General features: G+C 35.1%; 1 protein-coding gene across 4 annotated transcripts; it reads left to right on the plus strand.

Moving 5' to 3' along the window:
• Positions 1-32402: 32402 nt before the first annotated feature.
• Positions 32403-40914, plus strand: Slitrk5 (SLIT and NTRK like family member 5). Of its 4 annotated transcripts, none has more exons than XM_051160957.1 (2): positions 32403-33389; positions 36546-40914. In XM_051160957.1, exons 1-2 carry the CDS (start codon positions 33323-33325, stop codon positions 39428-39430), a joined length of 2952 nt encoding a protein of 983 aa, XP_051016914.1. In that variant the 5' UTR covers positions 32403-33322; the 3' UTR covers positions 39431-40914. The 4 variants fall into 4 exon arrangements, with proteins under 4 accessions (XP_051016914.1, XP_051016911.1, XP_051016913.1 ...); XM_051160954.1 differs by having other exon boundaries at positions 32404-33579; XM_051160956.1 differs by lacking the exon at positions 32403-33389 and adding an exon at positions 33959-34120.
• Positions 40915-72089: the final 31175 nt, after the last annotated feature.

Genomic DNA, 72089 nt, shown 5'->3' on the forward strand with positions numbered 1-72089 from the left:
GCTTCTGAGTCCTGTGTCTTCAGAAGTAGGAAGGCATTTTCCATTCTGGATGGGAACCAAGAGCAATGATGATAGTCTGTAATGTTGTGTGAGTCCTGCAACAACTTTGATCAACAACTCAAAAGAGGGCTTTTTATGTCAATTCAAGTTTAAAAAGTAGTTTATAATAGTGTAAATGAAGCAAGCATGTTCCAAAGCAAATGTTTACTTCACTATGGATTTCTATTAATTCTGGATGTAACAAAGATTTACATTTTCATTAGCTTTTCCAAGGTCAACATGATTATAACAGTTGCATTTTGATAGAACTTTTATACCTTCACTTTTGCTGTAACATGTTGGTTCACAACAATTTGCTGGAGATGACCCTCAGCCAGCTGTAGCTGTTCTGCCACAATATATCCACTGTTATCAGATATACATAATTGCTAAAATTGCAGAGTGAGGTTTCACACAGTTGGTCATCTCAACTAAAGGATGAGAGATCTATTTTCAGCACTAAAGTTACTGTAAGATCTGATGGTTGTAAAAAGAAGACAGTACAAATTTAAACTTATAATCACTTTATATATAACAACCATCATTTGAGATAGCTATATTTAACAAATTATTATCTCAAATCCAATCAAGATATTAAGTCAAACTTTAAAAAAAAATTCAGCTTCTCCCATGATTGCCTCAAATCTAAACTGAATTAAGCTAAGCAGTTAGTGAAATACACCACTGTTTGGCTATGATGTCACCACTCACTATTTTATTTGAATAACAACCCAATTATCTAGCATTCACCAGTGTGTAAACTGCAATAGTGTGCATTAAAATTATATCTTAATTTCATCGTTCATGACGTACTTTTGGAGCATCATTTGGTGGGTTTGAAAAACCTCGAATATGTGTGATTTTCTTCAGGATTTCCCCCTTCCAAGTACAGAACATAATGTTATCAATTAGTTAGTTGCCCCTTCATACCAACAGTCAAAAGATGCACTAATAAACTTCAGGAATAACCTAATCAACTGCATGGCTATTTTATATAGATATTGTTTTTCAATTTTATTTTTTTAATTTACATATTCACTTTAGATCCTGATTGCCTTCTCCTCCTTCCTCTCCTCTAGGTTTCACTCTCCGGCCTCCGTCATCCTTTCCCTGTCCCTTTCTCCTCAGAAAAGGGAGTCCTACCATCACCACATCCTGGTACTTCGCATACCATCTGAACTAAGCACATCCTTTTTCACTGAAAGCAGAAAAGGCAGCCCAGCTAAGGGAAAGTAATCCAAAAACAAGCAACAGAGCTCATGTCAGAGACAGGTCCTGCTTCACTTGCTAGGAGACCCACGTGAAGACTAGCTACATATGTGTAGGAGGCCTAGGTCCAGGCCTTGTATGCTTTCTGGTTGGTGTTTCTGTCTCTGCGTGCCCTCCTGGGCTCAGGCATGTTGTTACATTACTTTCATTTTTATGTCCTCCATTTTATATTCTCAGTTTTATTCTTTCTTTAGTTCATAGTTTACGTTCATCCTGTTTTGTTATATTGGGGCATCTATTTTCATAACACCCCACAATTCCTTTTGTCCAATGCAGAAACTAAATGAAAATAAATACAAGAAGGAAGCGGAAGAATAAGAAAGTCTCATAGAACAAAATTATATAATTTATGCTGGAAAGTATGGAAGTAGCTCAAAAAAAAGGTGTGTCTTGTTTTTTGCCATACATTAGGGTTTAAGATGTGCATTTTTAGCTACATTAGCCATTATCCAAAAAGTAATTCTTCCTTTGAAGATGCATACTCAGTATTGGAAGTTGTCTCTTTTCAGCCAGAAAGTTCTCAACATACAGAGTATCTGCGAGTCTTCTCACCTTGGATTTCTCTGACTCTTGGAACTGTGAAGAAAACGTTGCTTTTATCCCTAGGTCACTCACAAAAGATAATTCTCCTGTATACTCCTCTATTGATTATTCTACTTTACAAGTGTACCTCTCCTTGAACTTAGATCTTTGAAATCTCTATAAGCACTACCGACTCAATAAATTAAATTAAATTAACTATTTTCTTCCAGATAATAACAATCATTTTATATTACAACTATGAAAGAGTGGACAGCCTTCTGAAGCTCACTGACCAGCCATCTTAGACAAATTGGTGATCTTCAGACTCAGCAAGAGTCCTTGTTTTAAAAAATAAAAGCAGAGAAACATTAATGAAAGATGTCTTCTTCAAAGACCTTGGTCATCCATATGCATAAGCACTCATCTGCACACACACACACATGCGCAAGTGCACACACATACGTGCACACACACTATAACACATAAACATACTGCAAGCTTACAACACAAAAATAATAATGTAATGATAAAGGTAATAATGTTAAGTCTATGCTTTAATGCAAACTTACAGGAAATTTTATACCTCTTTTTTGCAGCTGGAAACCTAGACCATTATAATATAAAAATAAATGTAACAAAAACATGAGCATTTCAAAGAGTAATCATTTTAAGAGCTGAATGAAAATGTGCTAGAGTAATGAAGGAGAAAGTTGTACCAAATTAATAAAGGTATCTTTCGATCCACTGTTTTATTCATATTACGATTGCAGGCAAATAAACCTTTTAAGATTTAGAGTAAGCATAACCTCTGTTTAAGAATATTATGTGACAAAGTATTTTATAAAAAGTGGAATTTTTTTAAAATTCCCTTTGGACATTTGCCAAAATGAAACATCTTTTTCTCAAAATATTTCAAAATGACTCAGTCAATAGAAGAAAAATGTTAGGTGGATGATGAGTACTTCTTTTACTTACTTTTAGGTGATTTTATCAATGTATTTTATATTAACATAATATATTAATAGACTATAAGTTACAACATATGCATAATTAAATATATACTAGCATGCATAAATTTTTCTGATGTTTTATAGTGGGTAATATGAAATCCTAGCTCTCAGAAGAAGAATAGAGTTAAAAACTGAGTTACCAACAATGGAAAATTTGAAAGTTGCATAATCTTTATCTAATTGCGTAGACACAACAGTTGGACAAAAACTAAAAGTTCTAGTCATAGTGTGTCCCAAAAGGTACAGTTCAGTTCAAACTGAATCCTATATACTTTCAGGAAAAAAAAGTTTGTATAAATGACCAATTGATAATCAATACCAAATTTTGATGCAAGGACAAAGAAAAACAGGAAATGCTCTGTAACTGTTTATCTGTTTAATAGGTTATATGACTGTGTAACTGTTTAACTGGTTATATAAAGCTAGGATATTTGAGAGTGAAGGGGGTTGCCATAAAGATTTAGAGAAACAGATATACTGTGGTCAACACTCACAGGCCAGGATGGTTAACTTTAGTAGTGTTAACTTTAGATGTGTTAACTACTATTTGTACTTGGCAACCTTGAAGAAAACATCTTTCCTGTCTTGGTGAGTCTAAAACTTTGGAACAAAGAAGAAATTCCTCTACTGCTCTACAAATCTATCCTGATACACAAACAGGAAGAAAGATAGCTGAGGCAGGATGGGTATCTTAAACCTTGTCTCCAATTTTTCCATCAATAAGCAGTTACAATGGTACAATAAACAAAACAAAACAAAACAAAAGCAATAAAAAACATAACAAAACAAAGATGCAACCAGATCAGGTAGCTACACGTCATATAATGAAATTGTTACTCTGTACTTAGCATTTGGTAGATGAAAGTATCATAAGCTGTGAGATTGAATATGAAAAGGGAAACAATGTATTTTTGTATGCAGGAACTAAAAAAGAAAACAAAGTCCTTGCTCAAGCTTCCGAACATACATTCCCAAGACACATGAGATGTTGAAACCAGGAAAATCTAAGTCAAGTCCTGTCTAATATACTCAGGAAGACCTTGTTAAGAGCAAAAATAAAGCCAGACAGACTGTGAGATGTGAGGATGAAGCTTAGTAGTAACAACTCACTTAGCATCTTATAGGAAAAGGCCAGGACAACACACATTGTAGGTAGCTGACAGGAAACTAAAAATCTGTGTTTCCTGATACCAGGGTCAAGTATGTATAAACTATACTAAGAACACTTTGTTGTAATAGCAATTCAGGTATCCAAAGGGTTGCTGAATTTAACATGTATTTAATGTTAAAATTCTATAATTTCTAAATAAAAAACATTTGATAATTAGATTGTAAATACTTTATATGAATTTATAAAGTACTTGACCTAAGGAAAAGATTTTTATTTTGGAAGAAACCGTCAGTTAATTATATTATTTAAATACTGTTGTGACATTATGTCTACAGACTTTGTGGAAAAAATAAATACCTTAGACATTGACAAGCTGTCTCCCATGTTTGTCCAAGATTTCTAGTGTTCTGAGACTTGACATCATTATTGACTTCATCAATATCTTGGGGCACTCAGGTAAAAGACTGTTGAAATTTACCCTAGTAAGCTGTCCATGAAGTCAGTTCTGATTAGTTGGAGGGATCCTAGAAAGACAAAACTGGGATTCAAACAAAAATATTGTATAAAATATAAAACACTCATTAAGATCTTCTCTTTGCCTTACTTTTATGAACTGCTGAGCAACTGTTGACCACTCTGCAGAATTTATCTTGCGCAAGCCCAAGCCCAGTGCTGTCAGATTACATGGCTATCTATCATGAAGACAGGGAAAACTTGTGCTTTAAAGCAGCTTCTGTAACTTTCAATGTTGTGAGTCCTCAGGAGCCAACTTTATGTTGTAAATTATATCTCACTCATCTTATAAAACTAGTAGAAGAGGTGATGGAAAACGGGATGTAGGGCATTTTTAATTAATGGTCTTCAGGTGGTGAAAAAGCAGAGGTCACACAGTATTTTCAATCTGCGTCCCATCTTTGTGGTAAACCAGATGATGAAGAAGGCTACATGAGGGTGTCATGTAAATGATATGACTTAGAAGAGCCAACTTTTTGGATGATTATTAAAATAAGGAGTGTTTTTCACCATGGGAAATCTAAAAAAGGAAATTCTGTAATATTAAATATGTGAGATAATATATAAAAATATTAATCCATTACATGTACATTTACTAAAAGTAATGACAAAAAGGAATTTAAACCCAGAAATCTAGATCCGGGTTTAAATAGACTTTGACTCCCATGGAACTTCTGAGTAACACTGGTTAAATTCCATCTGGACAGAATAGTTCAAAAAATACTTTAACAGAAATCAAAACAAAACAAAAACAAAATAAAACAACAACAAAAACAAACAAACAAACAAACAAACAAAAAACAAAACAAAACAAAAAAACAGAAAACAAAACAAAAACATTAATGACTATTTTTGTATCCATGCTTGTAATGTGAAGGAAAAAATAAAGTCATTCTGACATATTAGAGAGAATTAAAGAACCAAGAACTTGCCTAGTAGCACAAGGAGAATGCACAGTAACAGTAAGATTTTCTAAATGCCTCTAGCTGCCATTCAGCTTCACTGGCACTTTAGAAATTACACAAGGAAATAAGAAGAAAGTTAAACCAGACCACCTGCTTAACCAGTGCAAAGCAAAAGCAGAGAATAATGGACAGGTTTTCTTAGATTCTTTGCAAGTACAAAAGAAAGACGAAGAAAAGGTGAAAAGAAAAAGAGCTAGAGAGAGATCTATGATAAGAATCACAGTACAGCATATATTTTAAAAGCATTTCATTTCTCCTGCCTGCCTGAAGACACAGACAGCAGAGCTCAATATCCTCACTGCTGGAGGAGGCCTGCTGGCCCCAGGATCATCCAGGTCTGCAGGTCCCCAGGAATACCCAGACAGAAGAAGTGAGTAGCTGCTATTACCTGAGATCAACGATCAGGCCCAAGGCTCTGCCTGACATTTTGAGGAGTCCTGTTAGCATCAGGAGCATCCAGCCAACACCAGGGACAACCAGATGGCTAAAGTCCAGCATGAGAAGGCAACCAAGAAGAGCCAGGGCAATATAGCGTCACCAGAACCCAGATATCCTAGTACAAAAGGCTCTAGACACCTGACACAACCAAAGGAAAAGAAGATGACCTTAAGTCCAATCTTATGAAGATGATAAAGACCTTAAAAGAGAATAGGAATAAATCCCTTAAAGACATACAAAAAATTCAATCAAACAAGTGAAGGAAATGGATAAATCCCATAATAAAATACCGGAATATTCAAATAAACAATTGAAGGAAGTAAATAAAACTATCCAAGATCTGAAAAGAAAAATAGTAGCAATAAAGAAGTAAAAAAATGAGACATATTAGAAATCCAAAAACCTAGGGAAGAGATTAGGAATTACAGACACAAGCATCACCAACAGATTATGAGACAGAGGAAAAAATCTTCAGTGTAGATAATATAATTCAAGAAATCAATGCATCAGTCAAAGAAAATTTTAAATATAAAAAGTTTCTTGATGTAAAACACCCAAAAAATATGGGACTCTGTGAAAAGACCAAACTTTAGAATAATAGAAATAGACAAAAGAAACTACAAGCTTCAAGGCCCATACAATATTTTCAACAAAATCATAGAAAAAACTTCCTTAACCTAAAGAAAGAGATGCCTATAAACATACAATAAGCTTATAGAACACCAAATAGATTGGACTGGAAAAGAAAATCATCCTGCAACATAAATATCAAAACACTATATGTACAGAACAAAGAAAGTATATTAAAAGAAGAAAGGTAAAAAGTCCAAGTCACATATAAAGTCAAACTTATCTGAATGACATCTGACTTCTCAACAGAGACTCTAAAATCCAGAAGGGCCTGGGGAGATATCCTACAGACACTAAGAAACCAAAGATATCAGTTCTGACTGCTAAGCCCAGCAAAACTTTTACTCATGTTAGATGGAGAAAATATGATATTTCACAACAAAAACAAATTTTACAATATATTTCCACAAATCCACCCCTGAAGAAGGTACTAGAGGATAATTCCAACCCAAGGAGGTTAACTATACCAATGGAAACAAAATAAATTAATAACTCCACATCAGCAAAACCAAAAGAAGGAAAGTGTGCACACATGCATGCATGTGCGTGCGTGCACACACACACACACACACACACACACACACACACACACACACACCGCATATACAATCTAACACCATCAACATCAAAATAACAGGAATTAACCGTCATTGATCATTAATATCTCTCAGCATCACTCTAGTCAGTTCCTCAGTAAAAAGACACACGCTAACAAAACAGATGTGAAAATTGGATCCACCATTCTGCTGCATACAAGAAACAAAACTCAGCAACACAATTGATATTACCGCAGAGAAAAGCTCTGGAAAAAAGGTTTTTCAAGCTAACAGACTCATGAAGCAAGCTGAAGTACCTATTCTAATATCCAATAAAATAGACTTTCCATCAAAATTAATCAAAAGAGATGGGGAAGAACACTTAATACTGATGAAAGGAAAGACTCACCAAGATGATGTCTCAATTCTGGACATATATGTACCAAAGTAAAGGGCACCCACATTTTAAAATTACATTACTAAAGCTTAAAGCTTAAATCACCCAACAAAACTGCACATTAATAGTGGGAGAATTCAATTTTGCACTCTCACCAATAGACAGATCATCGAGAAACAGGAAAATAATGAAACTGACAGATATCATGAATCTAATGATCCTACATATATCCACAGAAAATTTCATCCAAACACACAAAAAAATATACCTTCTTCTTAGCACCACATAGAACTTAAAAAAAAAAACAAAAAAACATGACCATATGCTTGTTTGCAAAACAAGGCTTCACACATACAAGAAGAGTGAAATGACCCCTTGTATCTTTCTAGAGAACCATGGCTAAAAGCTAGATTTCAACAAAACAGAAACAAGAAAAAAACCTACCAACTTGTGGAAACTGAACAACTCTCTGCTCAATGACCACTAGTTAAGGGGGAAAAGAAAAAGAAATTAAAGACTTTCTAGAGTTCAATTAAAATAATGGCACAACATATCCAAACTTATGGAAAGCCACGTTAAAGAGAATGTACATAGAACTAAGTATCTTCATAAAGAAATTGGGGACTTCATATACTAGCAATTTAAAAGCATACCTAAAATCTCTAGAAAAAAAGAAGTGAATACACTCAAGAAGAATAGACAATAGGAAATTATCAAACTCTGGGAAGAAATCAATAACTTAAAAACAAAGGAAACAATACAAAGAGCCAATAAAATAATGGGTTGGTTCTTTGAGAAAATTAACAATATATACAAATCCCTAGTCAAACTAACTAAAAGGTAGAAAGACAATATCTAAATGAAATCAGAAATTAAGAAGTGAACATAACAACAGATGCCGAGGAAAGCCAAAGAAGCATTAGGCCTTAATTCAAAAGCCTGTATACCACACAATTGGAAAATCTAAATAAAATTGACATTTTTCTATACCAAAGTTAATTCAAGTTTAAACAGTCCTATAACCACTAAAAAATTGAATCAGTCACTAAAAGTCTCCCAACCAAAAAAAAAAAAGCAAAGACCCAAATTGTTTTAGCAACAACATCTCTATTGAGGAAGCCTCCTACCAAAGCTGTGTGGATCCGTGGCTCCCATTCCTCAAATACCTTTGGAATACTGTACCACCACAGGAATGGGTTACATTTCCAGCCCTCAGAATTGTGGTCACCCTTCTACCAAGGTACCATAAGGCAGGCCACACTCACCCACCTCCCAAACACACAACACACTGGTAACAGAACAGAACAGTAACCTACAGATTAAGAAAAGACGGTCACTAACCCTACATCTGATAAAGGGTTAATATCCAAATATATAAAGCACTCAACAAACAAAACAGTCCAATTTAAAAAATGAAGTACCAAGAAGAGACTTGATACCCTATGCGCATATACAGGAGGAGGAAGTCCCCCTCAGTCACAGTCATAAGGGAGGGGAGTAAGGGGAAAATGGGAGTGAGGGAGGAATGGGAGGATACAAAGGAGGGGATAACCACTGAGATGTAATATGAATAAATTAATAAAATAAAATTTAAAAAATAATAAATGAAGCACTGATTTAAGCACAGAATTCTCAATAGAAGAATCTCAAATGGCCAAGAAATGCTTGAAGAAATGCTCAACATCATTAAGCATCATAGAAATGTAAATCAAAATAACTATCACATTCCACCTTACACTTGTCAGAATGGCTAAGATCAAAAACTCAAATGACAGCACATGCTGGCAAGGATGGGAAGAAAGGGTTATTGCAAACTTGTACAACTTTGGAAATCTATATGACCTTTTCTCATAAAATTGGGAACAGCTCTGCTTCCATACCCAGCCACACTTCTCCTTGGAATACACCCAAAGGGTGTTCCTCCATACAACAATGGAATTTACCCAACTATGTTCATAGTAGGCTTCTTTGTAATAGTCAGAAACTGGAAACAAGTCAGATGTCCCTCAACTGCATAATGGATAAGGAAACTGTGGTAAATTTACACAGCTATTAAAACCAAGGAAATCATGTCGTGTTCAGGCAAATGGATGGAACTAGAAAAGATCATCCCGAGTAACGTAAACCAAACCCATGAAGACATACTTGGTATGAATTCACGTATAAGCAGATGTTAGCCATATAGTACAGGGTAAACACATTACAAGGTACAGACACAATGAACCTAAGTAACAAGGTGTGTCCAAAGAAGGTTTCTGAATCTCACTCAGAAGGAGAAATAGAACAGACAACAGAAGTGGTTGAAGAGAAGGAACAGGATAGGAGAGGGTGTCCTGAGTGAAATGAAGGTAGGCATCAGATGTAGGAAGAGCAGAGGTGAGAAGACAGAGGACTTGTAGAGACATAAGAAACCATGGGTAGGGACAATCTCAGAGACACGCTAGAGACATAGGACAGAGTGAGCTCCTGGGAGGATATGGCAGTGACTCTAGCTTAGGCTTTTAGTACCTGGATCAGGAAGGATGAAGAGACCACTCTCTAAACAGACAGGAATCATAATACAAGGAAGGGAACACCAAACCACCCAGAAAAATCTTTGACCCAAAATTCTTCCTGCCTACTAAATATGAAGGGATAAAAATATAGCAGAGATTGAGGGAATATCCAACCAATAGAATGGAAATTTGGCATATTATGTGCGAGAAACTATTGGGTGTCAATATAGTTTTATTTGTAAATGTACAAAAAAATATGTTTTAGAATGTAGTTAGCAATTATTCTAATGAAATAGTAGATTAGTCAAGAGAATGAACATTAAAATTAGTAATTTAGAATATCAAATACTTTGGGGCAGATACTGATAAAAACAGTTTCTTTAGTTTCATATATATATGATCATATATATATATAAAATCACATTTCTTTCATTTTTTCTCTTCTCCTTTAGGGAAATATAGATAAGGGCCTAACAATAAAACCATGAGTTAATAAGCAAAATTTCCAAAATACAGACTCTTCTAAATTAGAGAATCCATATACTTAAAGAATATGTACAAATACATAAAAAAAGAAAAAAACACAAAAAATGAGCATCTGAGATTCACACATATGTGTGAAAAACCCATAAAAACAAAATCAGAAACCATAATATATACATAAATTATCTGTAATTAAAGATTTTAATGCAAAAATAATTATTTTTCATAATTATGGATAGATATTCCAAAAACCACAATTTCCCAACATCATAATTTCTATAGCAACTTTAATGCAGTGAGACATTGCTATTTGAATATGGTAGCTACAATCACAGCAGCTACAGGCCAGTGAAATCACATGCAGAACTTATTTTCATTCATGCTTGAAAGCTGATAGCTAAACTTTGTTGTATTCAGAATGGAATATACAGTGTATTGTCCTCTGGACACAAGGATTGGCACACTTGATAAAGAGATTTTTTTATACTCCTTAACTCATTTTCTGTTTGTGTTTATAAAATCTAAGCCAAAAATATCTACAGCCTTGAACAAAAGTTTTCATGTAGTTCTCTTTACATACAAAGTATCCAACAGCAAATCCTTACAAGTAAAACTGTGTAATTAATCAATATAGTAAGGCTTGAAATATTTTCTTTAAAAAGAAACATTATTTTTTATATTTTATCACGGAGGTTATATGCTTCCTTTAAAATTTTCACTTTAAGAAAGGTATTTATTTAGTGGGGTTATAAATAATTGTATATATTTTATACATCTATTTGAAAAATAAGTTTGGAGTTATTGTGGTATGGCCAAAATATGTGACAGAATTCAAAATGGAATCCTCATGATGAAATAATGGGAAGGTGAAATTCAGAAAGCAAGAAGGAGGAATGTTATGAGAGAAAATCAGAGTGGAAGACTATAACAATCAGATTTACTCTTCTACAGGTGTGAAATTGTCAATAATAAATTCAATAGTTTTTAAAAAATATTTTTAAAGTCTATATAAATTCTAACACCACACAAATTACACAAAATGAATAAACAGGAGTAAATGATCATGAATATATTTATTTCTTCTTAAATATCATAATATCAATTCACATAATGTTAATGTATGCATATATATAATAAAAGTAATAAAAATACATCTCTGCAACATTCAGAATCCAGATATCCATTTACACTGATTTACATCTGTGATATGTTACTAATTTTAACTTTGAATTCTTAAAAGCTTAAGCTGACTGTTCATTTTCTATAAAAATTATCTATCATTTTCTTATCTAAATATTGACTTTGATGTTTCAGACACATTAATATAGTCACACCACATACTTACCGAACAGACAATTTAATAACTTCTTTACAATTTCTCTTTAGCCTATCAAAAAGTGTTTTATACTCAAATGTCACTTAAAAGTTAAAACAATTTCACTATTGCTCATGAGTTTTGACATTATCAACAGAAAATAGAAACAGGAGAGTTCCCCATGTATCCTATACTACAGATAGTTTGAATAAATTTCTTCATGCATGGATATGTCATAGATAGTCACTCGAAGTGTTGTCTCTCAAACACTGCTGATTTTTAACACCCGTAAACAAAAAGGAGTTCATGAAATATTAAAGTCAACACTCAGTTAAGACATTGGTGGATATTGTGTGTTACTGATGGGCAACTAATTGAGTCTAACCAAAAGCCTTTCTTTTTAACAATGTCTATTCTGGTAAAACAACTTTCAGATCTTATGTTGCTTTCTCCAATATTTTCTTTATCACACAAGCTCAAACTACACTGATGTTTGTAACAATTGCCAATATCACAATAAACCTATCTATATTAATCACTAACATTTATTTAGTTATTTTTTTTGTAACATTCTGAGATAGTTTTGTCCACATTATGTGGATTATCTCAAAATTAACTCTGTACATATAATGTAAATTTTACTAAAAAACAGGAGCATTTATTCAGCACAATTAAATAACATTTTAAACATTTAGTAAAAGATGAAAATAGCATTGGAAACTAATGAAATGTTCATGAAAATTTCTCCAGTTAATCACTACATTATAAAAACAATACAATGAGCTCATATTTTTAAAGCGTTAAATATTTTGATAAACAATTATTAAAGTAAAATTTAAGTACTTTTTGCTCAGTGCAAAATGAATATCCATAAACAATGATTTGAAAAAAATAAAGCATTATATATAAAACTGGATTTTTGTATGGTCTGCTTACATATTTTCCCCAATGATTATTTGGTCAAATGTCACCTCTCAGTTGTCTCCTATTTATTGTGGAAGATCAGAGAGAAATAATGTAGAAGCAGGAACCTAATAAGCTGTGCTTTTAAAACATTTCTCCAGGACTGTGCAAGCATTGCAATCAAGAACTCACAGCAACTGGGGATAGTGCAATGTACATGCATCTGCCAACAGTCGGTCATGAATGTGAAAAGTGGTAGGGGTTATATTTCTACCTCTCACTGCTGATCTATAGAGGGTATTACAGCCTTCAGTCACATACAAATGCATTACCAGGCTCCAGTGGCTATTTCCAATTATATGGTCAAACAGATGGTCCTAGGTAAACTAAATGGCTAACACATTATGAATCAGAAAAGTAAGTGACTAAATGAGATGTAGTGGTGGTTGATAGAGATAGCAAATAAAGAAGATACAGGAACAGATAGAAATTATAATATAGAATATACAATTATGAAATTACCAAGTAATAACATTCATCAAAACAATAAGCATAAAATATGAAGTTTACTAACATAATCTAAAATGGAGACCTATTATAACACATTAACTGGCATTAGAAAAGTACAGATTAGTCCAGTAGAAAAAAGAATACCTAACATGCAAAAATTTTTGCATACATTATAAACAATATAGGACACATTTATCATAGAGAAACTTTGCCTAAAATAAACTAATCTTGTCAATACTTGTTTCATGTACTAATGAGAACATATGATTATGACTACAATTTTATAGGTTGCCATATGAACTTATTGCTCACCTTATGAAAAGGAATTTTTCAGTCATCCATGCTTAATTTATAAATACAATATGTTCAGTATCTGCTCATTATGCAAATTATGTAGAATGTTAGCTCCCAAAAGCCTAGAACCTGTGGAGATTTAATGTGCTATTTCTATATGGGAGGTTTCAGAGTAAGTTACTGTTTCACTTAAGCATTTGGTTCAGATCAACATACACTGATCTGAAGTCAGAAAATTGATAGGCTTGTCCAATTTTCTAAAACTAGACACGAAACGTTGTATCACAATCATACTTTCTGCTTCTTTACCTTAATGTGTAAGGGATAGAAAGATGGCTCAGCCATTAAGAGCCTAGTCTACTCTTTCAGAAGACCAGGAATTATCCTCCAGCCAAGAGAAGCAGCTAACTAAATATCTTCTCTGGTCTCCTAGGGCACTGCACATACATGTTGAATAGATATACACAGATAAAACGTTCATACAAATAACATTAAATAAACAAATATTTAACATAAATAAGTGTGTAATGCTATATCTTCTTCATTAGACCTAACACTTCTGAAAATCCTTTATATTGACTCTATTTTTCTTGTTATTACTTCTCATGATAATCCAAAACAAACTCCAAAATTAACATAATGTTCTAAATGTTTTTGCATTAGGATATAACTAGAAATACATTCTCTAAGATAAAACAGTATTTCGCTACATATTACAAACCAGATTTCTAAATTCACAGCAGATAGGTCGACTCAGTGAATCAATAACTAACAATCCACACATTTTAAGTGCATTCCTCTACTTAAACCAAAAAAAAAAAAAAAAAAGAATCTATTGAATCATAGTTTAATCATTGTATTTTTGAATAAACAGAGCTAAACTTTTTCAGAAAGAGGGATTTTAAAATCTTATTTAAGATATTCAGATATTAAAACTGCATGCAAAGCAATTTTACAAAACATAATTAAAATCTGGTATGACTCTAATCTTTTGATTTGTATGGGAACATAGAATATATGAGTAAACATTTTCAGGAAATTAATCATTTTGCCTGAAAAATCTGAAAATAAATTGTGGTACATTATTGCAAACTGAAAATCATACTTGCAAATGTAACTTCCTTTTATATGACTTTCCTAAGCTATATAATACCTTTCAGAAGATAATTTATTCTGTTCTTTATGTCAAGGGTAATAGAAACACAAAATACTTGCACACTGGTGCTATTTTTCAAATTTTGACTCTCTCATCTCAGATCTAGTATTTCCTTGCAGATTCTGGTTTATGTTGTGGTTTCTATGATCCTGAAACTCATTCAACCACTGTGATCAGGTATCTACAGATTTTTGGCCAGAGAAAGTTATTGACAGTTTATTGCAATACAAAGTACTTTCTTTGGCAGTGGAAATTAGTTGCAGAACAACTGCAGGAGAAGCAGCATTCTAAGGCAATGATGCTTCACAAGCTGTGGTTGATTATTTATTACTGGAGAGGTCAAGACTTAGTATTTTCTGAGATGTATTTCACATAGAAGACATAGTTATCAGTTTTTAGTTTTCCCAGATCTTATGGATGTGCTGGGAGCACTAAAACAGAACCATGTGTCTTGTGGACATCTAACTTCTGACAGTTGTGAATGCCTGTTCGTAAATGAACTCATTGTGCTTTGGGAGTTTCTGGCAGATCCCCACAATGCAGCCATCACCCCTTGCATTAGAAGGTGGTTGGAAGTATCATGGATTCCCAAGGTGGAGGTGTATATGTGCTTTTTGGCGTACATAATGTACTTGTCCACACACAAGAACAGATAAAAGTGATGGAAAATATATCTAATAATAATTAATACCTAAGGTTTTCATTACTTATAATTGAACAGAATACCAATTTCTCAATGGTCAGTATACTTTCAGAGAGGAAATACTGACATAATTGCAGAGAAATAAGTTCTGTGCATTTTAGAGGTATAAGAATATTTTCTGGATTCATACCTTTTATGTTCTAAAATATTTATATAATTGTAACCCTTCACATTTTCATGTTATATATGGAAAGTAAATAGGACTGTTTTCAAATATTATTATTGATAATATAGAATATATTAAATTCAACTAATTTTTTGGTTTTTTCGAGATAGGCTTTCTCTGTGTAGCCTTGGCTGTACTGGACTCACTTTGTAGACCAGGGTGGCCTCAAACTCACAGCGATCTCCCTGCCTCTGCCTCCCAAGTGCTTGAATTAAAGGCATGCACCACCACCACCCAGCGCAAATAAATGTTAGTAACTATTCAAATTAAAATACAGCAAAATATCTTAATATAGAAACCTTAATAATATTTTACCTTGTGCATGTTTGTGTTTGTGTGTGTGTCTGTGTGTGTGTGTGTGTTTGTCTGTCTGTGAGTCTGTGTTTCTGTGTGTGTGTGTCATCTGTGTGTGTGTGTGTGTGTGTTTCAGCACTTGCTGTGGTTAGAGGAAAAGAAGCTAAGGTTGGTTTTTGTTTTATTTTGTTTCATGTTTTCAGTATTATGTTCCAGACATTTAATAACAGAAAACTTAACAAAAAAGATAGAATATCACATTTCATGTCTAGTTTGTACTCAATATTTTAAAGACATTGTGCTTTTTAAAAATTGTATGTATTCACTGTGAGTCTAAGACAGCCAAGGCTAACACAGAGAAACCCTCTCTCAAAAATAAATAAATAAATAAATAAATAAAACAAAAATCAACAAAAACCCAAAAAATATTATAATTTATTCAGATTACATCCAGATGGTTATCTCCTAGCTTGTATCTTCACTTTCTCACCAACATTCCCTCTTCCCTATGTCTCTATTTACACTATGTAACTATATGAATTCCAGGGAACAGAATAAGTAACACACTTGGAAAAAAATCATCTTTGGAGTACTCTCTTTCTGGTGACCAGCTGGCAATGCTGACCTGGAATTACCTAGGTAATCTTACTCTCCATCCCATCTTCCAATCTCAATTCCAAAGACCTATCCTCTGCCTGCAGCTGAATACCTGCAGGAATCTGTAGTCTCTCTTTTCCTCTATTCCCGGGGGATGTTGAGGATCTTCATGGCAAGCCAAGCTTTCCTCCCCAACATTGTGGACACTCTCATTCACATGTCTTTATAGCCCATCTGATTTCTTTTTGTTTGTTTGTTTGTTAGTTTGTTGTTTTAAGTAGGTATTTTTATTGGTTTAGAATTACCCATAAAGTGAGATGAATCAGATATTTCTTATTTTTATTTAAACACATTTTTAATGAAAAATAAAATAATTCATATTACATCTCATGTGCTATCCCATCCCTTGCACCCTCCCATTTCTCCCTCCCTCCTCCTTTCACTCCATTCCCCTTCCCTATCACTGTGACTAAGGGGGATCTCCTTCCCCTGAACATGATGCTAGGGTATCAAGTCTCTTCTTGGTAGTCTGCTATCCTTCCTCCGAGTCCCATTGGGCATCCCCATCAAGGAGATATGGCCAAATATGGGGCACCAAAGTTCATGTGAAAGTCAGTCCCCAGTCTCCACTTCAATGTGGAAAATGTTCTGTCCCTTGGCTAGATCTGGGTAGGGGCTTGATGATGACTGCACATATTGTCCTTGGCCAATTTCTGTCAGCTCGGAATACCTAGAAATAAGTTCTCCCCAAGATTCAAATGGCCACAGCTACAGTGATGCCAAAGCACTCACTGACTGGTAACTCACCGCCACTATGAGCTTCAAGGAAAACACACATAACCATTTAGAAGTACAATCACCTGAAATGCAAGATGCCGAGACACCAGACTGAAAATACTGTCAATTACATCTAGAACAATCTATCTCCATTACAGACCAGCAACCCTAGAGTAGACTTAGAAATTCAACATAGTTAAAACATATGACAAGAACTTCAAAATATCCATAATGAATATATTCAAAAACCTTAAAGAGGATGTGAATAAATACATTAATGAAATATATGAAAGCAAAAACAGTGGAATGAAATGAAGAAAAGCATTCAAAATATTAATTTGGAAATGGAGTAAATAAAGAAAACCCAAGCTGGGTAAACTTGAAATTAAAAAAAAAAAAAACTAGGAATATGAAAAGGATCCACAGAGTATAGGATTTGATTTTTATTAAACTATTTTATTTTTAGTTCTTTAATGCCTTTACTTCACTTCCAACCCATTTACCCTAGATAGAAGAAAAAGAAGGTTGATAGAGACAGAAGCAGTAGACCTTTTTAGGCTCAGGTCTTTGGACCAATTCCACTTTTTTGTCTTCAGGATTCCAGAAGACCCATTAAACAGCAAACCAGAAATTCAACAAAAGTAACTGCAACCACAGAAGCCAGAACTTGGAACTTTGAAGTGTTCCCTGGAACATGTCTCTCTAGGAGGCTCTTGAAGAGGAGCAATGAACAGCCAAAGAGCCAAGCCTCTAGTTTTGGGCTTATGTTTACCTCCTCTCAGAGTTCATACCAGATGTTCATCAGCTGGAAAAGACCATGACCCTACGAGATGCAGTTCTTTTTCTAGTGGACAAACACTACACACCCTCACACAAGTCTGTTTCTCATACTATACTTGGGATCAAAAAAGCATGTTGACATCCACTACAACAGAAGCAAGCCTCTCCATCAGAATACTAGAGACAGAAGAGAGAACATTACACATTGAAGATGTGATAGAATAAATTAATACGTTAGTGCAAGAAAATCTTAATTTAAAACACTAAAGATTCCTCTCATAAAACAGCCAGGACATCTTGGAAAATATGAAAAGCATGAACCTACAAATAATAGTAATAGAGGGAGGAGAATAAACACAGGTCAAAGGCACAAAGATTATCTTCAATAATATCATAAAAGAAAAATTTCCAAACTTACAGGCGAAGATGCCTATTAAGGTACAAGAAGCACACAACCAAATAGACAGAACCAGAAAAGAAATTGCCCATGACACATAATAATAAAATACTAAATGTTCAGAACAGAGAAAGAATACTAAAAGCTACAAAAAAAGACCAGCTGACATATAAAGAATACATACCTATTAGAATAATATGCCATTTTTTTTCCTTTTTTTTTATTAATTTATTCTTGTTACATCTCAATGTTTATCCCATCCCTTGTATCCTCCCATTCCCCCCCCCCCCATTTTCCCATTATTCCCCTCCCCTATGACTGTTCCTGAGGGGGATTACCTCCCCCTATATATTCTCATAGGGTATCAAGTCTCTTCTTGGCTACCTGCTGTCCTTCCTCTGAGTGCCACCAGGTCTCCCCCTCCAGGGGACATGGTCAAATGTGAGGCACCAGAGTACGTGAGAAAGTCATATCACACTCTCCACTCAACTGTGGAGAATATTCTGACCATTGGTTAGATCTGGGAAGGGGTTTAAAGTTTACCTCCTGTATTGTCCTTGGCTGGTTCCTTAGTTTGAGCGGGACCCCTGGGCCCAAATCTGCCTATCATATTGTTCTACTTGTAGATTTCTAGGACCCTCTGGATCCTTTTATTTTGCTGTTCTCCCATGCGTCTCTCATTTAGAGTCCCAATAGGATGCCTTCCCCTCTGTCCCAGTTTCCTGGTAACAGAGTTCTGAAGACTCTTAAGAACTATAGATGCTGGCTGAGACCTGCTAAATCTTTAAATCACAATAGATGGAGAAAGAAAGACATTCCAGCTCTTCAGAAGACAAGGAAGGAAAACTTCAGCCAGAAAAGTCTTAACACACACACACACACACACACACACACACACACACACACACACACACACACACTGAATAAAAAGGAATATTAAAATAGGAAGGGAAATACATACTACAACCACAAAATAATGGGAATCAGTAAATAGTGTTAATTGATAACTTTCAATGGTCAATGGTTTCAGTTCCCTAGTAAAAAGAAAAAATCCTCAGACCCCCATATGAAAACAGAATCCATCCTTTTGCTGCAGCCAAGAAATACACCTTACCATCCAGGATAGATATCACCTTGGGGTAAAAGGATAAGAAACAGATATTCAAATCACATGTACCCAGGAAACAAGCCAGTGAAGTCATTTTAATATCTGAAAAGTAGACTTCAATACAAAATTAATGAGATGAAATAGGGAAGAACACTATATATTCCTCAAAGGAAAAATCCACTAATAAAATATTGCAATTCAAAACATCTGTACGCCAAACACAAGGGTGCCTAACTCCATGAAAGAAACATTATCACTGCTTAGATCATATGTTGAGCCTCACACAGTGATAGTTGGTCACTTTAGTACCCTACTTCAGCCAATGTACAGGTCATTTAGGAAAAAAACACCTAAACAGCAAGGCTGTAGGTTAATGATGTCATAAAACAAATGATTCTAACAGACATATACTAAACATTTCACTCAGGCATAACAGAATATACTTCTTATCAGTACCCCATGGATTTATCTCTAAAATTGACCATATATGTGGACACAAAGTAAGACTCAATAGATACAAAAAGATGAAAATAACACCCTGCATCTTATCTGACCACCAATATTAGAGCTGGAGTTCAACACCAAAGGCAACCGAAAGCTATCAAACTCACTGAAACTGACCAGCTCACTACTTGAACATGAAAAGTGGCTCAAGACAGATATTAAGAATGACATTTCAGGCTTTCAAGTATTGAATGGAAATGAAAACACATCTAAAGGTATGGAACACAGTGAAGGTGGTTGTCAGAGGCAAGTTCATAGCGCTAAATACCAACATTAAAAGAGAGAGAGAAGGAGACAGTACGTTAGCAACTTTTTGCATGACTGAAAACTATACATCCAAAAGAGGAACTCAACCCAAAAGGAATGGATGGCTAGAAATAATCAAAAATAGAGCTGAAGTCAATAAAATAGAAACAGCAACAATAGAGAGAGTTAATGAAACAAACAGTTGATTCATTGTGAAAATCAGTAAGATTGACAAACCCTTGGCAATTTTAGCTTAAAAGTAGAGTGACAAAATCCAAAATAAGAAGATTTGAGATTAAAAAGGGGGACATAACAAGAGACCCTGAGAAAATCCAGAAAACCATAAAGACATATGTTAAAAATCTATGTTACACCAAATAGAAGAAATTAAATCAATATCAGATAATCTATTTAAACAGACCTGTAATCCATAGATACAAGCAGTAATAATTAAAGGGTCCAACTAAAAGAAACCCAGGCCAATTGGTTTAGCTCAGAATTCTATAAGACTTTAAAAGAAAATTTTACAAATTTTACAAAGAAATTACTCAACAAAATGGAAACAAAAGGAATATTCCACAATTCTTTCTACGATACAGTTGTCCTGATACCAAACCACACAAAAATGTTTCAATGAGAGAGAATTGTAGAATAATTTCCTTTATAAATATAGATGGGAAATTCTCAATAAATACTTGCATACACAATCAAAGAACATATCTCCAGTTCAGCCACCACTACCAAGTAGGCATCTAAAGATGCAGGGATGATTCAACAACCATAAATCAGTAAAGGTAGCCTACCATATAAACATTCAAATTATCATCTCACTATATACAGAAAAGGCTTCTTATTACCCAATACTACTTCATGATAAAAGTCCTGTATAGATTGGGCATACAAGGGTCATAATTCAGTATACCTCAAACTCAAAGCCTAAATCAGCTTCTATGAAAAGAGACTTAAACATGACAAGGTCGTCAACTCTTTTCACACTCATTCAGTACAGTGCTTGAAGTCTTAGCTAGAGGAATAATAGAACTGAAGGAGGATTAGAATACACAACCAGGAAGGAAAAACATCAAAGCAATGGACAGAGGATACAATTGTATACATAAGTGACCAGAAACATTCCTCCAGGAAAGTTTCATATCGTGTAAACACTTTCTGTCAAGTTTCAGTATACAATTAATAGAGAAAAATCAGTAGTACTCCTATATGCAAATGACAAACCGACCAAGAAAGAAATAAGGGAAACAACAGCTTTAACAATGCCTCAAAACCAAAACAAAACAAAAGCCAAACAAATAAAAAAAACCCAAACAAACATAAAATATCTTCAGGAAATTTAAACAGGCATGGGAAAGTGAAGAAAGAAATTGAAGAAAATATCAGAAGATGGAAAAATCTCCTATTCTCATATATGGGTAGGATTAATAAAGTAAAATTTTCTGTCCTCCAAAAAGCGGTCTACAAAGTCAGTGTGACCCTCATGAAAATTCCAATACAATTCTTTACATTTTTCAGCTTTGTATTGAAACAAAAACAGGATAAATAAAGCATAATAAAAAGTTTTATTAAGTTTACTTATATTACATATATATTACATAAATTAATTATGTACAAAATAATAAGAGAGCTCTTAGTGGTATCACCATTTCTAATTCTAAATTGTAAAACAGAGCTGTAGTGTTAAACTCAAAATGGATTGAAGACATCCAAAAAAAAAAAAAAAAAAAAAAAAAAAAACCAAAACCAAAAACAACAACAACAACAACAAAAACCAGATCCACTGAATCTGATAAAATCTGGGATTCATTTTGAACTCTTTGGCACAGGAAAAGATGTTCTGAACAGAACAACAACAGGAGAGGTGTTAAAAACATCAATTAACAAATTGGCTCTCATGAAGCTGAAAAGCTCACATATGGCATAGCACACCATCATTGGGACAAACTGGTAGGCTACATAATGAAAAAATTTACCAACTATGGGTATGATAAAATTTTAATGTTTACAATATAAAAGGACCTCAAAACTGGATATCACAAAAAACAATTTAAAATTTGAAAAGAGATATAAACAGATTATTCGCTCCCAAAAAGAAATGCAAGTGGCTGAGAAACACTTAAAGAAATATTCGACATTTTTTTGTCATCATAGAAATGAAAATAAAAACTTCTTTGAGATTGCATTTTACACATGTCATAATGGTCAAGATCATTAAAACAATTTCCAGCACATGATGAGAAAGATGTGGAGTAAGAGGGACAATCATCTTTGGCTGGTGTAATTACAAACTGTACAGCCACTATTGAAATTAGAATGGTGAGTCACCAATGAACAAAATACAAATCTACCTCAATATCTAGCTTTATGGCACTTGAGCATTAACCCAACAACTTTACATCTTACAACAAATACATTCTTTCAACCATGTTTATTGTTCTGTTCATGATAGCCAAAATTTGGATAAAATATGGTACATTTTTACAATGGATTAGTAATCACCTGGGTTTTTTTTTAAAAATCATGATATTTTTAGGTAAATAAAAGTAGAAAAAAATCACCTTGATGAAAAAAGACCAATAGGGTATGTATTTGGTTATATGTGAATATTAGCTGTTCAATATTTGATAAGCAGGCCATAGTTCATATAAGCACAGAGGTTATGTATTGAGTTATGGATTAGAGAGAGTGTTGGTTCTCCTTAGGAACAGGAAATAGAATGATTAGTTATGGATGGATTGGTCAGAAGAGAGCTATAAAAGAAGGATGAAATAGGAAGATGGAGAAGGGGAGACACATGAAGTTATGGACCATTAGAGGGGTCATATAGGAACCTAATGCATTAGAGTTTTATATTATATACATAAAGATGTGATCTAAATTGAATTGCTAAATAACAGGGGAAGACATATCCCCAAGTAGGCATCTCTCATCAGCACTTAAACACTGTGTATAAGAATGGGTTACACCTATTTGAGTTCCATGGGAACCCTCAAACAACCCAGGGTATTGCCAAAAGCTTCTGATTCTTCTTCAAAAACAAATGGCGAAGCCTTATTGCTGAATCCAACACCTATACAACTCACTAAACATGGAGAAGTCAAGATGGTGACTACAAAGAGTCTTTATCCCTACTGACTAGTGTTCATAGTTCTGAAAGATTCTTTGCACACTGCTAAAGGAAAAATGTAAACAATAATTCACCTGCAAACCCTTCAGTCTACAACAATGACATGGCTGCAAGATGCACTAGTCAGTGGGCAAATCCAATTGCTGTCCCATTGGATATAATCCATGAGATGGAACTCGTTGGTAATACTGCTTGTGTAACCCAGAACCCGAAAACAATTCTTTTTGTTGGGAGAATGCCATTTTTTTTTTTTAGGATGCCAACTCTTGACACTACTAATATTCTGCTATGCCTGCAGATGAGGGCCTACCATAACTGCCCTCTGAGAGGCTCCACCCACCAGGGGATAGAAACAAATGCTGAGACCCACAGCATCTGCATCTGTAGCTGGAGCTCTGGGAGTCTTGTAGAAGAGTTGAGGAAAAGATAGAAGGACAAGAACTCCACAAGAAGATCAACAGAGACCACTAATGTAGGCTCATCAAGACTTCCAATGGCTGTATACATTCCTAACTGATCATTAGGATTCCCTAGCAAGTGGAGCAGAGGCTGTTTCTGACATGGGCTCTCTTGCCTGCTTTTAGATCACTTTGCCATAGCTGGACACCTTGCCTGGCCTCAGTGGAAAAGGATGCTCTTCATCCTGATGAGACTTGATGTGCTGGGGTGGATAAGTACAGGGTAGCATGTGTGCGGCTCCTCTTTCATGAGGAGAAGGGGAAGGGGAAAGGGGAAAGAAGGTAGGAGAATAGGAGGATGAGACTGGCAGGGAGAAGGGAGAGAGCCTTATACTTGGTAGTAGATGGCCAACATCAACTGAACATAATGGCATCTTGGAGGGTCTTTGTCTCATATTGCTTAGTCAAGGAATGATGATGATGATGATGATTATAGGTTAATATATATAATCATTTTCAGTTTTGTGGTGTTTTTTATTTTTACATGCCCAAATTTGTGTGTCTGTGCATCTATATTTTCCTGAACTCTTTCTTTGTCTTTTTCTTTTTATTTGTTTTGTGCTTTTTTGTTCTTGCATTTTATTTTACTTTATTATCATATTTACATTCATGTTTGTATTCTAATGAGAGGAAAAAAGAAAAGATGCCAATTTGCATTTGTAGCAAAGTCAGGAGAATCTGGAGGGAGTTGGCTGAACAGAAACCATAATCAGAATGAATTGTATGAAAAAAAATCTATTTCCAGTAAAAACAAAACAAAACAAAACAAAGCAAACAAACAAACAAACAAACAACTTTGCTCCCTGAGGCATCTTCTTACTCAGCTTTCTCAAGACATCTTTTATTTCATGATAATTCATTCTCTGTGGATTCAAATAAATTTTGTTTTATTCAGTCTAGTTTCTTGAGTTATAATAATAATAATTTCATGGCAATAAAAATATTTCTTATATAATTGAATTATACCAGCATGTTGGCTATTTTATATATTTATTATCAATTAAATAGATAGTTTATTATTTTAACACTCTCAAGAGCAGTTTATACATTACCAATTTGGAATATACTCTTACTAGTTTATTTTCAAAACAATTTATCAAAGACATACTGAGGAAATTAGAAATATTTCATATCATAGATTGTTACTGAGAATATATACATATTTACACATTGATTTTATTTACATAAGCTTCCGTGAAAATATCAAATACCATTTGAAAATATTCATAGTTAAATCACACAGATAGGTCAGAAGAGTCATTGTAACTCAAAGCTTTGTCTAGAATCTAGACCCTAGAATATGCTCTCTGGGTGAAATATAGAACACTATTAATATTATAGTATGTTACATGACATTGACTGTGAATTCTGTGTTATCATAGAACATTCATGAGGTTGAAGGGCAATTTTTAACCACAGAATAAAAGTTTCATTATGTAATTTTACAAATAGAAATAGAGCTGGGAAATTTATTTTTTCATAAGTTACATTTTAATCAAGGTAGCAAAGAATAAAAACAAATGTTCTAGTTTCATCCATTTGCCTACAAATTTAATGAAGTGACTTCATTTTTTTTTAAGCTCAGTAATACTCCATTGTGTTTATGTAGTACATTTTCTTTTTCCATTCTTCAGTTGAGGGACATCTCAGATATAGGGGAGTGTGACGGTGGAGGGGGAGAGACTGAGAAGAGGAAGGGAAAACTGTGGTCAAGATGTGATATATGAGAGAATTGATAATTTTAAAAAGAGGATGTATGGTATAAAATTTAATAGTTTTAATTATACACATAATTTTTACATCTCCCAAGACCATAACATTGTAATAATTATCATTTGATAAAATAATACAGCCATCATGTAGTATTTTTAGAGGAAGCACTATCAACCTTATCAACTGCCTAGCGAAGTATTTTAACAAGTACAAATATACAAACCGTGCACCAAGAATCGCATTTGGTTTTGAGTGAAAGTTTTCTTTCTCTCATTTTTTGTTTGTTCTTTATTTTCAATTTCTTGATATTATTTACTCATTTATTTTTAATTGCATCTCTTGTTTCAGAGATTGCAATGTATATTATTCCCCCTTTCCTGTCCTGCCTACAAACACTTCTATATATCCACCCCTGCTCTCTTTCAAATTTCTAGCCTCTTTATTTTCCCTTAATAGTTGTTACATGAGGTTTTTGAGAATAGGTATATTGTTTGAGGTCAGGAAATTTCCTATTTATTTTTAACTAAGCCCTCAAACAGTTAATCATCTTTCTGATTTTATTATTTTTAATTAAAGTGTAGGTAAATTGTGTAAAAGTATCATATTAAACCTATGATAAACAAAACTAATTTGATCTTAATAAAATTTAATAATGTCCTGTGGCACAGACTGATTCCATGACCTATTACAACTTCCAAATATTTGAAAATAGTTTTATGTAAACCAGACTTGGCCTGCTTTCTGTGGAAACAAGCAAACAAATAAAAATCATTCTCATGCACCCCATTAATGAATTAATCATAGTTTGCTGTTCAAACTCTGCCCACTCTAGTAGTTGAAAACATCACAAGCTAAAGTCAAATTCTCTCTATTAAAACTGGTGAAATGCAGGGCTGAGGAGATGGTTCCGGTGGTAAAGAGACTGCAGCATAGGCAGACATGCTGGGAACAGTGAGGTGGTGCAGGGAAGTGAGTGAGATGAGTACAAATTGATAACTTCCAGGTTCAATGAACTATCTTATCTCAAAAAAGAAGGTGGATAGCAGTTAGAGAAAACTTCCAAAACAGATACGTACATAATATTTGTGCACATACATAAATAAATGCAGACACACAGACAGACAGACAGACATGTACCTACACACATAAAAACGAACATGAAACAAGGAACTAAAGAGATGGCTCCTCAATTAAGCATTGTCCTGCTTTCACAGAGTACCTGGATTTGGTTTCCAACCCATACCAAGGCCTCATTACCATCTGTAACTTCAGCCCTGTCCTCCACAGGCACTGCACTTATACATACAAATCCCACACAAATACACATGATTAAAGCTAAGAAATAAAACCTTTTTAAAATGAATAGAATAAGAATGATTAAATGAAAGTGTGCAAGTTCTGTAGTTACTGGTTGATGCCCATCTTTGTGCACTGAAGTCATTCTAGACAGTGTTGAAATCATCCACCCATGACAACCTTCATTTTTTGGAACTTTTAATACCCCAACCTGAAAAAAGATGACAAGGACTTTGGGAGGACTGTAGTATGCCTCAAAACACACTCATTTGAGTGGAGAGTAAGATCTGACTTTCACATGAACTCTGGTGTCCATTTCTGACCATGTCCCCTGGATGGGGAGGCCTGGTGGCACTCAGAGGTAGGATAGCAGGTTACCACTCGATACCCTAAGAGCATATATAGGGGGAGGAAGTCCCCCTCAGTCACAGTCATAGGGGAGGGGAGTAGGGGGGAAGCAGGAGGGAGGGAGGAATGGGAGGATACAGGAATGGGCTAACAATTGAGATGTAATATGAATAAATTAATAAAATAAAATTTTTAAAAATGAATAAAACACACTCATTTTAAATAAGATTTTATTGATCTAAACCAGTCTTAATTTTCTTGTTTATAGAACCAAAATGGGGGTATAAAGTATTTGAGATGCAAGAAAAATTCCATGAGCTCTTTAGTGAACAGTAAGAGCCTTAAGTGATTTCAGTTTGAAAGAATTAAAGAGACCTTCTACAAAATACAGATTAGATTCCTGGCCAAATGTGAATCATAATTGTCCTTATTTATTGCAGGTATTATAATTATCACCACTGCTTATGTGTACACCTGTTCACATTTGATTGAATTTTCAAGGTATTCTAGGGATTGCATAATAAAAAGTTTGAATATTTTAGGAATTATTATTCTAACCTTGCACTATCCAATATGGAGCTATTGGCTGCATATGGCTGTCTAAGTTTAAAAAGGCTAAATCTAAGTAACACTGTGTCTCTATATTCCAATTGCTCAATAACCACAATATGCTCATGGTGATTTTGTGAAATATCATTAATATATCATTTCATGCAATGTTGCTGGTATATACCATATACCATTTATTTTGATGATAAAATGTAAGTTCTCAGAAAGGGAAGTATCCATAGGACCATTGGAATTTCATAATATGAATCAAATAGTTTTTGTCGTAACTATAAGAGGGAGACATCATCACATTCTTTAGATAAACTCAGCACTTGTTGAATGAAGAAATTAATAGACAAGTAAAATTTCAGCACAGGGAGAATATTCTGAAGTTCTGTTTCTTGCTTTGGAAGGTAAACAAACAACACTATTTCTATAAAAATAAGGAATGATATACAGTTTTAAAGAAAGTAAAAACGACAAATAAGGAAATAGATAAGTGTGCTAAGCCAATGGACAGATAATACAAATAAATAGTGAATGTGGAAATCTTCAGTGTTAGTTGAAATATTGGGTATATTCCTCTCCTAGAGCAAAACCTTGAAGTGAATTTTCTGTAATTAAAGGTCAAGTCCTAGTTGATAGGTTGTTAGATGGAAAGGCAATTTAAAACAATGTACCAATTCTTGAGAAAACATGATCAGTAATTTTGAAGAATAAATATATGTTAGGAGTATATTATTTAGTGAAGCGTTCTAATTAATAGAGTTAATTATAGAATATCAAATTAGACATTCTCATATAGAAAATAATTCTAAACTTTTCATAACAAATTGAGTTTTAGAAAAACTGTTTTTTGTTTTGTTTTGTTTTGTTTTGTTGAGACAGAGTTTCTCTGTGTAGCCTTGGTTGTCCTGGACTCGCTTTGTCAAGCACGCTGGCCTCTAACCTGCCTCTGCCACCCGAGTGTGGGGATTAAAGGCATGCACCACCATGCCCGGCTATTAATTTTTATTGAAAGAAAAAAGAAGAAAAGCATAGAAAAATTAGAAAAATTATGGTACTAGTTTGGACTTGTTTTGTAAACATGACTAGAGGTAAATTAGGACTAAGAAGCAAAGTTTCTCACAGGAATAGTCACTGTTCTAGCAAAGATAGACATAAGAACCGAAATGAGCTGTGTATTAAAGCAGGTTTTCTTCCAGTGGTATGCACATGGTTCAGTGCTAGAACAAGCCAGATGGCAGGAGCCTGTGTTCTAGCTGTGTCTGATGAGAGTTTATGTATTTAAATATGTCACAAATGCTTGTTTTCTCATCTCTATGTAGATAACTGGAAAAAGCAAAAGTGCCCAGTTATATTTCTATTTATTTTTCAGCTCTACAGACTCAGTTTGGTCTTTTTTTCTTCACACCCAGGACAATACAATGAAACCAATGTCCTGATGAGTAAGACGGTTCTGTACCTGTAACACGGTGGAAACTAGCTTGTGTTAGTTTCTTACTCTGTCAGTTGACAGTTCTAGCCAGAAATGAACTCCACAAAGAAGTGCTGCTAGGAGAAATATTTTAGCTAATTAATTATACTCATCTTGAAAACTATAGAGAATCTGTAGTAACACTATTATTTATGAACAACACAAAATATATTTCAGAATGCTTGGCTAGAGAATAATTTCGAGAACTGATGTTCAAGTCTTTGTCAGAATTCTCATCTTTATTCCAAATATTGTTATTTTTCAAGTACATATTGATCTTTTAAATTTCTCCTAAGCATGTGTATATAAATTGATTTTTTCAATGTAGTAAAACTTTGTAAGTTGAATACAAAGCCAGCAATGTCTATTCTTTTCAAGAGTTCTAGTTTTCTTCTAGGGATAATAATCAATATTGGATTTGTGCAAGTATATCTTTCAAGAAAAAAACATTCTTTCCTCCCTTCACATTTTCCCTCTCTCTCCTGCCCTTCCCTACTCCCTCGTTTCCTCTTTGGGAACATATTTGATGCTATGCTAGCATACAGTACTAATGGTTGCAGAGCAGTATTCCGGTACACAGTAGCATTTGGGGTAGAACAAGCTTTAAAGCATAGATGAATGCTTATTACTTTTGTACTTATTGTTCTTATCAATGTTCAAATGCAATAATCTGCTGCCTAGATTATCCTCTAATATCACATTTGTACATTTTTACTTTGACAGACTACTTTCTGAAAAAGTAGCTGTTAAAAAAAATGCATCTTAAACTTTGACAGATATTGATTCTCCTTTCCAAAGATGATACATGTGAAATGCATAGTAAAAATATCTAATATACATAAAATTGCAAGGTATATTTGCAGCGATGTGTATGAAGGAATGAAAAACCTCATGTTATACATATGTTTCTTTTATGCTTCAGAAAGCATATTTCTATATTGCAAATTATTAAGTTCATAGGTAGAATATATAGTCTCAGTGGTATTAATCAACTGTGCTCACTATTGTGGGTTTCACAAATATGACTATATCCTATATTTGGTGTAACTCCAACAGTAGTGTACTAGATTGAAAACAAAAAATTTGGGTCAGTCAGTCTACCAATTGTACAAAGAAACCAACCATAAGTGATAAATAAGTGTTCTCAGTACAAGAAATTGTTTAATTTCTCCTTTTAGAGGTTTGTAATTTATTTAAGTTTGATATCAAAGCCTTATGAAATGAATGAATTTTTAGTTAAGTCTAAAGTAAAATGGGTTGTAGGAAATTGTCATTCATTACTGTCACAAAAGTAACATTTGGTCTAATTTTAGGGAAGGCTGAAGCCCAGTATTTGACCTCCTATTTACAAGTCACCATCTACTCTAGCAAAAACAAATGGAAGCCCTAATAAGTTTAGATTCATGGGACATTGATCATGGCTCAAAACAATTCACTGTTGTTACTGAGGAATTCCCTTTTTTATAATTCTTGTTGAGTCGCCTCCCAAGGATCTAGAATTTTTGTCTAAGCATTTTGATATGTTGAAGAAACAACAGTAGTAACACAAATAGAAAATTTTAAAAAGTATATTTATTGTAAGACCAAGACGTTCCTAGATCACTAAAAATAATAAATATAATAATATATAATAATACATTCTAAGTCATGGGAATTATGTACTCCACTTTAAGACAGAAGATGGTATTTTACTATGAATTTAAAGTTTAATGTGCTGTTACCAAATCATATACATATATGTGATATGTACTTCTGAAAGGTGCTATTTTGTGGATAATCGTGGTATTAATATGTTCACAAACATTTAGACAAGTGCCTTTAGCTTTTTACACCCAACTTGGTTAAATAATATTGAACTTATTAAAAACCTTAACTCTTGGAACAACTATTTAATCATTAACTTCATTTTACACTATTCAGATGCTTCTACAGTCACTGTGTTTACTTACATATTGTATAAAAACATGCCTGCCTGTCATGTGGCTGTTGATTAGTACACCTCAAGCAAATGTTTTAATCATGTGAATGAAAGTCTTGGTTCTAATTTCATCTATATATTATCCATTTGTATATTTCCTACAAAATAGTCAGAAGTCAAAGCAAATAGAAGCTTATGCATTAAAAATTAAAGCTATTCTTTATTTCTGTGGTGTTTTTTTCTACTGCAGTCTATTCAAGGCTTTATGGCACAGGATTTCTGAAAACTCCCCTTCCCAGCAGAGCAGTTCATAGGGACACCTAGTGGTGAGAGTGATTACGGCACCTGTGGCAGTGCTGAACAATGAATCAAGGCTAAGAAGCTACCACTTATCTGTTTGAACCACACCAGGAAATCTGAAATGAGGATATAAGTGTTTCATATAAAATCGTTAGTTTACACTTTAAAATAAAATTTATACATTGTTATGTTAGATTATAAGATAAACAACTTTGTAAAGGTATAGCAACTATTGCTTTTCAAGTAAATGTTGATATATACCTGAGGCCAGAAGCTACCATTCGTCTTATAAATATGCAAATTAAATTAAGTTCTAAGAGTTTCATCAGCTGACATCACAGATTACATCAGCCCTTTCTTCCTTGCAGAACACTCAAACTTACATGAAATAAACAAAACTGTTTGAAATAAAGTGTTTATAGCTTAACTAAAAACACATACTCAGCATATTTATTAAGAGAAAAATTTTAAAGCATTACAAATTTCAAGTGGTTGAAATGATTCACTACCTCTATATAAACCTTTGAAATTTAACACACATAGATGTTCTGAAGAGCTCTTTATAGACACACACACACACACACACACACACACACACACACTGGAAACTAGTACTGTCAATCACATGCTTAATCAGAGCATAACCACAATAATTCTCCCTGAATTAAAACTCAGAGAATTCCATTTATGTTTAAAGCATACTTCAGATTATAAAGAGAAAATTCATTTGAATGACAAAACTGGCTGGCTATCTAGGACAGGGAGGAAGAAGCATATGAGCAGCCTGCTCTGGGGCACTAACTCCAAACAACTTTCCTTGGCTCCTTGTAAAGAATGCGGGCCTAACATTACTAAAACGTAAACCACATCTTATGAATGCACAGACTTTCTTTAGGGGAGGGAGTGGTCCGATTTCCTGGAAGAAGTCGGTAATACTTACCATAGCGTTGGAGTTCATCAGGTGACTCTTCAAGAAACTCGCTTTCACCAGACAAGGATTCTATTTTTTCTTTTCCAGCTTTCTAGTTCGTTTAGTGTATTCTCTTTCTCTCTGGAGAACCACTCCGACATACTTATAAAATGTGACTCTTAAAATGAAAGAAAGAAAAATATAAAAAATAAGCCACTCTTTATGACTACGATGAGCCACTCCCTCCAGGGTCCTTTACTGGAGACACTGGAGGCAGCAACACAGACTCTCTTTTAAAGGGCAGAGGCTTCTGGGCAAACGTATACTCATAAGAGTCATCTGTCTCTGATCACCACCAAGCCTAGCACTTGGGTTATTTCCAGTCCTCCCTTTCCGAGAAGGCGACTGCACACTCCTACGCTCCAATTGCGCACATGGTCCAAGACTCCTCTGTCTCCACGAATGTGACATCTAAGAGGTTCTGGTTGAGCCTCCAGAGCCCAGGGACGCCTTCGCCCTTGGCTGCCATCTACCGGCCACTGGGAGCTTGCTTCGCCCCAGGCCCATCATGTCTGCTGCAGCTTGGCTCGCACCAGCGGCGCGACAATAAACAAGTGCAGCGGACCGGGCCCTGCACCCTCTACCCAGCAGATGTGGCCGCCTTCTCAGCTCCCATGAGAGAAAAACGCGACTTTTTCTGAGTTTTTTCAGAGCGTTCAGGCTGCCAGGACATGCCACAGGCATAGAACAACGCTGCTTCTACCCCCTCGAACCCCTCAAAGGATGTCGGAGATAAAGAGTTGCAAATAATGAAGATCATGTGCCGCATCTGGGGAGAGATAGCAAAAACCCGCTGCAAACACCAGGACCGGTGAAGCCGCCAAGAGGATGCGGGAGCCTTTCAAATACTAATTAGGGGCCGAGATTGCAGGTTCGCCTTGGGCACAGAGGCATCCCAGCTTCGGTGGTCGTGGCGCGTTGGGGAGAGGAGAACAGCCAAGGAACCGCCAGAGCAGCCCAGGGGCCAGTACCACCTTCTCTCGCCCCCTCACTACCATGTACAGTGTGCGCTGCAAGAAGAAGGCGGGCGATGCACGCACACCCTCGAGCCTTGCTCCCTCTGGCTCGTCCCGGGGCGTGCGACACTGACTAGGGGGGAATGTGGTGAAGACGCCGACCAAGAGAGCCTAGGGGGGAGGGGAGGGCCGGCCCGCGCGATCCCAGGCCGGAGGCTGCCAGGAGCCCGAGGCGGCTGGAGGGGGCGGCTGCGATCGCTGGGTCGGAGAAAGTTGCCCCCTGTGCAGATGGGAACAGTAAGTACCCACCGGGTCAGGGCGTACAGCGAAGGAGCCCTGAGACCTGGGGATTTCGCGTGGGAGCGATGGTGCGAAGGAGCGTGAGTGAGAGCTGGTGCGAGCGCTCACTGGGGTTGACCAGCACGTTGGTCAGGTGGCGGGGCCAGGCAGCCTGCTCCGCGTCCCCCTCCTCGTTTTCCCCACTTCCCCTCCCCACTGCGCCCTCCCCGCCCTGCCGGCTCTGGCTCGCAGATCCAGCCGCGAGCTGCCTTTCCAGTGAGTCCCTGGCCATCCCCTCCCCCACGCCCCACACCCCACTGCTAGCTCTGGCTACGGCGGAGCCAGGGAGAGCCCTTTGGGGAGACCCGGAACCCGCGGTCGCCACCGCGGCGGCGGCCCGGGGCTAGCGGCGTCCGGGTGCAGCTTTCCTCTAGCAGCTGAGCCCGCACTGCTGGCAGCCTTCTGTGTGTGCCTGTGCTTCAAATATCAGTGCACACCCCAAAGAGGTGTTTTTCTAAAGGGTAGCTATGATGAGTGGGGCCCTGAGAGGTGAGACGGGGTAAGTCCGTGGTTTACTTTGCAAAAGGTTTTTCTGTGTGTGTATGGAATGGTGAAGTGGCTTTCTTCCCTCTCTTCCCTCCCCTTCTTCCTCCCTTTACCCTTCCTTTGCTTTGGGGCGGGGTGGGGGAGGGGGAACCTCGGGTCCTGGAACTCCGGTTGCCTCTGCCTGAGCGGCGGTTCTAGCATCTGTGCCTGGAGCCACCGGTCCGGCCTGGCTTTGGGCTCCTGCCGGAACGGCTCCATGCTGCTTAATGCAGGGATACGACAGGCGGTGATCCAGGCTCTAAATTCTTTGGGAGCGAACAAATACATGCCACCCCCTTCCCCGCCCTCTATTTTTTTGTCTTTCTTTCTGTCTCTCTTCTTTTTTAATAAACCTTGAACGTGTGGTGCACCCCGCGAATTTACATCGGTGGTGCTTTTCCCAGTCAGAATGCTATCATTTCAGCTCATTCAACTTTATTTTCTCAAATCGGTCTGCTTTGATGGCTGGGGACAGCGGGGGAGGGAGCGGATGGAGAGGGGCTTTGGAAAAAACTGTTCGACCCTGGCTAACTAGAACTGAATTAAAGTTGTAAACCTTCAAATCCTGGCTGGACACAATTTGCAATGGACTCTGAGATGAGGAAGGAGGTGAATGGGGGCGGGGAAGCACCGCGAGGGAGGGGGAGGGGATCCAACCCAGCTGAATGGATGTGCACATTTGATCAGCGGAGAACCCAAATTTCAAGGTAAACATTTTGCTTTCATCCCAAGGTGTTTAACGCCAGAGACGCCTGCTGTGATGAGGGGAGATCTGATGTAATAGTGAGGTTTCTGTACTGTGGTTCCGATCGGTCTCCATACGTCTGGGTAGCCAAATGTGAATGATTCCTAGGCACACACACTTGCACATGTGCGTGCGAATGCAGACGCTCTGAACTAGGCGGCTTGGTGCGACTTGGTGATAATGTGCAAGATTTCCAAGCTTGAACCTGTGCTTCAGAAACGTCCTGCCTTTACTTCTGGTTTGAGACTTTCATCAGGCTTTGGTAGGGAGGCAGAAACAAGGTGGATCAGAGAAAAGGCATAGGTTCCCAGAACCCCGCATTTCTAGCAACACTCACACATTCATTTGTGTCCAACCTCTAAACCCAAATTAGTAAGTCAAAAGAAGCCTCCCAGTGACAAAAAGAGGAGGGGGGATCGAAGTGCTCTTCTGAGGAGATAACATTGAAATAGTAAAACACTGACCTGTGTGACACTAGCCTCTATTCTGTCTCTTAATCACCCCAGGCTCCTTTTCTACTAGGAAGGAAAATAAGCGAGGGGGCCATTGACATTTAAACGTAATAAGCCACTTCAAAGATGGAAATGTTGGCAAGGCGGTAGTTGCTTCCAAATCTTGCTCATTCAGAAGGGCTACTTTTGCATGCCATGGCAAACTGTCTTGGACCCCCGCCCCCCCCCCCGGGTAAATAGATCCTTTGCCTGTGTTCAGTGGTTTTCTTTTAGCTGCTTCTGAGCAAGCAGTAGAAATGTCCTCTTTAAACTCACAATTTTCAGAGATGCTCCGAGATTGCGGATGCCTTTGCTGAGTTCTTTGTAATCCATCGTGCGGAACTGTTACAGTGGGTAAAGATGCGGTTTGGTAGTGTCGCTGGCATGATCAGTGAGGAAAAGTGGTCGCAGGGCGCTCTAGAAGAAGCGCTACTAAGTGTCACGGTGCATACAATTAGGGCTCTGATGTGCTTAATAGCTGTGGTGAAGTCCACCATCAAAGCGAACACGCTCCTTCCCCCCCCCCCCCCCCCCCCCCCGCCATTCTCTTTGCTCCCTAGGACAATTGATGATTTAAAAAGCTCCCCTTGATGCCTGATCTTGCATCCTTTCTGCCTCTGAAAAGTATTCCTTATGTTCATACCCCCACCATTTCTCGTGGTGGTTTAAAATAGCCCAAAGTATTGTGGACCCACGCTTGTCTGTAAAAAATGGGAGACCTTAACAGTAAATTGTTATCAGAAGAGATTCTGATAGGAAGCAAGGAGGACTTAGTATAGGTGAGATGGAAAACCCTGTTGTTTTTTTTTTTTTTTTATGATACTTCTTTTTTTTTCTTCCTTAAATTGGAGCCGTGAAACTGTACTGCCAGCCATTTTATGTATATTTATGGATTCGTTTTGATGGGGAGAAGGCAGAGAACAGTAACACAGGAATTTAACTGCCTTCATCTTTTAAAGAGTAGAACATTGGTGGCATGATCATTAGGAAATAACATGAGAATTCAAATAGAAACGAATACTGTATATGACCTACTGGATTTCAGAGAAAAACTATAGGGATAAGAGATTAAAAAACAAAATTAACCCCATATTGAGTGTGTGTCTGTGTGTGTCTCTGTGTGTGTGATATTGTTATTTCCTTGTTTCCTTTCTCCCTTGCAGGAGGTAAAATGCACGTTTGCTGCCCCCCAGTAACTTTGGAACAGGACCTTCACAGAAAAATGCATAGCTGGATGCTGCAGACTCTAGCATTTGCTGTAACATCTCTCCTCCTTTCCTGTGCAGAAACCATCGATTATTATGGGGAAATCTGTGACAATGCATGTCCTTGTGAGGAAAAGGACGGCATTTTAACTGTGAGCTGTGAAAACCGGGGCATCATCAGTCTTTCTGAAATTAGCCCTCCCCGTTTCCCAATCTATCACCTCTTGTTGTCTGGAAACCTTCTGAATCGCCTCTATCCCAATGAGTTTGTCAATTACACTGGGGCTTCAATTTTACACCTAGGTAGCAATGTTATCCAAGACATTGAGACTGGGGCTTTCCATGGGCTGCGAGGTTTGAGGCGTCTACATCTAAACAACAATAAGCTGGAACTTCTGCGTGATGATACCTTCCTTGGCTTGGAGAACTTAGAATACCTGCAGGTCGATTACAATTACATCAGTGTCATTGAACCCAATGCTTTTGGGAAACTGCACATGTTGCAGGTGCTTATCCTCAATGACAACCTCTTGTCAGGTTTACCCAACAATCTTTTCCGTTTTGTGCCCTTAACGCACTTGGACCTGCGGGGAAACAGGCTGAAACTTCTGCCCTATGTGGGGCTGTTACAACACATGGATAAAGTTGTGGAATTACAGCTGGAGGAAAACCCCTGGAATTGCTCCTGTGAACTAATTTCTCTCAAGGATTGGTTGGACAGCATCTCCTATTCAGCCCTTGTTGGTGATGTGGTCTGTGAGACCCCCTTCCGTTTACACGGCAGGGACTTGGACGAGGTATCGAAGCAAGAACTTTGTCCAAGGAAACTTATTTCTGACTACGAGATGAGGCCACAGACTCCTTTAAGCACCACAGGGTACTTACATACCACCCCTGCCTCTGTAAACTCTGTGGCCACTTCTTCCTCTGCTGTTTACAAACCCCCTTTGAAGCCTCCTAAGGGGACCCGCCAGCCCAACAAGCCAAGAGTGCGCCCCACCTCTAGGCAGTCCTCTAAAGACTTGGGCTACAGTAACTATGGCCCCAGCATAGCCTATCAGACCAAATCCCCGGTGCCTTTGGAGTGTCCAACTGCATGTACTTGCAACCTGCAGATCTCTGACCTGGGCCTCAATGTCAACTGCCAAGAGCGCAAGATAGAGAGTATTGCGGAGCTGCAGCCCAAGCCCTACAATCCTAAGAAAATGTACCTAACAGAGAACTACATCACTGTTGTGCGCAGGACAGACTTTCTGGAAGCCACAGGGCTGGACCTCCTGCACCTGGGTAATAACCGCATCTCCATGATCCAGGACCGGGCCTTTGGGGATCTCAGCAACCTCAGACGCCTCTATCTGAATGGCAACAGGATTGAAAGGCTGAGCCCAGAGTTATTCTATGGCCTGCAGAGCCTGCAGTATCTCTTCCTTCAGTACAATCTCATCCATGAGATCCAGTCTGGGACTTTTGACCCAGTCCCTAATCTCCAGCTGCTATTCTTAAATAACAACCAACTGCAGGCCATGCCTTCAGGTGTCTTCTCTGGCCTGACGCTTCTCAGGCTAAACTTGAGGAGTAACAGCTTCACCTCCTTGCCAGTGAGCGGAGTTTTGGATCAGCTGACATCGCTTATCCAAATTGATCTTCATGACAACCCTTGGGATTGTACCTGTGATGTGGTGGGCATGAAGCTGTGGATTGAGCAGCTCAAAGCGGGAGTGTTAGTGGATGAAGTGATCTGTAAGGAGCCCAAGAAATTCGCAGAGACCTACATGCGCTCCATCAAGTCTGAGCTGCTGTGTCCAGACTATTCTGATGTGGTGGTTTCCACTCCCACGCCCTCTTCCATCCACGTACCATCTTGGACCAAGGCAGCTACGCCAGCTGTGAGGCTAAACAGCACTGGGGCCCCAGCAGGCTTAGGTGCTGGCACCGGGGCTTCCTCAGTGCCCTTATCGGTGTTGATCCTCAGCCTGCTACTGGTTTTCATCATGTCTGTCTTCGTAGCGGCAGGCCTCTTCGTGCTGGTCATGAAACGTAGGAAAAAGAACCAGAGCGACCACACCAGCACCAACAACTCTGATGTGAGCTCCTTCAACATGCAGTACAGCGTGTATGGGGGTGGAGGCGGCAGTGGGGGTGGCCATCCACATGCACATGTGCACCATCGAGGATCTGCCCTGCCCAAGGTGAAGACTCCTGCAGGCCACGTGTATGAATACATCCCTCACCCACTGGGTCACATGTGCAAAAACCCCATCTACAGGTCTCGAGAAGGCAACTCCGTGGAGGATTACAAAGACCTTCATGAGCTCAAGGTCACCTACAGCAGCAACCACCACCTGCAACAGCAGCCGCCGCCTCCTCCACAACAACAGCCCCAGCAGCAGCCCCCTCCGCAGCTGCAGCTGCAGCCTGGGGAGGAGGAGAGGCGGGAAAGCCACCACTTGAGGAGCCCCGCCTACAGCGTCAGCACCATTGAGCCCCGAGAGGACCTACTGTCGCCGGTGCAGGACGCTGATCGCTTTTACAGGGGCATTTTAGAGCCAGACAAACACTGCTCCACTACCCCTGCCGGCAGCAGCCTCCCGGAATACCCTAAGTTCCCATGCAGCCCGGCTGCTTACACCTTCTCCCCAAACTATGACCTGAGACGCCCCCATCAGTATTTGCACCCGGGGGCAGGGGACAGCAGGCTGCGGGAACCGGTGCTCTACAGCCCTCCGGGTGCTGTCTTTGTAGAACCGAACCGGAATGAATACCTGGAGTTAAAAGCAAAACTCAATGTTGAACCGGACTACCTCGAAGTGCTGGAAAAACAGACCACATTTAGTCAGTTTTAAAAATAAGGAAACTCCTTTGGAGCTTTTGCGTTTAAAAAAGAAAAAACAAAAACAAAAAACAAAACAGGCAAGCAGACACACTCGGTGAACACATTTGATTCATTGTGTCGTTTCAACATTTAGGGCGAAGTGCCTTGGCACGGGATTTTCAGCTTCAGAGGAAGCTAACTGAAAGGGTGTGCAATTTCTTTTTAATTTTACACGTGGGAAACATTTGTGTAAACTAGGCACATCACTTTCTCTTCTTGTCTGTGGGGAAGAGAAAAGGGCTTTTTGGAGGGCGAGTTACAACCTTAAACAGGTTGTGGTCCCTATGCAGTGCTCTGACGTTCTAAGAAGGATGGGGATGGAAGCGGCTTATGTCCCATTCATCCTTTTCTCCTCTTCTCACACCCCTCTTTTCTTTAGAGCCTTGGCATTGATTGAGAAATTAGCACACCCCAACTTTCTTAGGAAATTTATTCTCTCTCACTTCTCCCCCCTTCCCTCCCACCTTCCTTCTTAATCCTTTCCTTTGTTTTTAAAGGATGTGTTTGTATGGTCCTGGACATTTGAATTAAACAAACAAACAAACAATCTTGTGATCCAGAAAGGCTCGCTATAGATGTGGACAAATCATTAAAATTACAGAGCTATATGATCCATAATTGATTAGTCAAAATAACTTATTGATGAAATATACAAATATTTTATTGTAGCACCTATTTTTATATGCACATTTAGCATTCTTCTTTCCTTCACTATTTAGCCTATGATTTTCACAGAGGCGTTGTTGCACTGTATTAAGGAGCTGCATTTCCAAATCGAGAGTGATTTCAGAAAGGCCTATTAAATATTTAAACACATGGAGCACTTAATGGCAAAAGTCTTTAAAAGTACATAAAACCCATCCAATGGGACCTGCAATTAAAAATATTAAACAAAAAGTGAAGCTGATTGTATCCCACTGTACAAAAGGGAAAAGATGGGGCAATTAATTAGGTTGTTCCATTGAGAAATGTTTTGGTTATATCGGAGAAGGTTGAAAAGTATTTTTATTAGTGAACCAAAATGATGTATTGATTTGACTACTATTGTAGCCGATTTTCGATTGTGTAACCAAACCCAGTTGTATTTGTACAGATCCACGTGCACTTGCACCTCCGAAGACCAAATGATGGGCTGTACAAGTCTCTGTACGATGTCTTTATCTCTCTGGGCAGATGCTAATGACAAACAGGATCTCTGTAAGACAGAACTACTATTGTTACAGTCTCATATGTATCCCAGCACATGTAATTTTTTAAATAGTTTCTGAATAAACACTTGATAACTATGTCAACTTTGAGGAATTTAAGTAATGATTCCTTGAGATGGGGAAGCTCCCTTATTAACAACTGAGGAACTAGTAGCTCTTTTCGTCTAGAAAGAATAATTTCCTCTAATTATAAAAATTTCAATGCGTATACACTCATGCATTCACATACATAAAATTTATTCCTTTATTGGTGCAAAAGTATGTTTTTTTAAATGTGTCACTTAAAATGCTTATTAATGAAATATTAATTGTATGTTTCTTCACTGGAGTGTGATTCTAATACATGGATCATGGTAAGTAGTATGTTACATTTTCATTCTTCTTGCAGAGTTTTATATTTTGAAATTCCATGCTATTTATGTGATCAGGTCTTTCATATTTTAACTTGTGTGTGAAATTGTTCATAAAGTTTGAAGACTACCTTATCTGAAGTTGGCGGATATCATAAATGTCTGGGATGTTTGTGTGTATAAGCTGCCCACCTCTGAAACAGGCTCGTCAGTGAATTTAAATGAGCATTTAATGAAAGGAAATATTTGACTCAATTTGAAACTCAAAAAGCCAAGGACTTTATTACTACTTCTGTTTCTCTGCGCTGTCTCACCTAGAATGTAGTCAATATTAAGGGCTGTTTATGAACTTCCTGTTTAAGGAACAATTGCCATGGCGTTCTGCCACAAAGAGGCAGCATTCACCCATAAGTAAATTGACAGTAACTGCTTGAATTCAGATTAAAATGGCAGACACAGTTTCCCTGAAGAATTATAAAAAGTGAAGTAACTACCACACCACTTTGACCAAGAGCAGGCAGATATGTCTACTCTCTATACTTGCTCTCCCAATTATTTTTCAAAAGGAGAAAAAGAGTAAACTTAGTAGTGTCATGAAATAGTCATGAAAATAAACCCTTATCTCAGATTTTTCATCTACCTCTTCTATTTTAGATACAACGATTAGACCAAAACAAACACAAAACAGCATTATTTTACATTGGTATTATTGATAGTATTTCTTTATAGACTGGGTTATTTTTTTTGAAAGTACTACTTTCACTTTCACACTATTATTACATTCAAATATGACAGTATACTTTAAATTAGGAAGCTCTGATGCTATTTAGAAACCTCCATGTAGAAAAGTGTTATATCTTAAATTAATAATTACTCAACAACAAGGCATATTGCTGAACAACACCATAAATTTCCAAAGAAAATTCAATGACTTACTTTCAATTAACTTTTCAAATCAGCGTTAATAATCCCCCTTTTGTCTCTTTCTATAATACAACCTGGGTTTTTTTATAGTACTATTTTTAAATGAGGAAATTGAGCATCATATAATTATTAACAAAGATTACTTTTAAAATGTTTTAAAGTTTCTCAATTAAGAGGTTAAAGTAAATTCATCTAGATTTTGATAAGGTTGAAAAAATATTGTTGAGAATCACATTGCAAAGTATACATAAAAATTATCTTTCTCCTTATATGTTTTTCCAACAACACATTTCATGTACAATAGATGCTTAGATGTGTGCATTTGCATACTTGTTTTTGCTGTTTTATCTTTTTCTTCGGGAGTTATCAAACCAGGTATGCAGTGATATGTGGCTGAGTTGTGGAGCACCTCATATTTCTTCATAAAGTGTTTGGAGACCAGCATGTAATGTTGCAGCCACCACGTAAAATCTGGATACAAGCTAGGCTTACTCTTTGTGAATATTTTTAAGAATATGTTGCATAATATAATGTAAATATACTTTCAGGTAGATATAAATATAATTTTTATTTTTCTCTGGTTTTGGTGTAAAAACTGCAATTATTTCAGATAAATCTGTTCCATAATTTGCATACTGCTGGAAAAGTCATACACTGAATTATTTATAAATATTTTCATTTAAATATTAGCATCAATATCATATGTGAGACAAAAATTTCATACATGTACAATGAGCTGATGCTTGCTCTACATATGTCACTTCTGTTCCCATCTACTCTTTCCTTGACCACAAACAGGCAAAATCAAACTAGGAGATAGAGGAAATATATACATATGTGGAAACAGTGATCTAATGATATTCTTCCTATTTGATTGTGGTTTTGCAAGTAACTCAAATTAGTACATATCATTTTTCCTTAGCCTGTTATTATTTTCCTTTTCCTTATGTCTCTCCTCTCTTGTATCTTTATTTTATTTTATTTTTTAGTAGAGAAAAGGGATGAATGAAAATAGTTTAGTCTTGATCAGAAATGCCAAAAACTGGCTATTCGATTTAAATAGCTCAAATAGCTTCCAAAATCACAGAATTCAAATTACTGACAATACAATGGATCACAAATAGAATTTGAATTGTTTTGAAGTTAAGATATTTGCTGATGTGAAAAAATTGTTTCCTGCAACTATTTTTTTAAAGAATAAACTTTAATGTAGTGAAAACAAGCTGGAAATAGTAAAGGAACTCTATTAAATATTGTAATTCAGGCACATTTAATCACTTAACTTTGACAGTGGAAAATGTTATGAATATGTTAACTAAATTGTTAATCCAATGAACTGCTTAACTATAGTTTGAGAAAGGCTTGAGGATCTCCAACGTTTTTGCAAATACAAATACATGACAATAATACTAAAGTAGCTGGATAGATAATTATGTGCCTAAAGTAATTTAATATGGAATCTAATATCTTAATTTTGTTTATATTCTCTTTAAATAATCCATCTGCCATATTTAAAGTCATTTCGAATGTCTTCTTCCAACTATATTACCCATATATATGTCCATGACTATAGGTCACCATGTATGACATGACACTGCAGATGGGATATGAGTCACTAGATATTCAGTTTTCATGCACAGTTCCTCTGAAATTTCAAATTAAATGTTTATGTTTTGTTTTAAGAATGTTACATTGTAAAGAAAGGAAGTTAATGTAATATATATGCTTGAAACAACATACTAATGTTTCTTTTTTCTTTTGTTTTTATCAGACCATTTGGCTCAAAACTCACTGATCAAATATATCTAATGGTAACTATACTGATATATAACATTAATACTTTTATATACATTTCTAAGAAGACCAACATTTAATTTAAGAATATGGAAGGGTATGGGTTATTTCTTATAAAAAGCTATTGAAGGTCAAGCTACAGATAGTTAACATGGATATAATACAAATGTTAAGTCATTTAACTTTCTCCATTTATGCTGATGAAGGAAAAACAAAGCAATGTATGCATATGGTAAAATAAGTCAGATATAATTCTATTAAATATCAAAATGCTATTTAGTCTATGAAATAATATCATGGAACTATATAATAAATAAATTTCTCTAATAATTTGTAGGTGAGTAATAATCAGTAAACATAAAAATGTATTGTATATTTCTAGTACAAAATATACGTGTGTTTGTTTAAAATTGAGATGTGCTTATAAAAGTGGAAGTTCTGAACCAATATTTGATGCATATTTTTAATTTAAAATGTCCATATATAAAACTATGGCTTGCTTACCACTCAACTTAGTGTGCTTTGAACAAGGTATTTGCATTCTGTTTATTGTTTGAAATATTTTTAACATGTCAACTTATTTCAGTTCAACTTAGATTTCATTGTAAAAACTTGTTATTAAATACTATTTATAATCATTCATCTATATACAAAAATTAGTGGTTTATAAAATGAATATTTTTAACTTTTGCTTATAAATCATTTTCACTATTAATGACAATTTCTAGTGTTGCCAACGTATACAGTTTTGAAGACTATTTTGTATAGTTCATTGACACCAAACTTGCTGTATGTTTGCAGTGTGGTAACTGATTATTTAAATAAAACGCAAAAGAGAGTATTAATTATTAAATTAATTTTAGCAAGATTATTTGTCAGAAATCATATTGTTTAATTAGCAAATTTCATCCATTGAAGCATTCATCTTGTTTCATTGTATCTTTGGTGTGTATATTTTACTCTCTATAACTATGGTTAGATAGACATACAGAAACAGTAGCAAGGTTGTTTTTAATTCCAGCAAGGAGAATCATCCTCTGTCCCTACCAATTTATTAACAAAAGAAGTTAGTATAGTTTTCTAAGTGACTAATTAATATCAGTAATAAAAATGCAACAGTCTTGCATTAATTTGTTAAAAGTTACACTACCTCATGCTGAATAAATCCTAAGTAAGTCAGATAATATGAGAGGATGTGGATTTTAAATTGTTATTTGAGACTTGTCACTCACTGATTATCACCCTGTGTGTATGGAATCTTTAGCAAGTAAAAAAAAAATTGTTAATCTATTTAAGTGACACACTTGATTTAATGTATAACCCCCTCTGTGTTTTAACAAACATGTCATTGTACTTTAGTAAATATTAATTAAGTCTGGGAGACCTACAAGGGAACTAAAACTAAAGAAAGATTTGTCTTTTTTTTTTTCCAATCAGAAAATAACTAATTTGTTTTTCTAGACGAATTGGAACTGGATTCACTCTTTTTTTTTTTTTTATTCTTTTTTTCTTTTTTTTTTTTTTTTTTTGGACTCACTCATGTTTGTAGAGTATCTTCCATATAGTCTTAGCCTCTCAAGTTAACATAATATTACATTGCCTGTTAAGCTCTAAACATATTTGCATTTTAAACATGGTTAAATGAAATCTATCCCTGTGATATAACAGAAATGTACCAAAGTCATGAGATTGGAAGTCTTGTTCTTTGACTTTGCCCGCGTGATTTCACTATATATATAAGATAACAGATTTATTGGGATTATAACATAAAGACATCTAAAGTAAATATAAGAAAATCAGTTAAGTTATTGATGCTATGCTAGAAATACATGCTTAAGTGTCTAGGTTTCCTATTAGAATGATTTGGAGTCTCCCAAAGATGAAGCATAAGCTACTTAGATTATTTTGTTACATAGTGGCCTACTGGATTCTCACATTGTCCTAAAAGGAAAACTGCAGCAGTTACTTTGAATTTATTTTAATTTCCATAGGAAATGATCATTCCTTGTACTATTTAATTCTTGCAAAATGTTCAAGTTTTGATTACTTGAAAAGAGTACTAAAAGTCAGCTCAATGAGAAACAACAAAACAAACGAAAACAACTATCAGGTTTTTTTTATGACTGTCTTTGAGCATTAAAGAGTTTACTAGGCAAATTTGGTTCATTATAATTAACTTGCAATTTTAAAAATAGGATTCAGATTGACAAGAATGATGTTAATGCATTTGAATAAAATAACAGTACAGGAAATACTTAATTTTACTAAGCAATAGCTAATAAATGACTTTGAATTGATTGTATACCTACCAAAATAACAAATAATGTATCCATGATTTATTTAAGTTTTTTTTTTGATAATTTAAAATTAGCATATTATTTTAAAATACATAAAATTTACCTTTAGCATTTTTAGCCAAAATATTTCATTTTATAAATTTCTGTGGATGTGATTTCTTTTTACTATCAACAGATGGGATTTCTCCATTCTTGAATGTGAAATACATTATGACAGAAATAAAGACATTATATTTATACTTATTGACACTTATGTTACACTACACTATGATCAGTGGCTAAGGTGAAGTTATGATGTTAGGAATTAATGTCATTAAAGATAGTAGAGTAGTTATGAAAAGCTAAAATAAATGGAGATTTTAATTTTTTTCTCCTGGTATATGTTAGCTGTTATCCTAATTTAGTGACATAATAATTATCAATTTTCTTGGAATGGTGCCTCTATCTGTGGCATGCTCACATTTCTGGATGAAATCATCTTTCATTTACTATCATATGTACATATTATACTTGTAAGAAAAAAGTTACTTCAAAATATGTTTTCAATTAATTAGCCATTTCCAGATAATTTAAAATTATGACTCACTTGAAAAAATATTTTTTCAGTGTAATTTTTTGAGTTTTTAGTATAAATTTGCCTATTAAAATGCCAGTGTATACTTTTAGCATAATTTAAATATACATTTTTCAATATTTCTTTTAAAAATTAGTGAGTTTAAAGAGGATTGTGATTTTTCATATGTATTTTTATTTGCTTACATTTAAAACACTTAGAAAAGCTATTTCAGTTGACTTCTGTCTTTGTGATTTCAATCCAAATAATAATCTATAAGCAAAATTTTAAAACTTCTTACATTTTGAGAATTAAGTGGAAGAAATGCAAAAATTTTTTCATAAATATTTTTTATTTTAATATATAAAATTTAATAATTACTTTCACATAGTCAGTAGCTCCATATTCCAGGTTTCTACTTTGAAAAATATTGAATTATTAGCCCAATATTGAAAACATATTTTTATTTTCAAATATTACAACTGCTGTTATTTACATCTTAGATCTTTCTCAAATGCCTTCAGGAAGCCTACAGAATTATACAGAGGGCTTTAATAATTAGAATTTTGAGTAGAAACTATGAAAAATCTACTATAGTTACAATAATTAAACCATGACCTAACTTATTAAAGAACATATTCTTGTACCATAAAATAATTTCCTGGAAGATTCTGAGATGCTGCAAGCTAACCTACTATTAAAGGAATCTTTGTAAATATTAACTTTCACTATCTTATACAATTGTAGTTTTTATTTACCTAAGAGCTTGTTGGTTGTTATGTAGAACATAATTCTTTTTTTTTTTTTTTTTTTTTTTTTGGTTTTTTGAGACAGGGTTTCTCTGTGTAGTCTTGGCTGTCCTGGACTCGCTTTGTAGACCAGGCTGGCCTCGAACTCACAGCGATCCGCCTGCCTCTGTCTCCCGAGTGCTGGGATTAAAGGCGTGCGCCACCACGCCCGGCTGTAGAACATAATTCTTATTTCTGGTTAAATGATCTAGAATCATCTAACTATATAGGGTTACTACACTTAGGGTCACAATTTAGTATATCATATGAATAACATTGCAGGAAAAGGTTTTAATTGTGTTGGCTGTAAATATCACTGGATCATAGTCCTATGCCTGCCACATACCTGTCATTTGACAAATAAACAAATGCTTATTGACAGAGCAGAGCAGTTGGATTCAGTGAATATCATATATTTCCTGAGTTACCACCATAAGAACAATTTCAGAGGTGAATAAATTGTTAATAATATTAAGTGGGAACTCAAGTTGTTTGTAATAGATTAATTGAAGTCTTGTTCTTTTGTTGCATGATTGAGGCCATGTGATTGATCCTCAGTACTACACAGGTGCACATTTGAACACACACACACACACACACACACACACACACTCACACACATACACAGAGAGAGAGAGAGAGAGAGAGAGAGAGAGAGAGAGAGAGAGAGAGAGAGAGAGAGAGAGAGAGAGAGAGAGAGAGAGAGAGAGAGAGAGAATAAACAGACATAGAAAGTTATATAAAACACCGGGGATAATATTAAAGGATTTTAAATAGATTAATATGATGAATATTTTATATTTGCCTCTATATCTATTCACTTTGAAAAAGCAGGTGAAGAAAATGGAAATAATATCAAAGTACACAGATATAATATTATTATTTGATTATTATTACTGTAATTATTTACTCTTGTTTGTTAGGATATTTTCTCTTCTGCCATTATAGTTTTATCTTAATGTTAGGAACAGTCTGTAGCAGAGAAACTAGTAAAGCAATGGAAAATTTTGGCATTATCAGCACATCGTGCTCCTTGTGTTGTGAGCCAGGTAAGGTGTATATCTATTTAGAAATCCTTTCTGGACAGTATGTAATGCTCCTGGCTATGAGAAAATCAGTTCATCTTTTTAATGAGAATGTTACCTCTAGGGAAAAAGTAATCCAGAAGGAATTATACATTCTTCAGGGCAGTTGCTCTCACAGGGACACATTTATCTCTAGGGCGGACTGCATGTATATTTCAGTGATGAGTGTTAATATTTTAAAATATTGTGTTTTGTTACAATGCATCATGACTTCAGGGAAGAGTATTTCTGAGAATTATATACTATATATTTTTCTAAGTATTTTACATGTGTCAGTCATAATGCAGGTAACTTTGGTGAGCAATTCAGCTATATTCAAATTTGAAAAAAATGTAATAATCATTTACTTGCAACTCACAGTCTTGAATAAACTTAACAGAAAACAAAACACTTTATTGATTTTCATTATGGGTACTAAACACTACTATTTCAGATGTCACTAAGCTACTTTAAGAAAAATTTGTGCTTTGTTTTGTTATTTTTCTCCATGCAAACTGTCTTAATTTTAACAGACTAGATCAACTGAGGTAATTGTTTATTGCAATCATGTCAGGCGCTCTGGGGACTGTGAGTTGTTTGGAGTTATGGGGTTTACTGCACGTCTACTCATGCTTTGCATGGCACTAACCTTACTATGTTTGAAAATTCAGTCACTTCTGTTAACCATTATAAAGGATATTGGAAAACTAGTGAAATTTTTTGTTGTTTTAAATACCTATTGTGTTCAGGTCTATAAACTTCTGCCACCTCCTAAAAGCAATAATTATATACACAATATTAACACTTTGGAACAGATTGCTATTGGTTTTCTGTGGAAAACTTAAACTGCAACAGCAATACAGAATAACTTCATTTCATAAAAATATCGTTACCACTAATATTCCCAAAATATTTCAATAAGACTCTCAGGAGAAACATAAAACATACAGAACATGCAATGAATAAAAGTGAAGCATTTTTTAAAATGTTTATATTTAGTAATATTCCCCTCCCCTGCTTCGTTTTTTTTCAAGAGAGGGTTTCTCTCTGTAGCCTTGGCTGTCACAAATCTTCCTTTGTAGACCAGGCTGGCCTAGAACTCACAGAGATCTGCCTGCCTCTGCCTCCCAAGCCCTAGGATTAAAGGAATCAGCTACCATCACCCAGCCTCTTGTTTTCTTAATATCAAATTAATTTCCTATTCTTAGTATTAATTATATGTTTCTTTATTTTCATTGTTATTACAAAAATTATTCATTTGTCATTTGAAATAAAAATACATCTTGATAAATAAGTAAGTGATGTACCTATTTGTATAACCAAATTACATTATTCTAAAATAAATCAACTTATCTTAGAAATGAATTTTATACATTAAAATATAAAATCTACTCTTTGTGTTTAATATACAGTAAACATCTTAAAAAAGAAAATTATTTATGATTCTATTAAATAAATGTCTTTTATTTAACAAGTGACTCACTGAACAATATTGAGCTGTGGACCTATTTTGGCCTTTTTCAAAGAGTTTCCTGCATAATTTTTAGTAGATGAATTTGTAATTTATGTTTTGACAATAAAAGTAAAAATGTTATTAGGCAAAAAGTAGAATGTCATTTTATACAATACCGACTCATAAAGCATTGTGAATATTTTTGTGAAGAAACTTTATCTTGGAAAATCATTATATATAAACTTTAAAATTTAAAAGATATGTTTAATAAATACATATTTTATTCACATATTTTATTACTGAATTTTTACTTAAATGTTGTTAAATGTATTAAAATTCATTCTACTAGTGTGGTATAAATAGTACTAAAGATAAAAATTTTTCCAAATTGTCAAATGAAAAAATCATAGGAAAGTGATTTTTTTTTTTTTTAGATTTTTTTTCTTTTTTTTTTTATTAATTTATTTTTGTTACATCTCAATGTTTATCCCATCCCTTGTATCCTCCCATTCCTCCCCCCCCCCCATTTTCCCATTATTCCCCTCCCCTATGACTGTTCCTGAGGGGGATTACCTCCCCCTATATATTCTCATAGGGTATCAAGTCTCTTCTTGGCTACCTGCTGTCCTTCCTCTGAGTGCCACCAGGTCTCCCCCTCCAGGGGACATGGTCAAATGTGAGGCACCATAGTACATGAGAAAGTCGTATCACACTCTCCACTCAACTGTGGAGAATATTCTGACCATTGGCTAGGCATCCTATTGGGACTCTAAATGAGACACGCATGGGAGAACAGCAAAATAAAAGGATCCAGAGGGTCCTAGAAATCTACAAGTAGAACAATATGATAGGCAGATTTGGGCCCAGGGGTCCAGCTCAAACTAAGGCACCAGCCAAGGACAATACAGGAGGTAAACTTTAAACCCCTTCCCAGATCTAGCCAATGGTGATATTTATTTAACTAATGAGAAGAGTGATTTCTGAGGTGTGGTATAACCTATGTCTGTATCTGAATGAAACGTGTATTAGTAGTTTGAGTGTTCATACTCTCAGATATCTACTTATTTTACCTAAGTCAGAAACTGAAATTAATATTAAGATAGCTTATTTTAGAATTACAGAGCAAACATTGAAAACAAGCATTAAACAATATTTTTGCCCACGCTTGGATTCTTTCTACGGAAGACATGTAAGTATACAAATGGAAGCAATGCTGTTTCATTTAGTTTTATTCTTATATTTACTACTGAGTAAAAGCAATTCAACTTTGAAACTATTTCTTTGAAACAGAAAACATCTGATGCAGATGAAATGGGTGAATAGTGCATAGAAAATTCAATGTGTAGATAGGACAAAACAAGTTTTAAAATAATGTATCTTCAGTTAACTTTAAGGTGCATTTAACATCTATCAGGTAGTTAATGACAGGATATAAATTTTACATAAAATTCTTAAATTACTTAGCCCTGTTGGATTGCAAATTTGTAACACTGGCATTAGTTTTTATATTATTAGTTTTATATTTCAGAATATAGTATTGTTGGATTAAATTCCATTTGGAGGAATTTTTTTCTCAAATTAATCCAGTGACTGCTATCCATTTCCCGCTAGAAGTCCTTTTGTGTTTAAAGCCTCAAAATGACCTTTCATGTAGACATCTTACACTGGGTGCCCTAAGATAAAGAGCAATTACATAAATAAAGTCATTTTTCATCAAGTAAATATTAAATAATTGCTTATATACATATATGAGTATACGTCTTTTTGTATTGATTATGCTAATTAGTATTTACAACTTAAATGATGGAATCTCAGAACTCATTTGCTATTTCAGGTTTGAGGTCTGGTATTTTTCTCTCAGGTTTTGAGTCCCAAGTACATATAAGGTTTTGTTCCAAAAATTTCTATCCATCACTTCTCAGCCTTTTGGCTAAGAACAAGTGTAAAAATTTGTACCATTAATTATTCAGGAGTTATTTAAATTTTTGACCTTACAGTGATAATATGTTGTATAGACTATTACCATAATGCCTGTGCCCATAATTATTTGTAATTTTTTAAATTTTTACTTGTTTGCTTCTGTTTTTTCCCATTTCTTTTATACTCTAAATAGTATACATCTATTTCCTCACAATATTTTTTCTAATGAATGATCCAGATGAGCTTCATAATTAAGCCACATAGACTATTATAATTCTGTGTATGCATATATATGGAAATCAAGACCTTTTAAATAAGGATATATCTTTGTATAGGGTGACACTATTTAATTTCATGAAATGCTATATTATGTACATTGAATCATTCTTTAATTTGCTGACATAACTGAGTGGGTTTTCTTTTAAGTATTTGAATTATTCTGTGGATCATGTTGTGAAAGTCACTGACACTGCGGACACCTCAGTGAAGCTGAAGTAGGGCAGGCGATACCTTCATTGAAGGCTGAAACTTCATGATAACTTGAAGTTGAGCCCCACAGGGACCTGCACCCCTGGCTAACAGCTGGCTCTTTTCTCTTCGTTTATGACATTGTGCCTAAGGAAAGTGCTACTCTGATGATGCAGCTTCTTAGATCAAGGGATCTCAAAGTGGAAGTGTAGTTGTAACCATACAAATAACTGTAGACTACGTGAAGAAAATAGTAAGACAGATGTAAGAAGGACTTATTTAGCCCAGAGAGAATATTTACAGAGTAACAACTTGTATATGGAATAGAAAGGAACAATCCAGATGATTACTAGAAAATGAGACATGAAAGACAAAAACTCGTCTATTTTTTCATTACATTTGCAATTTTGGTTAGAAAACATAAAAACAAATGTGGGTAATGGGAATTGTGTAAGATTCATAAAAACAATAGTTAAAAGGATGATTTAACTAAATTTAAATTAGTAGTATAAATTACGGTCCATTAAAAGGAATATTTTAACTTCATTTGCCTCCATTTAATGTCAGACATTAATTGAAAATGGACATTTATGATTTATCATTGTTCCCGTACATGAAACTAAATTTATTTTAAATTTATTTTAAATTTAGTTTGTTTTAGAAACCATTAAATTTTAAGTAGTTCTAATTTGCTTTTTATTGTTATGATAAAGATGGCCAAAAGCAACTTGGGTAGGAAATGCTTTATTTCTGCTTACAGCTTACAACCTATCCATCTGGAAGAAACATCAGGCAAGAACAGAGGCAGAGGTTATGGAGGAAGGCTGCTCAGTGAGGTGCTCCGTGGCTCACTCCATCTGCTTTCTTGTTAAAATCCAGGAAGTTTTGACCAAGAATGGCACTGCCCGTAGTGGACTAGACCCTTGTGCATCAATCATTACTCAAGAAAATTCTGTCCTGTTGGTTTGGGTATACTGCAAAAGAGTGCGGCATTTTCTCAGTTGAAGTTTCCTTAAATATATGGCCCTATCTTGTGTCAAGTTGATAAAAACCTACCAGCAAAACATATATGTATACACACACACACGCACACACACACATACACACACACTCATACACACACACTTGGGATATATACTTGGGAAGCCTATGCCTAGATGCTATGTACTATTTAGCTTAAGTTATGTACTACTATATTTTTTTTTTGTTTTTACTTTATGGATACAATTTTGTTTGGTGAAATGTGTCCAAATGAGCAAATAATCATCTCCCTTAAAATATACTATTTAATACTGACCTAAATAAGATACAATAAAATGTGTAACTCTTGTAAAATATCTTACAAGATTCTTTTCTGAAAAAAAAATAGATTCTGTGTTTATTCATTTTATTTAAAAGATAATTCAAATCAGAAGTGCTTTCAGTCTTATAAATAGAAGTTTGAAAAAGGCACTATACACAGGTATAAAATACTTTTCTTATGAGATAGTATAAAATGTTTTTATGAGGTATCACGTATTCTTTGTAGTCTCAAGACTTGGTTTTATGAGTATTTTCATATAAGTTTAAATAAGTGAACTAATCCCAAGAGGGAGAACTATGCTTTAGCACTTATAAGCTGATGTGACAAGCTTATTTTTTTGTGTTCTCACATATGGGAAGAATGAAGAATTAACCATTGCCCCCTTTGAGCTATATGACTTTAGATTGTGACAGGTACATTCTTAAAGTGCTGTACTATAAATGAATTGTTTAATTTTTCAGTATTTGTATCTTTTAAAATATATAGTTAATAATCTACTGGGAATACTTAGTATGAGTTGCACAGGCGGTCGCATATAGATGAATTAAAAAGAGGAGAATAATCTTCAGCAATTCTTTCACTGACAAGTAGAAAATTATGTTAAGAAGATTTATAAGCTATAATATGCTTTGGTCATATTCTTATGAAACTGTGCTTTGTGAATATTATAGCTTAAGGTACTACTGAGCCCAGTCTGTGTGTGTGTGTGTGTGTGTGTGTGTGTGTGTGTGTGTGTGTGTGTGTTTTCCATATGACCCAAAAGATACAAAAAGGACAAAAGTGTCTTCCTTTGTTTTTTCTCAATTGAAATTATTTTTCATGCCATGTATTCTGCTTACAGCTTCCTTTCCCTCTACTCCTCCCAGAACTGCTACAGCTCACTTCCCATCTGGATACCTTTTGTCTCTTTAAAAACCAGCGTGTATCAAAGAGAATATGTTACTACAATATGAGTTAAAATAAGAACGCATTAGAATAGGATGAAACAAACAAATACAAGGAAAGAGCCCAATAAAAGGCACAAAAAAATAAATACAGATCCCAGACCCACTCATCCACACACTCAGGAATCCAATAAAAACACTAAACTAGAAACTAGAGCTGTAACACAGATGCAAAGGACTTGTAGGGTTGAAAAAATGAGAAAACATGAAAAGCAAAATTTAAAAAACAAAAATCCTAAAATTTAGAGGGAAAAAAAGGCCCCAAAATGACATCATAAGACAAGGAACCCCCAGGCATGCCTTTGCATTTACTTTCACTTGGCCATCTCCTGCTGGGCATGTAGCCTATTCCTTAGAAGTAGTATGTTTTCCCAGTGAGACACACTAAATATTCATTTGCAAATGGTTATGAATTGGAGTTAGCTTCTCAGATGGGAAAGGGGACATACATATTCCCACCTCTTTCAGGCCTAGGACCCCATTCATGCCTGTCCTGTGGATGCTGCCTCAGTCTCTGCGATTTCATATATGATCTGATTCCCTTGATTTGGAGGGCCTTGGGTGTTTGTTTTTAGAATAGTAGTATTTTGTTTTACTGTAGGTCCCAGGCCTATTTAGTCTCATGTTCTTGGGCAAACAAGCAGTGTCAAATATGAATTCCATCTCGTGCCATGGGCCTTAATTCAAAACATATTGGTTCTACTCACACAAGCTTTGTGCCACCATATTACTAGCATATGGTGCAGGCAGTACACTTTTGAAGATCACAAGGTATGTAGCTGGCTTAGTGTTTATGTTTTTCAATATAATGGATGACTGTGTAAAACCGAATGGCGTGTGAAAGGACATAGTCCCTAATGGATATTCTGCTTTCAGAGAAGTCTCTCTTGATTATCATGCTGGTAGATGCACTTCTGGTGGAACAGTTTCGATTCACTCAAGACCCCTTTACATGATAAAAATCACCCATTAAACAATCTGTATGCTTTTTATTGTTGTTAATACTGAGTCATAGAAGTCTGAAGAATGCCATACTTCTTACTATGAGTTTTAAAATATTTTTTCATCTAATATGAAAGAAGGGGACTTGGCCTTCATTTACCAGGTCCTGGTTTCAGTAGTTTTGAAGAAATTCCCATGAACTTGTGCTTCTCTACCTAGGGAATTATTCACTTTCCTGGAGACATTTTTCTCATCTTTGTTTTATTCAACTTGTAAGTGTCCAACTTATAATGTAAGCTCGACTGTGAATTTGAACTAAATATCTAAAAAGCATGTGACATTTATGATTTCTGTAAAAACTTAAGAATTTCATGTTAAAAAATTTTAGTGTATATTGAAACAAGTTACACATTTGAAACACCGTCATCAGATAGCTTTTGGTCGTAAAATATGATAGGTGCATATATGAAAACTCACCCTTAAGGTCAACAAGAACTCAAAGTAAAATAACAGGGAAAAAGATGCCCTTAACGTAAGATGGTGAAACTGAAACGATTTTCTTTTATGTTCAACAAGCTACTGTCTCAGTAGAGAGATATAATTTATATTTTTAATATATGTAATATACATGTACTATGATATAAGAGTTCTTATCACTGTATTTGATAATTTTGACAAATATTTCATTTGAAATGCTAATGTATTTTAAATGACTAGTTACTTTTTGGGATTCTTTTCATTGATACAAGAATCTTTTGAACTCATTTTGACTATGAAAAATGCAAAGAGTTTTGAAGAATTGTTTGTTTTTTTCCCATACTCTCTTTTTAAAATTTATCCATGCTATAAGGTTGTTAGTTCTGAGCAGTTCTGTTAAAACCTCTAAAGAAAACGTTTTCAAGTTTTTTTGCCTGAAGCTTTTATTTTTCAAAGAAATTATGATTCCTCTGTACATTTTAATTTTTTTTTTCTCCTAACCAAAAGCAATTCAATTTATCTGTAAAGTAATGTACTGGTTTGGATCCTGTTAGGGTTTGAAGGTCCCATTCAAAATTCGTGATGAATTTAAAATGCTGTTGCACTGTCATCAAGTGGTAAAATAATATGGGGCAGTCAGGTCATGCAGGATCTGTGCTCACAAATAAAATAAGGCTGTTATTTAAGGAGTCAGTTATGGAGGATACATCCAGACAAATTGTTTCTCTTGTCTCACAAGTGTTCTCTTGTTCTTCTGTTAAATTATTGCACAGCATGGAGTCCTTTGGAGGATACCAGAGCAGTGCTTGTGGACACTCCCTCCTCTAAAACATAACCAATACATTTAAAAAAAAATCAAAGACAAACCAACTTTATGATATTCTGATGCATCAGCTATAGATACTCAAAAAGTGAACTTGAAAACACAAATGATGCTAGAGAGAACATTGTAACCACATACAGTTCTTCCATCTGCCAGAAAATCACCTAATCATTGTGAGCTTCCCTGACTTGTCGTCTGATCTACTGCCTTCGTTCCATGCATCTACAAAGCACTTAGAAAATTAGCTGAGTTCACCTCCAACTAATCTTTCTCCCAAAAGAAATGCCATTTTAATTATTTCTGAATCAGCTTTAGTTAAAGTGATGGCTACCAGTTTACAGTGGTAAGATTATTCATTGTAAGAAGAATTTACATTTATGTAGACTGTTGAGGCTGCAATTTTGAAATCTGTTTCTCACATAAGCTATATGATTGTTGTATGTTCAGGACTTTCAGTAACACTTATCACGTAAACTGAATGACTGAATAATTCAATTGTTTTATCAAATGTGTGAACCTTAAAATTGTAGAAACTCATTTGTTCCTTGCAAATCTGAAAAAATAGTTAAAATTTAATAAGTTCCATAATCTCATGTAAAATCAAAATTCAAATTCATAGCAAATCACACAATATTTGATACCTCATAAAGAGCTGAACCATTCAAAACATATTAAAATAGTTGACAAAAATTTGCTGCCCAGTTGTGTTTGGTATATTAATGACAAAAGCTTTATATAAAAAATATTAAATATCAAAAATTTCAGTAAATTATTTCAGGCTTCTTAGTAACTAAAAATTATTCTAAACTGTGGTTTATGTTTATTCTTTATACTTAAAATATAATGTATCTTATAGCAAGTACACACACTTTAACATCTTTATAGGCATAAATGGAATAATAATATTTGTGAAAAAATGTTCCTTCTCATAACTCCTGCAGAGCATAGTCTTATTGAAAATAATACTTTCAATTGTTGTCTGTGAATGTCAACAGGATATCATAAAGTGATATTTCAATGAACTGAATTTTTAGTTTCTTTGGTTTTGTGCATTTTTTACATGAAGGGAAATGTTCCAGAAGGTTTTTTTTTAAATCAAATCCAATCAAAACCTGATTAAAAATAATATTCTTTTTGTAAGAACTCACATAGAGTACTAAAGCCTGAAAATGTTCACTGAACCAAATCTTGAATTTCAGCTATGAGGAAAAAAAGGGGTGATGAAATAGGTATGGTTCATGTGTAACACAGTAAGATGTGTCTAATATACTTTGATGTTTTAACATAGCATACACATATATGCATAATGAAAACATAGAAAGAAAATGTAACCAAACCAAAACTTTCTGTTTATAGGCACAGAAACTCTAATTGTGAGATTTTTTTCCTCTGAAATTCTTAGGATTTAACTTAATGCCTAATATTTAGGAATTGTGATATACATAAAAATATATATTGCTATAAATCAGTATATTTCAAAAACATATATTAGATATTTAATATGACCCAAGAATTGTGCTTGCAGGCATGAAACATTCTAGGCTTATCTATCTTCTTAAAATATGAAGTTATCTTCTCCAAATAGCATCATACATATTGATATAGATACCTTATTGATTTCATATAGATTATTTATCCTAATTCTATAAGTAGTATTAAGAATTATACACTTAGGTTTATTTTAAAAATTATAAAAATCTATTGATATAGATACCTTATTGATTTCATATAGATTATTTATCCTAATTCTATAAGTAGTATTAAGAATTATACACTTAGGTTTATTTTAAAAATTATAAAAATCTATTCCTACTTGGTTGTGGAAAAATTAATCAGAGAGAAATTAACTATTTGGATTCATCCAATACATGATTATGTCTGAACTCATAGATGGCCTTCTTTGCCTATCCATAAACTGAAGAATGTATTTAAAAGCAACATCCAGCCTACCCCAAAGAAGGTAATGAACATCGAAGAAGCTCTTTGTGGAGATGGCTTCAAATGTGGCAACCAAGCTACTGGGCAAAGGTCCTCATTTCTGCTACTGACAGAATTCTGCATAAAAATGGGCAATCCTGGATGCAGGCAGAATTGATGGCCAAACTCTAAGGCAGAGTAAGCAAGTCCTCAATAGTTCCTGCCTTGTGAGTATGTCTGTCAGATATACTGTGCCAGAAGGCTGAAGATGATGCTCCAATGTTATAGAGAGTTTTGGCTAACTATTCAAGAGCAAACTGTCTCTGTTCTTTTTATTTGTTTTGTTCTTTGTTTGTTTGTGGTTTTTTTGTTTGTTTGTTTTCTTTTCCATTTGTAAGCTGCTAACCTGCACTTCCTGTTCACTCAGGTAATTAATTTTATTCCTCCTCAAATTTCTGATGGAGTTGAAGACCAGATAGTTTAGTTTTACAATTAAGCTTAGTTGTTTAAGTGTTAAGATGTTTTTAGGTCTACATAGATGTTTTAAGCAGATAGAGATGAGATAAGATAGATAATGATTTACATTCAGAATTTTAGACTCACCAAGATAGGCAAGATGTTTTCTTAAAGATTGCCAAATACAAATAGCCAAAACAGTATGACTGTAACATTAATATAATTCTTGATTGTTTTGAGGTTCTTCTTGCTGTATGTAGTTTATTTTGCATATGTGTAATAATATAAATGCATATATAAAAAAGAAAAAATATTAAAATATATAAATTTTATTTTGGGTATTAGAGATATGAACTTGAAAAATGTATTTAAAAGACATAATAAAAAGCCATGGTAACATATACTATTACAATGAGAAGAGAATTTTTGAAAATGTACATAATATAATAATATATACTCCATGTTAAAAATATGTCAGAGAAAATGTGAGGACCATCTAATGTCTAGCTGCCAACTCATCAAAGTCAGAAATTCTGAGTTCAAACCTAAAATTTAGAATAATTAAGTTTAGCATTTATATTAGAATTCATGTGGATGTTTAACAGAAGTACATTCTGAAAACATACTATTTCTCAAAAGCCCAGAGCCTTAAAAGATATATTAATGGTTTCTCTACACAATAGTAAATAAGAATTTTAGATTACTAAATATTTTCATCAAAGTTTTATGGGAGAGACTTAACTATCTAAATATTAGAATAAACCAAGAAGAGTGGCACAAGCCTTTAATCCCAGAACTCAGGAGGCAGAGGCTGACAACCTCTGAGTTAGACATCTAAATGGTGAGTCCCACCACAGCCAGAGAGACCTTGTCTCAAAAAACAAAACAAAAACAAACAAACACAAAGCTTAGATACCTTCAATAGATGAAAAATTATTAAGTAAGCATTTCTGTATTTCCAGTTTGAAACAATGAGAGAAAAGCAGTGGTCACAGAACTTAGGAAGTATTTGGCAGTAATAGAATTAATGGTGAATGCTTGCTTGGTCTTAACAGCAAGGTACATTAATTTGAATTAAGTAGCTGTAAACATAAAATTTTGAGGCATGGGGTTGCTATTTCTCTTTCTCTTGAATACTAAATGTCCCTAAAATATCTGAACTAGGAAAGTATTCAGAAATAAATTAATTACAAATTAATACAGGGAATGAAGGAGAGAAACTGAAATAAAAATAAGATGAAAAATCTTTACATTATCTAATGTAATATATTTGAGTTATGTTCTTTTATGATTGTAAGTTTTATCTCAGCAATTTTCACTCAAGTAGCTACTTATAAAATACTATGAAATATGGTGAATGAATAATACATACTTATATATACACATATATATTAGTTTTACTATATTAACTATAGACTGAAGCATTTCACAGAAGTTACTTGATCACAGAGGAATACTCAATCTATCCAGTTAGTTAGGTAGTTGGTTAGTTAGAGGGTTGGTTAGTTTTTAGTTGGTTAGTTTTGTGTGACCCTATGAATACACGCTTGTTCCTGAGTACATATGAAGAGGTCATATAACAACTTTAGTAAGTTTTTTGTTTCTTTCACTGTGTGGGTTTCAGAGACCAAAATCAGACTGTGAATTTTGGCAACTTATAGCATTATCCACTGAGCCAGCCTGCAGGAGCAATATTGGGTTTTAAAATAGTCTCTTGGATGTGTTTGCAGTGTTACAAGCTAATAGACACATAACTGCAGTCTGTATTGCATTTCTTAAAGATGAAAATTAACATAGTAAAGTGTAATCTCCATTGAACCACAATCAAACACGTTCATTATAGTGTCATTTGAATTATTTTTGCTTTTCTGTGTGTATGCATTTATTTCCATACAGAGATGATATTTTATTTTTCTTGCACAGAGTCATCTACTTGGTTACTTGAATTTCCGCTGCTTTGAGCTCTATTATTCTGAAGAGATTTCTCAGTTTTCACATGGGAGAACCTACTTATGAGCTTCTCTACTACTGTGAAAGGTACTAACATGCAACTATGAATTATCATGAACCCTTTGATATTTTTTGTCACAGAATTTAATGACATTGCCTTATTGAACTTTCATAGACACACTCCATAGTTTCCTAACAGCACAGGAGACTTTCTGCATCAGAACTATAAGGACACATTTCACTCTACATGCTTTGTAAAGTAAGCTGGATGCAGCCCACTCCAACTGCTTTTCTTAAATAAAAAAAAAAAAAAGGCGGCTGCACAGCTGTTGCCTTGCTTCGTGATTGCTGGTTACTCTTTCCAGTGTGGGCTATGGCTGAAGTGCTTCTTATTTGCTTTTGCAATTTGTGTGTTACAAATAAAACACTTGGTTTGCAAGACAGTTAATGAAAATGAAGGATTATCTACAAGAAGTTCTTAGTTCTTGCAGAAGAAACTGCTTGCTCTGTGCTCTGGCCAGACAGGACTTTTTCTCTCTTTACCTGGTGCAGAGCCACATATCGGAAAGGCCTCCTTTCTAAAATCATGCATAGAGGTGCCTCAGCATATCCCAGGAAAGCAAACAAACTTAAAAATGGGACATAAAATTTCCAGCATTCTATAGAGCCCCAAATGCAGAAGAAAAGTCATCACACTATGCTAGTATCAGAACTGTTTAAATTCCAAACTCCTTACCTAGAACTAAAATTCAAGCCAAAATGTTATAGTTGAAACCATTGTGTTCTTAAATAACCATTTCTTTTTCTATTCAGAAACATCAAGTAATGGGAAATACACTAAACCAGCTTGAAATTTAGAGAGGAGGAAAGGAAAAAATGTGTATTAAAATCTGATTTATGCAAAACTATCATATTTACCAAAAGGTTAACTATTTTTTCTAAGATGCTTATAGAGTTTTATCTTTACTAGAAAACACAGAACAAATTGGCATTCTTCAGTGAATGTCCCAAGGTCTCTACCAAATAAGTCAGAAACTGACTTATTTGGTAAGCACATTCTACAATGAGAACAAAGAAAATAATATTCCCTCTCTCTACACCACTATTGTGGAGAAAGCAGGATCAAGTAAAACATGTCTATTTTAGATATGAATTGTGCTTCTATTTATGTATTGATTAATTGACTGATTGATTAATTGATTTACTTACTTATTTATTTATTTTTCAAGTCAGAGAATCACTGTGTAGCCTTAGCATCCTGGACTTGTTTTGTAGATCAGGCTGATCTCAACCTTACAGAGATCCACCCGCATCTGCCTCCTCAAGTGCTGGCATTACAGGTATGTACCATCACACGTGGCTGCATTGTGTAGCCTCTTTTCCCTCATATATTTTTATCATTGGTAATTTTTTTAATTCACTCTATTTTATCTGTTTAATTTAATCAAAAATTCATTGTTTGGGCTAGTTTTCAGTGGCCAGATAGCTCTTGAGATATACCTATGTTTGTCCCTCCAGGTCTGTGGTTTAGGGCACATGCACGCCTGGCTTTTTACCTGGATGCATGGGATTTGAACTCAGGTCTAGTGGCATAAGGTTATTGTGTAATTCAAATGCTGATTTCTGTATCTCCCATATCTTGTTGCAAGCCTTGCCTGAGAATCTCCTGTCTTAATGTTGTATAAGCTCTGTTCCCTAATTGTTTCCTTGTATGTCAGTAAAGCATCTTACAGCCAGTAACTGAGCAGGGGAGATAACAGAGCTGGACTTCCTGCCAGGTAGGATGAGAGGGGAGAGGAGGAAATATAGGATTCAGCCATGGGCAAAGGTCCAGGACATATCAAGGGAGAGGAGCTGGAGCAGAAAAGCTACAATGTTCAAGTATCTCTGGGATGTATGATGGGAGGAAGCCAAATTAGTTTAGGGGCTTAAGAATAGAGTAATACATGCTCAGTTATTGTGTTGTGAAGCTTGTTATTTAACAAATATAAGAATCTCAGTTATTTGTGTAATAGTCAGGTTAAGAAAGAAACTGAAAAACAAACACTGTTTTATAAAACTAACCTTCAACACAGATCCTCACTTTTGCATGTTAAATGCTCTTCCCCCACTGAGACATCTCCTTAACTTGCCCTCTGTCTTTATCTTAGCAACCAGTCAAATTTACAAATTAATATATTTTAAGTATAAAGTATACATTTTATGGTGCTATACAGATAAATCCCTGCATCTGTAATTTCCATTCTTGCTCCATTCCTACCAACTGGCAACTACTATTCTGTTTCCTCATGTGAATGTGTTTCCTCTAGGTCCTCACAGAGGTGGATTTGTAAGACTTTTATTTCAGTTTATTGCTAGCTCATCAAACAACATAATGCTTTCCGAGCTCCTATATGTTATACATGAGTTAGAATTTTCTTTTATTTTTAGGATGGATGATTTTGTTTCTTCCTCAAATCATCTACAGATTTAGGTATTTCATATCCCTGGGTGGATTTTATTTTATACTGCTTTGAACATGAATGTACAATCTATTTTTGAGGTTTTATTTTCTGTGCATCATAATAAATAACCAGAGTTGCTGTATTTTGTGGTCATTTAAGTCTTTTGAGCAACTGGCATGTGCATTGTTGTAGTAGCTACACCATTGACAAATATATTTCCACAAAGCTCAAGTACAAACTCATTTCACCGCAAGCTCACCAACATTTGTTACTCTGTTTTTCAGCACAAGAGACATTTAAATGAATGTGAAATGATAGTTAATTGTAATTTTTTTTTATCAGATTACTGGTGTTTGACATATTGTCTTGCATTAATTGAGCAGATGTATTTCTTCCTCAGAAAAATATCTCTTCCCCTCTTTTTTATCCAGAGTGCAAGTTTTCAAGGCTTAGTGCCAGGATTACCTTAAATATTTTAGGTATCAATCACTTATATTATATGTACACATAATTATATAATCATACATGGTAAATGTTTTCTCGAATGCAGAAGGTGGCTTCTTAATGGCTATTTATATTGGCTTTTAATGGCTATTTAGTCAACTTGGGACCCTTAACCTTTCTTTTCTGTGCTTTGGTGAAATATCAAAGTAACCATTGCCTGATCCAATGTCATACTGGTTTATTACTGTGTTTTTATGCTGTGTTGCTGTTACATTCAGTTATTTGACTTTGCTTGACATATATAAAACATAAACTCTATTTTTTAGAGTTGCATATTCACATGCTAACACCACTTATGATCCATCTGTGTTTGCAGGCTTTTTTTTTTTTTTTAGAATGCCATCTCTCATCTCTGGACCACACCTTGGGCAGGAAGGTCTTCTTACAACTGATCATTTTCTAAACACTATAGTCAAACAGGGGTCATTCCATGTGCATCTCTGATTTCTAGGTCTAAAGACAGATTGATGGACTGCTTTCTAATTAGACACATCTGTCACTTTCCCACCCTAAATTATTCACTCCCTGCAGAAGGGATTGTTTTATTCATGGTGATATAGCCCATAATAGTAAGTTGGTATTGAATTAGTGGCTTAAGTAAGAGGAAACTCGATGACCATGTAGATTTACCGAGGAGTGTGAAAAGTGTGGTTTAAAAGGGAGAAAGTGGAAGTTCTGTCAGTGAGAAAAAAAAGTGGGGATCTCTTTAAAAGGTCACAGATTAATACTAAACGTGGCTTTTTAGCATCACTGAATTCTTGTGAATGAACAATCTTGATGAAGTAAGCAAATGAATAAATGGAACTGAATCAGAGTTTTAAAGAAGGTCACCTGGCTCTGTAGGTCGAAACCATCTAGCAAAACAGTGTATCTTTCTGGGCCAAATGCCAAGTAGAAAATTTGCTCAAGTAGTATAGCTACCTCCTTATTAAGAGGCAAACCCCACTGTCAGCAGTAGTTGAGCAGCAGCTGCAGCACAGCGGCTACACATGTGGAAATTTTTCCTATGAGAGAAGAGAAAGATGTGTGTCCTTATGTCCTGCCTCAGCCTGTGATAGCATGTGGAGGAAGGTGTTCATCCGGCTACATGCACACCCATTTTGGTTGGTGCCTAGTCCGTGTTGTAGAGGGACAGTGAAACCAAATGTGAGGAGCAGGAGCCAATGATAGGTTTTTGGTTTTGTTTTGTTTGTTCTGTTTTGTTTTGTTTTGTTTTTTTGAGTTTCAGGTATATATAATCAAGCTCTGCAATTAAATTACAACTGTGGTGTACAGATCTTTATATTCTATGACCTCCGAACCCACTATGCTGATGAGAAACATTTGTGGTGGTCACCACTTGGTTTGTACTCATTTCACATTAATTGTACTAGCAGGAATTTTGTGTTGCTTTGTTTATGATGAAGTGTGAAATAATCTGTATCATTTAAGATACAACCTAAGTAAACTAGTTTTATTTTTTAATTTATTTAGGCCTTAACTTTGAGGTATGTGTGACTATAACTACTAGTACTGTCTTCTCCTATGGTCTTATGTTGATACAAATGCTTCTTTCGATAGCTAAAATTTTAATTAAGAATTAAGTATGGTTCCAAAGGTAAAGGTAATGACATATTGAAAGGAATTGCTATAATCTTTTTATACAGATGTTTGTTAAAATAAAATCATACAAGGTGATGTTACTACCATTTGCGTCATCTTTATCAGATCCAATGCAGCCTCAAGGAGTGTAGTGATACATATTTAAAATCTCACTTGTGTTATCTTTGCAAAAAACATCTTAATCTATTATTAATATTTTGAATACATGAAATTATGGGCAAAGCCATTTATAACTTTATTCATTGTGTTATATTTCATCATTTTTACTCACTTCTGTCAGTATTTTCCATAGTTTTTTCACTTTTTCATACTTTTTTGTTTGTGCTGTTTAGCAGGAAAGCTAAACACAATAATAGACTCAGTGGTTTGACAGAAGTCCTGGTGTTAACATACAGAATATTTGTGTGTCCTAATAATATTCAGTGACAATGATACTTACAGTTTTTCATTCTTTTTTCCTTTTTTTGTTTTCTCCTGAACATTTTTTAATTTTTACATAAACATTTATATTATTACACATATATACAATAAACTACCTATAGCAAGAAGAACTACGGTACATATGTAATATTTACTTAATTAAAATATTTTAAGTTTAACTAAAACTTGAAGACTTTTGCTACATTTATCTACAGCTTTTGCATTCAGGCCTGTATTGCTTTTCCCTGTGGGATTTGGGCTCTGGAATATACAGCTCTGAGACACTCTACAAAGCTTTCCTAAAAGCGTGGTGAATGTGAGCCCACAGTTTCCATTGTCATTTACATGAGACGAGAAGTTACTGAGAGCAAAGATGAAGGAAGATGCTAGAAGAGACGCCTGTTTGAGAACTATTCTCTGTTGCTAACGTCCTTGTCTATTCCTTCAACAAGTATGGTCAGAATACTTTAATAAATTTAAGCCCTTTTATGTTTACTGGTGTTCCAATTTTTTCTTTCCACTGCTTCCCTTTCCATTTCCTGTCCTTTCATTTCTTCCTGTTCCCTCCCCTCTTCCCCATGTAACATATCCCCTCACTACCTTCTTCTTGCTGCCCCTTCTATTCTCTCTGATATGTTGCCTATGTTTTTTTATTTCTTATCAAAAATTCACACTATGGTTTGCTTCTATTTTGTTTATCAGGTATTTCTGAGAAGGAAATTTCGATCCCAGGATTAACTGATGATATCACATGGTAAAAGAGACACTAAATCAGAATATTTGACATGGGGCAATTATCTTAAATATAGGCAATTGAGGACAAAAATATGTTGGCAAAGGTCCTCATAATAGGAATGCAAAAAGATTGAAAACTAAGCTGGGCACTGTGGCACACACCAGTAATCCCAGAACTCCAGGAGGCAGAGACAGGTAGATCTCTGTGAGTTTGAGTTCTGTCTGTCCACAAAGCAATCTCATGACACCCAACACTACACAGAGAAACTCTGGCTCGAAAAAACAAGAACAAACACACAAACAAATAAAGACGAAAGCATTGGATGAGGGAAGCAGAAGCAAAGATGAGTAAGTGACATAGCAAAGCAATGCTGGCTTACTTTTCTCCATTGAAGACTTCGGGAGTAAGTGACCTCACCAAATGCCTTGACTTTAATCTGTAAAGCCTTTCAGAACTCTGACTTGTGTCAAAGTAAATGTTTATCATGTTAAGCCACTAAGCTCATGATGAGATTTTGCACATGCAATAAAAAATAGGTATATATTAAAATATGTAGGTGTATTATTATTATTATTATTATTATTATTATTATTTTTTTTTTTTTTTGGTTTTTCGAGATGAGGTCTCTCTGTGTTAGCCTTGGCTATGCTGGACTCACTTTGTAGACCAGGCTGGCCTCAAATTCACAGTGGTCCGCCTGCCTCTGACTCCCAAGTGCTGGGATTAAAGGCGGGCGCCACCACACCCGGCTGATAAGTATTTTATTATTAAATACTCTACTCTTGTATTTAATTAATTTGAAGTGTAGTTAACATAGACAGTTCTAGAATAGTGTTAGGCAGGTTCTATGTGTTTTACAAATGGTAAAATAATGTTTCATATTAAATTAATTATGTTATTCTATGTAGATCATCTTGCTTCAAGTTGTCAATTGAAAAATCTTAAATATTTTGAATGATCTACTAAGAAAAATTATCATTTAACTGACTGAAGCACTGATTGAGCTAAAAGTGTTCATGTAACATTATTTTTATAAAAGATAGTCAAATTAAGTGATGTTTTTGCCAATAAGTAATGTGGTATTTGAAGACTACTCTAAAATGTCTGCTAACAATTATGTCTATAAAAATACTTAAAATAAGAAAATATTATTGACATGCAATATGACTTTACGAAAATAAATAATCATTAAAAATTTAAATTATTTGAAAACATAAATACTGTGTAAGCACTTAGTATTTCTGATGATAAGATATTTTCCTTAGCAGAGCCTCTGCCCATTGTACCTTAAAGTTATTTAAGGGATAATGAATCTCTGTATGCATAAGTAATTTTGAGATTTGGTGTAGTTTGCTTTGTTTCCTATGTTTCAAGGCAACTCTTTTTTTTTTTTTTTTAAATTTTATTTTTTTCTTTTTTTTTTATTAATTTATTCTTGTTACATCTCAATGTTTATACCATCCCTTGTATCCTCCCATTCCTTCCCCCCCCCCATTTTCCCATTATTCCCCTCCCCTATGACTGTTCCTGAGGGGGATTACGTCCCCCTATATATTCTCATAGGGTATCAAGTCTCTTCTTGGCTACTTGCTGTCCTTCCTCTGAGTGCCACCAGGTCTCCCCCTCCAGGGGACATGGTCAAATGTGAGGCACCAGAGTACGTGAGAAAGTCGTATCACACTCTCCACTCAACTGTGGAGAATATTCTGACCATTGGCTAGATCTGGGAAGGGGTTTAAAGTTTACCTCCTGTATTGTCCTTGGCTGGTGCCTTAGTTTGAGCGGGACCCCTGGGCCCAAATCTGCCTATCATATTGTTCTACTTGTAGATTTCTAGGACACTCTGGATCCTTTTATTTTGCTGTTCTCCCATGCGTCTCTCATTTAGAGTCCCTTATGCTATTGCCAAAAGCAATAGAGATGATCTGCATGTGTGGAATCAGACATACATTCCTGGAGCTAGTTGCAGATTGGGTCTACACATCTAGAAGAAGAAACACACAGGGCAAATTTCAAATACAAACATGACTTTTTCTTTTTTTTTTTTTTTTAATTAATTTATTCTTGTTACATCTCAATGGTTATCCCATCCCTTGTATCCTCCCATTGTTCCCTCCCTCCCATTTTCCCCTCCCCTATGACTGTTCCTGAGGGGGATTACCTCCCCCTGTATATGCTCATAGGGTATCAAGTCTCTTCTTGGTAACCTGCTGTCCTTCCTCTGATCACTTTACATCCCAGTTGTAGGTCCCTCCCTTTTCTCCTTCTAGTCCTCCTGTCCCTCCCTCCTGTCCCCTCCCTCCTGAGTCCTCAGCTATGAAGACTCCCCGCATCTCATTCCTCTGTGGGCCGGCAAGGCCGCTCCACCCAGGGGAAGTGATCAATAACTCCATGTCAGAGGTAGCCCCTACACCTCATATTAGGGGACCCACAAGGAGACTGTGCTGCTTACTGACTACATCTGAACAGGGGCTCTAAGTCTTTACCATGCATGGTCCTTGATTGGTGCATCAGTCTCTCCAGAACACCCCCACCCTCCATCTCTGATTTTTTGGCTTCATTGGTCTCCTTGCGTGTCCCCTCCGGGTCCTTCTATACCCCAACTCTTCAATAAGACTCCCTGTGCTCCACCTCCAAAGTCTTCCTGTAGGTCTCAGCGTTTGTGTCGATCCCTGTTGGGTACACTCTTTCAGAGGCCCTCTGTGGTAAGCTCCAGTCTTGTTCCTTCGTTTCCACTGCTTCTGGTGTCTAGTCTATTTGCCCCTATTAGTTATAATCAAGTTGCAAATACAAACACTGGTTTAACTAATAATTAAGCAAGCAAATAAAAAGACAAACAAACAAAGAATCATAATGAAAATTTAGAAACAGCCCGAGCAACCTGATCACCTAGGCCTGAGCTCTGGTCCCCTCCAGCCATGCGCTCAGTGAGTGTGGAGAGGGGCTTGGCAACTGTAGGACATGGAATCTGGAAGTCCTTGTGGAAAGGTTGGGGGAAAAAGTTAGGATCAGAGTAAATTATGTGATATACATATATATAAAATATATATATATATATATATATATATATATATATATATATATAATAGATTAGAACCTTTCAGCAAATTTGAAAACTATTCAAAATTTATATAAATACCTTCAAAAATTAATTTTGCTTATTTGAGAAATATCAATATTAAACTTTTCAGTTTTGTTGATTGATAATTTAAAATTTCAGTTGAAAAAACTAAAATTTCAAGATTTTGTTTACAAGGAAAACCACTGATGTACACATATAATGTATTTATAATAAACACAGAACCACAGAATTGTTTTTAAAAGACTAAGCACTGGTCATGTATACTAAACATTTAAAATAAACAATTATTTAACTCTTTAAACGTTAGATAATTATTATGTATAAATCATAGAATAACTCAGTTTAAGTGATTCAGATTGAATACATTGTGTATACATATACTTGCTTCATTTGAATTTTCTACAGAATTTTATGCATATTTCTGTTTACAGATAATCAAGTTCCTAATATAAATAGTATAAATATAAGTGTTATTGTCTTAAAAGATTACAAGACTCCGTAGCCATTGCATTTCCCTCAGAAAACTCATCAATAGCTCACAGTGATAAATCAAGATACGCAGGAAAGGTGATGAAAAGTATAGTTCTAGACAAGCAATTCAAGCACCTTCTGTTTCCATGAGAGAGCATATTGAAAGTAACACCTGAAGATGGGGATGGAAATTTGAATTCCAAAGTTTTAAAAAAATAGAGCAGTTGTTATTTGTAAATCTTTTCCAAACAAATGTAAAAATTGGTTAATATCATTAGGAGAATTCGATCAGTTTCCTAGAAATTGAAGATCATCCTACATTTTTTATTAAATTAAAAAATTACTATATTCATATTATTACACATATATACAATAAACTATATACAGGAAAAACAACCACAAAACACTCAGGAATTATATAAATGTTATATTCATAGTGTTTTGGATATTTGCATTAGACAGTCTTGAAGAAAACATCTTTTCTTTCTTGGTAAGTATAAAATTCTGACTATAAATCAATATCTATCATATTTCATCAGTATCAACTTAAAACATCTATTTAGACCTAAAAAAATCTTAACCCCTAAACAACTAAATTTAATTGTAAAACTAAACTATTTGGATTTCAACCTAATCAGAAACTTGAAAAAGAATAAAATTAATATTCTGAGTATACAGAGAGTGCAGGTTAGCAGCTTCCAAAGTGAGAAGATGACAGAGATGATTACCCAAAACTCTCTATAATGTTGGAGCATTATCTTCAGCCTTCTGTTACAGTATATCTGACAGACATATTTGCGAGGCAGGAACTATTGAAGACTTGCTTATCCACTCTTGGCAGAGTTTGGCCATTGACTCTGCCTGAATCCAAGCTTGGCCATTTTCAGGCAGAATTCTGTCAGTGATAGAAATAAGGACATTTTCCCCAGTGGCTCGTTTGCCACATTTGAAGCCATCTCCATAAGGAGGTTATTTGATGTTTATCATTCTCTCTGAGATAGGCTGAGTGTTGCCAGGAGTTAACCTGTCTCATTGTCAATGAATCTTTAAGGTAATAAAAACATCATCCTACATTTTAAATGGTTATATTTCATTTAGTAATTGCATAGTTAATTTTTTTTAAGTTCTACTTATAACTCTTTGCTATAGAAGGAATGTGATTGTTCCTTCTTAGAGTTTCCCTCTTAGAGCATGTCTATATATATTTATTTATAAATTAAATTAAAATTTCTGTATTTTCCATGGTGTATATATGTTATAATGGTTAAACTTTTCATTCAATAAGATTTTATATTTCACTTATATTAAATACTCTGACAAAGTTTGAGAATTCAACACACAGTTTCTTTTCTAGTGAGGCCATTATAATCTATGAACGAATGAAACTGGCTATAATAATAACTGGTATCTGAGCCAAATGTTGTGGCTCATACCTGTAATTCTATCTTTCAAGAGAGCCAAAAGGAGGTACACAAGTTTAAATACATCTGAGGCTACACAGTGACCTCAAATCCAGCCTTATCTATACAGCAAGATTACTCTTTAAAAAGACTTAAATACCACTTTAAAAAGTGATATTGTAATAATAATGAGGTATTAAAATCCTTTCTCCTCATAATTTCTAAATAGCATTATCTTTCTTTCCTAATTATACATGTGAAATTGAAAACATAACTCCTTTTAGCATAGATACTAATTTAGCTAATAATTATTGAATGTTTTCCAAATGCCAAATACTAT

This window comes from Acomys russatus, chromosome 18 (assembly GCF_903995435.1).
Source record: "Acomys russatus chromosome 18, mAcoRus1.1, whole genome shotgun sequence".
In the NCBI taxonomy this organism is placed as follows: Eukaryota; Metazoa; Chordata; class Mammalia; order Rodentia; family Muridae; genus Acomys; species Acomys russatus.

Bases quoted from the DNA above. Each gene is read 5' to 3' on its own strand.
- Slitrk5 (XM_051160953.1), top strand. From the start codon at position 34,760: ATGGGGGCGGGGAAGCACCGCGAGGGAGGGGGAGGGGATCCAACCCAG. The intron at 34,854-36,545 runs GTAAACATTTTG...TCTCCCTTGCAG, and splicing joins CGGAGAACCCAAATTTCAAG to GAGGTAAAATGCACGTTTGC.